Source organism: Diceros bicornis, chromosome 30 (genome assembly GCF_020826845.1).
Source record: "Diceros bicornis minor isolate mBicDic1 chromosome 30, mDicBic1.mat.cur, whole genome shotgun sequence".
Classification (NCBI taxonomy): Eukaryota; Metazoa; Chordata; class Mammalia; order Perissodactyla; family Rhinocerotidae; genus Diceros; species Diceros bicornis.
In genome coordinates, this window is record NC_080769.1 from 3,887,990 (window position 1) to 3,960,078 (window position 72,089).

The following is a 72,089-nucleotide window of genomic DNA, read 5'->3' on the forward strand; positions in this document are numbered from 1 at the left end:
GTATTGGCTCACGCATTATGGAGGCTAAGAAGTCTCATGATCTGCCGTCTGCAAGCTGGAGACCCAGGAAAGCCAGCACTGTAGTGTGAAGGTCTGAGGGCCTGAGAGCTGATGGTGTGGATTCCAGTCCAAGTCTGAAGACCTGAGAACCAGGAGCGCTGAGGGCAGGAGAACATCCATGTCCCAGCTCAGCAGTCAGGCAGAGAGAGAGAGAGAGAGCGAGAGCGAGAGAGAGAGAGAGAGAGAGAGAGAGAGAGAGGGAGCTTGATTCCTCCCTTACTCCTTTTTCTTTTCTCTATTCTTGCCTTCAACAGATTGGGTGATGCCTACCCGCTTTGGGGAGGACCAATTGCTTTACTCAGTCCCCCAATTCAAATGCTAATCTCTTCTGGAAACACCCTCAAAGACACAGAAATAAAGTTTAACCAGCAATCAGGGTATCCTGTGGTCCAGCCAAGTTGACACATAAAATTAACCAACACAGGCCCTAAGGCCAATGACTGATGTCCTTACAAGAAGGCTGCGAGAAGACACAGACACACACAGCAGAAGACGGCTGTGTGAAGGAGGAGGCAGAGCTGGAGTGGCGCTGCTACTGGCTAAGGAACACCCAGGATGGCAGCAACACCAGCGCTAGGAAGACAAGGAAGGATTCATGCCTAGAGCCTTCAGAGGGACCACGGCCCCGAGACACCTTGACTGTGGACTTCTGGCCTCCATAACTGTGGGAGAATAAATTCTGTTGTTTTAAGCCATCTAGATTATTGTGCTTTCTCATCACCGCCGTTAGGAAACAAAGCGCACTCTCCTCTCCATCTCCTTCTCTAGACGTTCCTCTTCAATCTCCCTCATGGTCACTATACCCTGTGGTCCATAAATGGGTCCCCCTGGGTCTCTTCTTCTCTCTCCTCTCACTGACTCTTCTCACCCACATGAATGCTTTAGCAAAAAACAACACGCTTCCTCATCTGCAGTCCCCAACTCTCTTCCAAGAATTTCCAGACTCACATCTCCTGCTGAAGACGAGCGACATCTCCACTTGGATGTTGCACGAGCTTGGACCTTCATCATGCTCAAAGCTGACTTTCCCGTTTCTTCCACCAAACATGCTCACCCCAGCCCTCCCTTCTCCATCTGCCCGCTGACCTGCCAGAGACGGGACTGTCCCCCTAGACTCTCTCGCCTCTCTCTCCATCTCTCACAGTCAACCAGTCACTCGCCACTGTGGATTCTACCCCTATTTTACTCTCTCGTTTAACTCATCAGAATATTAGCTTCATGAAGGCAGGATTTTTGCCTGTTTTGGTCATTGCTGTCTCCCCAACACCTAGTGCAAAGGCGGCACACAGTAGGCTCTAAGTGAATGCCTGATGAGTGAAGGGGTCCTCACTGCTAGTGTCTTAGTTCGGTCTTTGTAATTCATCTGGATGCTGGCAAAGAGAGACAGAGCCAGACACTAGTTAACTGCAGTGAAGACAGATTTTATTTAGTGTTACTGCAATAGGGAAAAGAGGCTTCAGTGCAGAACTGAGCTCAACTCCAAATGCAGCAAAGACAGCTGGGGTTTATAGCCAATGTGCAGAGTGAGAGAGTCGGTGGATGGGAAATTACTAGGTGGAGACATCATGGATAGGGAGACTCTTGCTAAAATGCTTTAACAGGATTCTTATAGAAAGCAGGCTAAGGGGATCAGACATCGAGGGCAGGGGATGGCTTAGTAGGATTCTTTGCTCAGACTGGCTTAGGCGGGCTGAGGACAGGTGCTCAGAGGAGCCTGTCTAAAGTTTGGTCGGGGACAGTCTTTGTCAAGGCTCCAATGGCCTCCTAACTGGATTTGTCACTTCCTGGCTCCCCTCCAACCCCCCACATACTGCAGATTGATCTTTCCAAGGTGCAAATCTGATCATGTCGCCACCCTACTTAACCAGCCTTGAATCCCTGAAGACGTTGGGATAAAACTTCAACTTAAATGCCTTAGCAAGACCTTTCTCGGTCAGATCTGGACAAGCTCTTCAACTTCATCTCCTGCTGTCACTCGAGCTCACCCTGTGGGCCAGCCACACTGAACTCTGTGCTGTGTCTTTCAGGTCCACGGGCCTTGGCACAACCTATTTATCAGCCTTGACTTGCTGTTAACCATCTAGGTAATCTCTTCTGTACTCAAGACTCATCTCAAGCATCACTGCTTTCCAGAAGTTTTGTCTTATCCTCTGAGTTAGGTGCCCCCACCTCTGTGAATTAACAACCCTTATCACAATGTTGTAATTTTAGCTTGGTCCTCTAGGGGCAGTGTAGCACATTGGCTAAAAGCCTAGACTAAATTAGAATCCTGGCTTTGCTCTTTGTAGACTATTCACATAACCTCTGTGGCTGCATTTACAGGGGTCTAAAAAGGGGAAAATAATAGTATTTTCCTCCTATCATCCTTATAAGGTTTCAATGAATTTATATATATGTTATATATATATAATATTTATAAGATATTTAAAACTGTGCATGGCACATAATGAACACAAAGTAAATGTTAGTTACTGTAGCAGTCAGCTATTGCTGCATAACAAAAGAGCCCCGAAAACTCAATGTCTTAAACTTTTTTCTTTTAAATATAGGCATTCAAAGCTATGCAATACCTTCTAATCATTGCTTTAGCTGCATCCCACAACTTTTTACATGTTGTATTTTCATTTTCATTCAGTTAAAATATTTTTTAATTTCCACTGTGATTTTTTGTCTACAACCATTAGGTTATTTAGAGATGTGTGGCTAAATTTCCAAATAATTTGGAATTTTCTAGTTATCATTTTGTTGTTGATTTCTAGTTTAATTCCATTGTGGTCATACTCTGTATGATTTCAGTCTTTCAAGACTTATTGAGACTTACTTTACAGCCCCGCATATGGGCTATTTTGGTGAATGTTCCAAAAGTGACAATCGTGTATTCTCCCTCACATGTCCGAGGGGTGGCTGGGATTTGGCTGGTGGAGGTGGGGATCCGCTGGGTGGCGATGATTCATGCTAGAGCTTCTCTCTGCAGGTTGAGTTCAGGTCTACTCTGCATGTGTTTGTTCTGGGGCCTCGGGCAAAGGAGTGGCTATTCCTGGGGGGAGGCCTCCTCCTGGTGAAGACAGAGACCAGAGGGCAGTGGAAACACGTGAGGTCTGTAAACGGCACAGCGGTTCTTCCACTACATTCCGTTGACCAAAGCAGGTCATGTGACCCAATGTCAGAGGGTATCAACTATGTCTTTAATCTTCCGTGTTCTGAAGCCTTGACCTCTGGGGACCTGCTGACCCTGCAGGGACTGCCCCTCCCAGGTGAGCCAGCTCCTGGAGGTGGTGAACAGCTTGCCTGTGAGTGCATCTTTCTTGTGCAAACAAACCAGTCCAGAGCCCACACTCCAGCCACCTCTTTTGTGGGGTTCTCACATTCTGGGCCACTATCCATCTGCCCTACACCCCAGGGCCAGGCACTGGTCGACTAGGGGTGGCCCCTATGCCCCAGAGCCTGCTGAAATTATTCAAACTAGCCAATCCTGAGCCTGCTTACCCTGCCTCATCTGTTTCTTCCCCTGGAAACCACAGTAAAGGCTCCTGCCCACACCTCCCCCTCCCTCTGCCTCCTGGCTGACCCTGGTGCTTCCCCACATGGCCCTGCATGGCATGGCGTGCCCCCTCCTTGGCATGGCATGCCCCCTCCTCTTGGGAACTTTGAGTAACAAACTATCTTTCAATGGAAATCACCTGTTGATCTGTTGGCCTTACTATACATCAAGCTTTCTATTAATACGTTATCTTTTAAAACACAAGGGGCAGGACTCTGCCTCTGGTGAGAGGGACGGCGAGGTGCCATGGTGCAGGGTGCAGGCTGGGGGAGGGGTGAGAGGTGGGACCAAGAATCCAATCTCCTATACTTGTCATCACTTCTCTTTCCCTCACTGGACTGAAAGCCTCCAAGGGCAGGAGCTGGGAGAATCCACTGTGTTTCCCAAAGCTTAGCATGGCACCCGGAACATAAGCACTCTGTGAATGGATACCACATAAATCAATTACTGATGGGAAGCCTGACTATTTCGGCACCCTGATAGCCTCGGAGAAGGTGGTGTTGCTTCCCAGGCAGCTGAGATAGTGTCCCAGTTCCACAGCTGGGCATTTTGACCCAGATTTGGAAAAAGATGAAAAGGGTATGTTTTCATGCGTTAGCATCCGCTTTCTCTCATTTTCTCAGAGTCTCCGCCTGACATTCAATCACTCCGGATGTTGCGATCCCCACTTGGCGTTCGTCTGACATGCTGTGAAAGGGCATAACAAACAGCTCTATTTCTGGATTTTGGCAGCATTGCCTCCCCACCCATCAACTCCCTCCACTCAATCTGTTCCTGCAGGGCAGAGAAGTTTCTACATGTTCTGTGTTGTCCAGGGCGCCTAGTTTGTCTTGCAGATGCCTCCGCACGGACATCCTTGTTTTACTTCAATTTTTTTCTCACCAGCTTCAAAATATTCTAACAGCTCACATTCCAAGTAAGGTTCCCTGGCCCTGGAAAGGTTTATGCAAATCTTGAAGGAGTTCCTGCTTTCAGAGGAGGAAAAGAGCCCTCTGATCTGGACCACACAAGACTGTCAGCTAAATGCCTGTGGGTAGAGACAAAAATGTAGACTGTCCGTGTCTAACGTGTGGTGCTGACCAAATGTTTTCTGAGAGTCTCAAATCTTCTTTTGTTTCCTTAATTAGGCTCTAACTAGGGGGACGTTTTGATACTCAGATCCCATACCTGAAAAAATAAAAATTCTGGTGATAGCCTGGGTGACTTCTTTTTCCAACATTTTATCTTGAAAATGTTCAAATCTATAGAAAAATTACAAGAACAGTATAATGAACACCCACAAACCCTTCCCCTAGACCCCCCCGTTGTTGGCATTTGCCACGTTGGTTTCATTTCTCTCCGTCTCACTGTGTCTCTGTTTCTCTCCATGTATGTACATAGACACACATATATTATTATTGTTATTATTATTTTCCAGAACCCCCCCCCCTTTTTGTGTGTGTGAGATCAGCCCTGAGCTAACATCCATGCCAATCCTCCTCTTTTTGCTGAGGAAGACCGGCTCTGAGTTAACATCTATTGCCAGTCCTCCCCCCTTTTTTTTTTTTCCCTTTTGCTCCCCAAAGCCCCAGTAGATAGTTGTATGTCATAGTTGCACATCCTTCTAGTTGCTGTATGTGGGACGCGGCCTCAGCATGGCTGGACAAGCGGTGTGTCGGTTTATGCCCAGGATCCGAATCCGGGGCCGCCAGTAGTGGAGCGCGTGCACTTAACCGCTGAGCCATGGGGCCGGCCCTCCAGAACCTTTTGAGAGGTAGTTGTAGACATCCTGATCCTTTGCTCCCAAATACTTCGCTGTGCATCTGCTAAGGACATGGATATTCTCTTATATAACTACAATATATTCATCAACTTCAAGCAATTTACGATTGATTTAATTTTATTATTAAATATGTATTCCATATTCAAATTCTGCCAAGTGACTGGGTGGTTTTGTAAAACCTTTAAAAAAGGATATTTTTCAATTTATCTAAAGGTTGCAGAAATAGTCCACAGAGCACATATTCCCTTTACCCGCATTCCCCAATGGTCCACATTTTGGAGCTGTTTGAGAGTTTGTTGCAGACACAAGGCCTGTTACTCCTTAACACTTCAGAGTGTGTTTCCAAGAGTAAAGCCCAAGAAGACTCTCCTGCAAAACCACTGCACACCTGTCAACACCAGGAGAGCAAATTTGCTCCAATCTGACCAGCTGAGGCCCATTCACACTTCGCCAACAGCCCCAACAGTGTCCTCTAGGGCCATAGGGTCCAGTTCAGAGTCATGCGTTGCCTTTAGTCATTGGGTCCCTTCAGTCTCTTTCAGCCGGGGCTGGTCTCCCAGTCTTTTATCATCTTCTGTGACTTGATTCTTTTGAAAAGTCAAGCTGAGTGTTTTGGGGAATGTCCCTTGGTCTGGGTTTGCCTGACGTTTCCTCCTGATTCATGCACTTTTGGCAGGAACATCGTGGGAATGATGCTGTGCTAGCCTCTGGGCGTGGCTGGGGGGCTTTTTCTCTATAGTGTGCGCTTGGATTTTGTCCGAAATGGGTAAAAAAGAAGATAGTGCTAGTTTAACTATGAACCCAAAGAGCCTATCTGGGGAGTTGAGCAGGATGGGGGTCTGGTAATCTTCGAGGAGCATTCAAGCTGTGCTGGCTTTTCACCCTGGGGGCATTTGGCAAAGTCAATTGGAGACATTTTTAATTGTCATGAACGGGGGCAGGAGAGCACTGCTGCCATCTGGTGGGTGGAGGCCAGGGCTGCCGTGAGCATCCTGTGATGCACAGGAGGGCCCCCACCGCAGAGAAGGACCTGGACCCAACTGTGCGGAGGTTGGGAAACCCTGGTCTCTGCTTACACGAGACCTGCGGAGATGTCATGCCCCCAAAAGGCCCGGGTGTTAGTACTCTCCCTTGAGATTAAGGTTTACTGAAAATACAGGAGTTTGGGGCATGGACAGAGAGAATTGTCTCTGGACAGAGAGAATTCTAGGGGACTGAGGAATGAGACTTGAAGTCAAACAGGATGCAATGGAGAAGAAGGAGGAAATGAAAACCTGCCAAAAAAAGGTCAACGTTGAGATATTCCAAAGTTAGCTATTCCAAAGCAAGTCTTTATTCGTTTGCTCATTCATCCATTCCTTCAACTAATATGTGTTGTGTACCCCTATGCACCAGGTGCCTGAGATACAGCAGTGAATGCCCAAAGTTTCTATCCTCATGGGGCTTCAATTCAAGTGAGGGGGGAATGGACAATAAATATGAAACATAAATATAAATATGTTAAAAGGCGGTAGGTGCTATGGAAAAAATAATATAGAACAGGGTAAGAGGATGGGAGTGCTGGGGAGTGGGCTGCAGTTTCAAGTAGGGTGGTGATGGGTGGGCTTCACTGAGATTGTGAGAACTGAGCAAACTGGATACAGGTGAAGGAGGAGGCTGGGTGGAAGCTCATTCTAGGCAGTGGGAACAGCAAGTGCAAAGGCCCTGAGGTGGGACCATGCCTGGTATGTTTGAGCAACAGTGAGGAGGCCAGTGTGGCTGGAGAGAGTGAGCGAGGGGGAGAGTGGGAGGAGGTGAGGGCAGGGAGGTGATGGGGCAGATCGTGCGGGGCCTTGTGGGCTGTGGAAAGGACTTTGGCTTTTACTCCTAGTGAAGCAGGAGCTATGGAGGGTTCTGAGCAGGGGAGGGACGTGACCTGACTCAGGTGCTCACTGCCGCCCTCTGGCTGCTGCCGGGGGAGCAGACTGGAGGGTTAGGGCGTGAGCCGGGAGACCTGGGCAGAAACGCGCTGGTCCAGGTGGGAGACGACGGAGGCTCAGACCAGGGTGTTAGCAGTTTGTTTGCATTGTTTTAGATCACCACTTTTCACGTTTTACATTTTTGTATGATAGCTGCCTTTTTATGCATGACAAACTTGTTGGAATGGTTTGGGCAAATGAAATCACGTACCACAGAGAAAATCAGGTAGTTAAAATAAAATCCAATGTTGCTAAGTTTAATATATATGCAACTCTAGGACTGTGCTCGAGCTGTTATTATAATTATTTTTTTTTTGCAAAACTTTTTTTCTGTTTATCTTGCCCCAGGCACTCAGGCATTTACATGAAAAGTCTGCGTGCCAACCTCTCCTGTTCTAATTTGATGAACGTGCCCTTTCAGCCTGAGGACACCACACAGCAGAGAGGAGAGGGGAAGCTGGAAGTGAATTTGCATATGATCAGTTATGTGCACGGAGAGTTGTTTCTGTGTGGAGGACAGACCAGACCCGAGCAAACGGGCCATTTGTTAATTTCAGAGGGTTTGTTGGCACAGAGTGGCATGAAGTGTCGCCAAAATCTCTGCCAAGTTTAAATTTAGGACGGCAGGTTCCCCAGGAGTGGAGAAGTTTTAGAATCCTTGCTCCCATTCTCACTATAACCTTTTTGTGGTCTTGAGGTGTTGCTATATGGAGGGAATTATTTCCAAATTTCCTCTCTGCTCCCCTTCCCCAAATTATCCACACTGAAATTGAAATCAAGGAAATTTTTTTGACAAGAGAATGGATGGCAGAGACTTTTTCATCCAGTCTTGCAAATGAGGGGGAAACTGAGGCCCAGATTGGCAAAGTGACTTACACGCATCAGTCCTATTGGAGGCTCTTGGCTATATCCCCTTAAAGAGACCCCTTGACATTCACTGTGTCATAAATGATATTTCCTCTCTCATGAAAACAAATGGCATCAGCAAACTGCTGCCTACTGATCTCAGATAGTTCTTCACTAAGTTCTGTGAGTTCTTCTCAGAGAATAAATTATGCAAATTGTAACTGGGGAAAATGACATGTAATGTCTGAAAAATTTCCCTGAGAATTCTTCCTTTGTCCAGAAATTGTGCTCGCTAGTCAGCATAAGGCTCTGTTCAGAGGCCATAACAAAACAAACTGGAAACCTTGGCCGCTTCGGCCAGCACGAGTTTCTCATTCCTGTAAAGCTGGCTCGCCTCCAGCAGTGACTCCGAGATCCAGCCTTCCTCCGATTTGCACTGCACCCTCCCTCATGTGGCCTCCAGAGCCGCCTCGGGCCCGGAAGAGGACAGAGGGGCACACCAGCTCTTAACAGCCTCCGCCCAGTAGTGATAGGTCACTGGCTGGAACGAGTTACATGACCCATCCCCACTGCAAGGGAGTCTGGGAATGCAGGAGAACACATGCGTGAGCGCCAGACTGCTGATTATTTCTATTAGAGAGAAGACAGAAAGAGACTTGCCTCTCAGTCCCTTGAACACGGCGCAAGAATGCGTTTGGATATCCCCAGGGTAACAGAGGGATCAGAACACTCTCCCCTTTCGAAGCGGACATGTAGATATGCCCCTCTCTTGACTGTACATAGCGGGGGAACCGTGTATCTCCCCCAAGACCAAGGAAACCACGTGTGGTTAAGGGTGGTGTCCTGCTCAGATATTTGAGCCCCAGCTTTGAGCAGAGAGTGAACACAGCGAGGGCAGGTCAGTCTGGATAGGCTAAATTTTAGGGGCTTTAAAACAATAAAGGTTTATTTTTTACCCACACTACCTGTTTCAGTTATCCACTGCTGAGTAACAAGTTATCCTCAAAGTTAGTGGCTTAGAGCAGTACTGATATTATTTCTCATGATTCTGTGGTTCCTAGGCTCAGCCTGGCGGTGCTCCAGCTCCACGTGGTGTAGGCTGAGGGCCCCGTGTGGCTGCATTTGGGGGCAGGGCTGGGACACCCCAGACGGCCTCTCTCCACACGGTCTCTCCTCACCCGGCAGTCCGGCCTGAGTGTCCTCACAGCGTGGGCTGGCTTCCGAGAGAAAGTGGAAGCTGTCCCAGCTTAGAAATTCCAGGATGTTACGTGTGCCACATTCCGACGGTCACTTCTTGATGGGAAGAGTGGAAACAAACCTGTGGTCTCTATCATCCACCATGCCAGCAATTTTAGGTGACCCGAACCTTCCAAGGTGAGAACAGGCTTTGAAGAGTCCAGCAATCAGAATGTTCTAGATTGTGCTGCAGCAACAACTCCCAAGTCCTGGTGGTTTGAATGGGATTGGCAGGTGTTTTCTGTAAAAGGCCAGATAGCAAATCTTTTTGGCTTGCAGGCCACATGGTCTCTGTTGCAACAACGCAGTTCTGCTGTGGAAGCTCAAAAGCGGGACAAACGTGGCAGGAAGAGGAGTCCGAGGGTCTCAGGTTGGCGTGTAAATGCTTCCACCTAGAAGGGACACACATACCCCCCTCCCACCTCATTGGTCAGAACAGGTCACATGGCCCCAGCCCCAAGGGGGCCCAGAAGTGCCAGCCTTCCACATACTTGGAAATTTGGTAAACAGCAGCGATGGCTACGCAGGGGTGCTATCTGAGCGTTGTCCAGGGCTGTCTTTGACGGAGGATCCAAAACCAAGGAAACCTTTTGATCTGGCTCCCAACACTTGATGTCTTAAAGCTTCCGTCGTATCCACATTGTGATGAGCGATATAAATACAAGGCCTGGTTCAGACGGTAGAGTGGTCTCTAAATTGGGAAGATCCTAATGGTCACATGGCTGGATGTTGGCAGAGTCAGAGCTGAACACAGGTTTCCTAAGTTTTGGTTCCGTGTTTTTATCGATTTTCTATAAAGGATCTCTCATCTTAAGGTGTTTTTTTTTTTTTTGAGGAAGATTGGCCCTGAGCTAACATCTGTTTCCAATCTTCCTCTTTTTCTTTTTTTCTCCCCAAAACCCCAGTACACAGTTGTGTATCCTAGTTGTAGGCCCTCTAGCTCTTCTATATGGGATGCCGCCTCAGCATGGCTTGATGAGCAGTGAGTAGGTCTGTGCCCGGGATCTGAACTGGTGAACCCCGGGCCGCTGAAGCAGAGAATGTGAACTTAACTACTACGCCACTGGGCCGGCCCTCATTTTAAGTTTTAATAACTAATCGTATAGTCCTTGCTGTGTGCCTGGTACTACTCTGAGCATTTTACCCATAAACCAACAGGTAATTTAATTCTCACAACCACCCTAGAAGAGAGACACTGTGATTATTATGCCCATTTTGTAGACTGGGGACAGAGTCTCCGAGAGGCACAGTGACTTGCCCAAGCTCAACCATCTAAGAGGGAGGGTAGCTGGAATCTGAGCCCAGAGAGTTTGGCTCCAGGATCTCTGCCCTTAACCAATGCCTCTGCATTTTATTTTCTAGCACATGGGATTCCTTGCTAGAAAAATAAATATTCCCACCCATCTTCTTTTCTGGGTCCTTCTGCAGAAACAACTCATTTTATGGAATACTCAATGTACAGTGAATTAATTTTTTTTATTGTGGAAAAAGATACCTCACATAAAATTTACCATCTTAACCATTTTTAAGTGTACAATTCAGTGGCATTAAATACATTTACAATGTTGTGCAACTGTCACCACCATCCATTTCCAGAACATAAGACCTTGAGGTGGGTATTATTATTATACACATTTTATGTATGAAGAAAGCCAGGCTCAGCGAGGCCAAGTGACTTGCCCAGGATCTACAACGGTAAGTTGCAGAACGAGGAGTCAAATGTGGGTGGGTGGTGAGAGGCTGTGGAGAGATGGGATCTGTCACACATTGCTGGTGGGAACATAAAATGATAAGACCACTCTGGAAGATAGTTTGGAAGTTCCTTTTAAAAGTAAAAATGGATTTACCATACGGCCCAGCAATTACACTCTTGGGCATATATCTAAGAGAAATGGAAACTTATCTTCATGCAGAAACTACATGAATGTTCACAGCAGCTTTATGTGTAATAATCAAAGGCTGGAAACTACCCAGATGTCCTTCAGTGGGTGAATGGACAAACAAATTGTGGTACATCCATACCAGTGGACTACTACTCAGCAACAAAAAAGAATGAACTATTGGTGCATACAACAGCTTGGAAGAAGTCCAAGGAAATTATGCAGAGTGAAAAGAGTCAATCTCAGAAGGATACATATGACATGACTCCATTTATGTAACATTCATGAAATAACATAATTACAGAGACGGAGAATGGATTAGTGGCTGGAGAGTAGCAAGAGAGAGTCCTGTAGTGATGGTACAGTCAAGTTTCTTAGTTGTGGTGGTGGTTACACAAAGCTATGCATGATGAAATGGCATGGAGCTGCGCGCGCACACACACACACACACGCACGACAAACACACGGACATACATACACATATTCACGAAGCCATATGTAACTGATGAAATCTGAATAAGCTCTGCAAATTGTACCCCTGTCAGTTCCTGGTTTTGTTACTGTGTTATAGTTAAGCAAGATGTTGACTTTTGGAGAGGCCAGTGCAGGATGTGTGGGACCTCGCTGTACCTTTCTGTGCATCTCTAATTATTTCAAAATCAAAAGGTTAAAAACATAGGCCGTTGGGTTCTAGAGCTTGTCCTTCTCTGCAGTGATTTAACCACAAGAGCCACATCTTCACCACCACCACAAAAACAAGCAAAGAACACGAACAATGCAGCAGACTAAACGCAGCGACCTAAAAGAAAGTTTGTCTGGAAAAAAAGCTGCAATATTAGTGTGACGGGATTGTGGACGTTTTTCTTTTTACGTCTCTCTTTTTTTCTTCTTCAGTTTGAGTTCCTCCCAAAGCAGATTCTGAGACGAGGATTTGAGGTCAAGCAGTCTATTTGGGAGGTGACTCCTCTCCCCTAAACTCCGCTGTGGGGGAGGGGAAGGGAAGGAAGACAAGGAAGGTGTGTTTCAAGTAATTTCCTGCTGGAGCAACTGAAGCTTAATCCTGCTGGGGACCTCTGGGAGACAGGAGAGGGCGCACGTCCCAGAGCCGTCCCCACTGAAGTGCGAGAGAGCTGGGGTATTTATCCACCAACTCCTGTCAGTTACTGGTGGAGGGCTGCTCCCCTGGGCGGGAATTCCATGGCCTGTGTGCGACAAAGCGGGATTCAGCAGCAAATGAAAGCCCCCAGTTCTGGCAGTTGGAAGGCAGGCTGGTGTGCACTAAGGGGTGAGGGCAAGGGGGCATGGGATAGAATTCCTGTGCAAGAAATAAAAACCAGAAGGAAGATGCAGCCTGCTTATTGTGCAGAGACTGCTTGCTTGTTACATCCTCAGTATCCATCCTCTATTCTTTGTTCTAGCAGAAACCCCCTGTCCTGTATTTTTTTGGGGTGACTACATTTCTTAACCTTCAACGCAGATAGCAGTGGCCCAGTGAAACACAAATGGAAATTATTGAGTGGACCTTCTAGTAAACGCTTTAATGGTGATGACTCGGTTGGGAGATGTGCCCTAGCTCTTTTCCTCTTAATATTGCTCAGAACATGGATATGATGGCTGGAGCTGTAGCATCCATTTTGTGGCCATGAGACAACCTTGAGGATGGAAGCCAAAGATGAGACAGCAGAAAGTTAGAAGGCCCTCCAGTCCCTGATAACTGTGGAGCTGCCCTACCAGCTGTGAACTGCCTACCACTGTACACTTACATCAGAGAAAAATATACTTCTCTTTTGTGTAAGCCACTGTTATTTGAGTTTTCTGACTATGCAGCAGAATTGAATTCTAATTGATAGACTATTCACATACTGAAAAGGGAAATGACTACTACTAAAATACTTCCTCTTCCCTCCTTTTCCTTCTCTCCTGAAATCTGCTTTAAAGGGTCCGGATGCTCAATCGCCTCTTCTGTGAAATGCTTGTACTCAGTACCTGCCTTGCTGGGCTGTGGCTAGGACCAAGTGAGATACTGCACCCGAAGCACAGAGAACAGTGCCTGGGACCTAGAGAGGACCCAGAAATGGTCGGCTCTCACTACCCCAGAGTAGGACGAGTCTGTCAGACATCACACTTGCTGCTGCTGAGGGGCACCGTGCTCCAGGTTTTGATCAATCCATGGTTGAAGGTGACTCTCCCAGGGGAAATAAGGCACCTTATTGCTTTTCAAAAATCCTCAGCATTTGGCTATTTATTCTTATTATGTGAAACCTCCAGACAGTCTGTTTATTTAATGGCCCTGACTGGAGCTGTAAGAAATTGCACATCTGTAAGCAAGGTTCTTATGACACGGGCTTTTGACTAACAGAGTAGAATGTTACCCCAATTTTGACCTGTGGGAACCCCTTCAATCTAGTTCATGTGTTCTTTTGGCAAAACTCTTTAGTCTTTAAAAGCCCCTTCCTTGCTTTCTGACACAAGTAGATATTCTAAGCTCGTCCCGTTCGTTTCCAGGGCACAGATGTTTGCCTGTCTTGTTCCCTCCTGTATCTTCAGCACCCAGAACAGGGCCTGGCACTGAATGAATGAATGAGTGAATGAATGAATTCTTGCATTTCACTCATTCCTCTGCTTCTTCCCCAATAACTGTCAATTCACCCATCTATTAAGTCAGAAATTGGAACGTGCACGTCGTAGAGATGCTCAAAATTCTCTCTGAGGCGAGACCTCCCCACCGACATCCTTTTGCTTCAACTAAGCCCAGCCTGGTCACAACTCCCAGATGCTAAGTTTAAAAATAGCTCCATGCAGCCTCCACAGCTCCCAGCATCCGGGCTATGTTTAGGACATGGGAGGGGGTGAAGGAAACATGTGACTGAGAGTCACCTCGGGGGAGGAGCATCCCCTTTCAGTGGCTCAGGACGAGGTGCCCAGAGATGCCCACTCCCGTGAACGGTTCAAGTCCGAGAAGTAGATGGTCCCAGGGTACAGTCTCCCCCAGGAGTGGGTTCTGAATGCCAGGCAGATTTCCTGCTCTGCTGAGGATGGAAGGAAACACGGTGTGTGAGGGTCAGATCAGAGAGGCCACTAAGACTCTGCAGGCTCTGAGCTGCCACTAACGACCAACGGCGAGTCATCACTCCATAACTCGTGGAGTCTTCGGGTCAGTCCGCTCACTCGATTCATTGTAGTAGGTGCGGCGTTAGGGCAGGGACTGAACCCGACAAAGGTTCCTGCCTTCCCGGGCGCCATCCTAGTCGGGGAGTCAGACAGTGAACAAAGAAGCGAACTAGACGGTATGCCAGGGATTGTTAAGTGGTATGGAGATAAGCAATGCAGTAAAGAGGGGCGGGCTGGGGGTTCGTATTTACTGTGTTTCTGATGCCTTCACATCCGGGACCTGGCTGAGCCTGGAAAGACTGCCCCTCTCGGGGTCAGCCAATTCCTAGAGTAGTAAAGGACCCCAGTCCAGACTCCACACCCCAACCACCTCTTTCATCAGGCCCCCACTCAGGGTCACAATTCACCTGCCCTAGCCACCCCTGGGCCAGGTACCAGTCAACTAGGGGCCATTCCTATGCCCTGAAATTGTTCAGACTAGCCAGTCCTCAGCCTGCTCACACTATGTCACCTGTTCCTTTCTGCGGAATCCACAATAAGGCTCCTGCCCACATTGTCCCCCCACCCCTTTCGCCTGACCGACCTCGGTGCTGCCCCCTGTGGCCCTGTGTGGCATGGCATGCCCCCTCCTCTTGGGATCTGTGAATAACAAACTATCTTTTCAATGGCAGTCGTCTCCTGATCTGTCGGCCTCATCATTCCTGAATGATAATAAAATCTACATTTTGCAACAAGGTTGTGTGCAATTTTAGATCCGGTGGCTTGGGATAGCCTCACTAACATTAGAGTAAAGAACTGAAGGAAGTGAGGAAGCAAGCCCCATGGATATCTGGCAAAGAGCATCCAGGAAGAGGGAACAGCAAGTGCAAAGGCCCTGAGGCTGGGCCAGGCCTGGCCTGTTTGTGGAACAGTGAGGAGGCCAGTGTGGCTGCACCAGAGTGAAGGAGGGGAACAGCGGGAGGAGGAGAGGGCAGGGAGGTGACGAGGCAGAGGGAGCAGGGCCTTGTGGGCCGCAGAGAAGACTTTGGCTTTTGCTCTGAATGAGGTGGGAGCCATGGCGGGTTCTGAGCAGAGGAGGGACATGATCTGACTTAAGTGCTCTCAGACGCCCTCTGGCTGCTGTGGGAGGAACAGATTGTGCACGTGAGTGATGGGGAGGGGGCAGCCAGGGTGGGAGCCCAGAGACCAGAGAGGAGGAGGCGGCGCTAGACCAGGAGGAGATGGTGGGGCTGGACCAGGGCGGTAGCACTTAAACAGGGACCACTAGCCCGGGTATGTGGGGTGCCCCTGAAACCTGGACAGAAGTATTTTCTTTCTTTAAATTCCTTACCTTACTTTGAAAATTGTCTTTGGGGAAAAATATTTTTAAAATGCTCAATTATGTTATTTACAGATTATTTCCCTCCAAATGTGGGATGGGAGGGTAAAGCAGTCAGGGTTTTGTTTGCATGCAGCAGAAATGGATTCTGTGCGTCTTCCACGTACAGGATGGGTTTTCTGGAAATAATATCAGAGGTGCGCAGAATCAGCCGGAAGCTGTAGAAAGGGCTTGGAGAAGGGGAGAAACCGAGGGAGCTCTGGGGTCTCGTGGGTGCCCCAGGGTTAGGAATTGCTGATGCTGACGGGGCGTGGCCACATCCGTTGGTAGACACTCCAGCGGCCAGTGTTGGCATCTTCATGCCCCAGGGCCTTCTCCAAAGTTGCCCAAGACTGCACAGCAGGCTGGAAGTGCCTGGGAACCAGCGGTGCCTCCCACCTCCGCCCCCATCAGCTGCCCTCAACCAATGACCGATGGTCAGGACCCTAGATCCCTCTGCCCTCCGGCGGGGTGACTCAGTCCCCCAGCGCTCCCCAGGGGGGCTGAGCCCCCGATGCCCAGGGGGGTAGCCTGCTCCTCGGTGCTCCTGTTTGGGCGCCCTCCCTCTTCTGTCTCACAGCCCCACCCCCCCAGTGTCTCCTGGAGTCACTTCCCAAATAAACGACTTGCCCATGAGTCCTTGGGTCAGCGTCCACCTCTGGGGGAAGCCAAGCGAAGACAATTGCGTCCCATAGCAGGAGCCCCAGCCCCGGGAATTTAGAGTCCACACTGAGAGGGGGCTGAGAAGTCGTGTCAGTATCGGCATCTTGAGTTGCCCCCAAATCTCCCAGTCATCTGGAGACAGTGGCCCCCAAGACAGGAGCCAGGCCCCGTGGGTGTCCCCAGGTTGGGGGCACAGCCCTGCTCAGAGCTCCCCCTCTTTCTACGCAGCTAATACTGGGTGCTGTGGGGAGGGGGCTGTTCCCAGCAGGGCTCAGCGCATCCCTTCTCCTGGTCACCCGTGTTGTCACCGGACGCCTGTGCCCTTTCAGGCTGGGTGGGATGTTCGTAGGGAGTTTGTCCTCAGCGTGTCTGTGTTAGATGAGCCCTCCTCCTCGGGGGCCAACAAGAAGATTCCCAACCAAGGTCACGCGGCAGACAGCTCTGGCCACATGCCACCCCTGCCTCTGTCCTTCCACGTTCCCAGCGACCCTGGGCCACTCACCCAGGAGTGGGAGCCATGAGCCTCGGGTTGGCGAGCAGGGATCCCACGTCTGCCACGGGAGGGAGGCTGGTGTTGGAACAGCCCTTGTGCTAAGACTACTCTCAGCGGGGAATTCCCCCAAAAGGGAGAGCAGGGTGCTACTAGAGAGGTGGAAGGTGGTGCCAGAGAGCCGGAAATACAGCCAATGGCAGCTCCCGGGGGACATGGGGTGCTGTCGCCTTCGTGATGTCTTTGTTGCGTTTACAACAATTTTCTGGAGACAGCAGAAAAGAAAAGAAGTGCTGCAGCAGGTGCTGCTGGTCCCCCCACCTCGGGCTGCCCCCGAAGTCACCTGTAAGCAGCCCCCTCTGTGCCCGCGGCTGCCCTCAGCTCTGCCTGTGCTGGTTTCCTGGACCGCCGTAACAATGGGCCACCAGCGGGGCTGCAGAACCAGAAATTTAGAAGTTCTGGAGGCCGGAAGTCCGAAACCAAGGTGCGGGTAGCGCTGGCTCCTTCTGGAGGCTCTGAGGGAGAGTCCGTCCCAGGCCTCTCTCCCGGCTCCTGGTGGTTCCAACAATCCCAGGCGTTCCTTAGCCTGCAGCTGTGTCTCTCCCGTCTCTGCCTCTGTGGCCACACGGCCTCTTCTCTGCGTGTGTCTCTGTGTTATCTCCTCTTCTTATGAGGTCACTGGTCACCGGATTCAGGGCCCACCCTAAATCCAGGATGATCTCATCTCAGGACACTTTGCTACGTCTGAAAAGACTCTTTTTCCAAATAAGGTGCCATTCATAGGTTCTGGGGGTCAGGATATGGACATATCTTTTGGGAGACCACTCTTCACCCACTACACTGAGGGCATTGTCCTCAGCCCGTGTGGGTGTCGTGGACCGAATGTGTGTGTCCCCCCAAATTCATATGTTGAAGTGCTAACCCCTAGTGTGAGGACATTTGGCAGAGGCCTCTGGGAGGTGACGAGGTCCCCGGGGTGGAGCCCTCCTGAGTGGGATCAGTGCCCTTGTAAATGGGACCCCGGAGAGCTCGCTCCCCTTTACCCCAACGGCTGCCTTCAGCTCTCTGACTGTGTGAGTCCGTGTGAGGACAGGGCGAGAAGGCAGCCATTGGCACCTCGGAAGGGGGCGTCCCCAGAACCCGACCCCGCTGGCACCCGTTCTTGCAGCCTCCAGAATGGTGAGAAATAAATGCCTGGGTTTCAGCCACCCTGTCTAGGTAATTCATTATGGCAGCCTGAGTGGACTAAGACAGTGGGCAAGCCAGAAGTGCCATAATATAAATGCCTCCAGAGTGGCCCTCAAACAGCGTGGGATGGGGTTCAGTGGATGGATAACCTCTTCCTCACTCCTCAGTGGGACAGTTACGAGGCGTCTGCTCCATGGGCTCTCAGAGGGCCCTGGTGGGATTTGGATCTCTTTGCTAAGAGTGGGAACGTGTGTGTGGCAGACAGACTTGAAGGCGGCCCCCAGTGGTCCCCGTCTCCTAACCTAAGACGTTCCTGGATTTGTGACCCTCAGAAACTGGTAGATAATAAATCATGTTCTTTTAAGTTGCTAAGTTCTGGGGTGACCTGTTACGCAGCAGTAGCTAACTAATACAGTGCACATCATCACTCCTCTTGTTGGCTGCCCTTCTGTGTCTTGTTTCCCCGCTCCTCCCCTCTGCTTCCTGGGAGGCCTCCCTTAATAAACTACATGCACTGAAATACTTATCTCCAGAGCTGCTCTTGGAAGGACTCAAACCAAGACATTTGTCATTACGATTAGGGGCCATCTGCTTTTTTTTTATGAAAATCAGTGCAAGTTGAAAAACGGCAAAGAACAGAAAGTGTCTTAGAGTCTCCACTTGGTGGTCGATGTGGGTGGACTTGCAAACAGCGTCCATCCCAACCTCCTTCTGGCGTATCTTGCAATGCAGAGGCTGAACAGCGAAGCACGGCATTTCCCAGACTCCCTTGCAGCTAGAATGCTGGAGATGGATTAGGTCCAGCCAGCTGGAGGCACTCTAGACTTGAAAGGGGGTGTGAGTTTTGCTGCTGCAGCTGTTGGTACTGGTGAGGACGGTTGGTGAGACCTTGGTTTTTCACTTTTATTTCCTGGCAGAATTTCAGTGCCCAGCTCCTGGCTTTGTGAATTTCAAGAGAAGCTTTGGCAGCTACAGTGGCAGCTTCCTGATCTCTGAATCGCCACCATGGAGTTGGGGTTTTGAACTTAGAATTTTGGGAAGTGGCCTCCTGATTTCTTCCTGTATTAATTGAGGTAACAATGGCTGCTGTAACAGATAAACCCTGTAACCCCGGTGTTCTTAAGATGACAGAAGGATGGGAAGTCAATGGAGTGCTTGTCCAATGGTTTCCCTTGTGAGTCTGGGGCCTCCAAGACGCAGAGGTCAAGATGAGATTAGCCATGTGAGAGATTTGCTAGAAGCGATGCTGGTGTGGGGAAACAGGGATGGAGCTAGGGAGGCTGGGAGAGCCGTGGGCGATGTACCAAGGGAAGAGTGGGAAGGAGAGAGGGAAGGAAACAAGAGGGAAGGACAGGGAAAGAGGAGGGATGGAGGCAGCTTAGACGGCAGGGCAGCTCTGAGAGATGTGCCCAGGCCACTGAGCTCATTCGCTTGTGCCAGAGGAGTCCTGAGTCTCCCAGGACCTCGCCTGCCTCAGTGTCCCTGCCCTGCTCGGTCGCTGGTGGGGAACAGTCTGTGGGAAGCGTGGCCTCGGGTCCTGTGCAGTGCTGGACTTCAGAACCCAGCAGCTGGGGTCCTTTCCTCTGGCAAAATGTGTAGTAGATGTTTTTGGCGGGGTTATTCACAATTGCTAAGAGGTGGAAGCAACCCAAGTGTCCATCAGTGGAGGAATAGATAAACAAATGTGGTATACACATACAATGGACTATTATACAGCCCGCAAAAGAAATGAAGCCTTGACACCTGCTACAACATGGATGAACCTCGAGGACATTATGCTCAGTGAAATCAGCCAGTCACAAAAGGACAAATACTGTGTGATTCCACTTACATGAGGTCCCTAGAGGAATCAGATTCATCGAGACAGAAAGTCGGATGGTGGGTGTCAGGGGCTGGGGGAGAGGATGGGGAGTTAGAGGGAACAGAGTTTCAGTTTTGCAAGATGAAAAGAGTTCTGGAGAGGGATGGTGTGACGGCTGCACAACAGTGTGAGTGTACTTAATGCCACTGAACTGGACACTTAAAAATGGTTAAGATGGCAAATCTTATGCTACGCATTTTGTACCAGAGTTTAAAAAGAGGAGATTGTTTTCCCTGTAAGTTAACCCTGCCTGGTCCAAGGTACCTTTTGGTTTTTCATTCATCGTTCGATTGATGAGTCACAAAAGTTTAGTGCTGCTTGTGTGGCAAGATTCTCACCCCAGAAGCTCGAGGTCGCACATTTCCCTTCTCCCCTGACACTCTGGTGAACACTGGCCCCAGTTCCGGCTGCCAGGACCTGCCTGTCTTTGCCCGGGGCTTTCTCTTGCGGCCAGAGTCTGTTTTGCCTCCACTGGGGCAGCCAGAAGTGCTGGGGGATCAAAGTTCCCTGGACAGCCTTCTGCTAATGACTGACAGGAGTCGGTGACCAGAACCCCAGCTCCCCAGCCCTCGGGTGGGACGACTCTCGGGGCATGTTCTGTGCTGGCTCCAGACTCCCCTAGAGCGGTTAAGCTCTAGTAACTCTCTTGCCAATGTATCCTTTACTGGCTGCCTCCTCTTCTCTGTCTGACATCCCTGATCTCTACTGATGCTTCCCGGGGCTACTTCCTAAATAGTTGACTTATCTTCAAATCCCTGTATCAGTGTTGGCTTCTGGGGGAATTCAAATTAAGATACACTCAATGTAGATTGAGTATGTCAAGTCTTTCCAACTTGAGCTTGGTTACGTGTGTGAGCGTGTGTGTGAAGAAAGCACAATTTAGAAAGGCGGAAACCTTACGAAGAGTTGGCATTGCTCCAACACAAGAATTTGTCTTGACGTCTTGTAGAGCAGGTGGGATAGGACCCCCAGTAGAGCTACGTGTCCTGGAAATGATGCAGTTGATTCGTGATTTGAAGCCGGGTAAGAAAACCAAAGAATTGCATTTGCCATCAACCCAGAATTGCTAATGGTTCTTTTAATATTTTGCAGCAGGTTGCAGAGGAGCGGGCAGCCCCCCATCTCCCTTCAGCGTGCAGCTGGAAGGAACCGCAGACTTGCTGAGCACAAAGAGCAGGTGCACACCCGTTGTGTGCCCACTGGCACCATCCAAGAAGAATTTCCATTTTCTGACCCCACTTTGGAAATGACAAGTCTGTCGATAACTGTAAAGGTCTGAACAATTTCTGTGCCAAACAGAACTTCAGCTGGAAGAAAACCATCGATCTTCCAGCTCAGCAGCACCTGCGACGCCTGGCACCACACCTGGCCCGGCTGCTCTGGGGATGATGAGCGTCGCGTGCCCTCCTGCACAACAGCCTGTCCACCGTCAGAGACCGCCAGCCCGAGACGGGCGTCTCGCCGCTCCTGTGCCAGCCGCTGAGTTCCGGGGAGCCCGGGGCCGGAGTCACTGCCTCTTCACGGGGTTGGTCAAGAGACAGAAGCAGAAAATGGTTCTTTTGCATTGCACAGAAGCTGGCTGGCTCTCAACACAAATGCTTTTAAGACCAACGCTTGACTGGGCTTTGGGTGGACGTGTCTCATTTCTTTGCTCGCTCTCAGAGCAATCTGACAGGGAGCTCAGCCAGGACTTGGTGGTACTTTGGGACTGTCTGAATGAGGGGGAAATCAAGGCCCTATGGTCACCATTATGGATTTTGTGAAAAATGTGGGAACTCTTTGGTCAAACTGCCAGGCTGTGAGAGGAGATCGGAGACTAACTCCGTGGAAATTTGCAATTCTAGCAGAAGACAGTTGCAGTGGAGTGGAGACAGAAATCTGCAGATATGCAATTAAAATTTACTGTCCCTGTTAAAACAGGTTTATAAGCTCTTTCTCACTGATACAGCACCTGAGTAGCAGGAGGTGGTGTTGCCACCCAGACGTAGACCCCAGCTCTTAGTGCCCACGCCCCGCTTCCTCAAGCTTACCTGCTCCTGCTCACACCCGTGACCATCAGAGGGTGCCCGTGGGCACTGGGGCCCTTGCTCATACAGAGGGCCAGAAGTGCCGGGGGGTTTATCTCACTCCCCCACCCTGGGCGGCCAGTTGCTGGTGGGGTTAGGAGTCTGTTATGGACCGAATGTTTGTGGCCCCCCCATTCATATACTAGAGCCCTAACCCCCAATGTGGCTGTATTTGGAGATGGGGTCTTTACGAGGTAATTAAGGTTAAATGAGATATTAAAGGTGGGCTCTGGTCAGATAGAGTTAGTGTCCTTATAAGAAGAGGAAGAGACGTGGAAAGCCTGCTGTCTCTCTCTCCGCTCACGCACCAAGGAAAGGCCGTGTGAGCAGAGTGAGGAGGTGGCCGTCTACAACTCAAGGGAGGAGCCCCGACTAGACATCCACCCTGCTGGCACCTCCAGCTTGGACTTCCCGGCCGCCGGAACTGTGAGAAAAGACATGTCTGTAATGTAAGCTGCCCAGTCTCTATACTTTGTTACAGCAGCCCTAGCAGATGGAGAGGGAATCCAGAAGCCCAGGCTCCTTTGCTGGGGTCAAATTGATGCCCCAGGACTGCCTGCTGGTCAGGCTGAGCTCAGGACTTCACCTGGCATCCATCCTTGCGTGGCTTCTTCCCTTCCCTGTCCTGCTCCCCCACTCCCTCAGTGGTTCTCCTGGCGGTGCCCCTTAATAAACCATGTGCACCTGAATCCTTGTCTCAGGCTCTGTGTCTAGGAAAATCTGACCTAAGAAATCAGTGATGCAGAACTTTGCCAAAGGTAACCTCAGCTCTGAGTTGAGGACACAGAAACTGCCAGGACAGGAATTCAGCTTGCAGAGTCTGGTGGTTTCTATTAACGGGAGTTCTGATTCTCCCTGGTGTGAGTTAGATTCACCACCGTCAGCTGCTACAACAGGCAGGGCCTGAAATCTCAGTGGCTCACACAACAAGGGCCGATCTCTCACTCGCGGGCAGTCTGAGGTGGCCAGGGCAGCCCTCTTCCATCTTGCAGCTGCACGAAGTGGGACACATGGTTCCTCAGGTTGTTGGCGTAAGAGAAACACCAATTCTTAACTGCTTCAGTCTGGAAACGGAAGGCATCACTTCTGCTCACAGTTCATTGGTCGAAACGAGTCATGTGACCTAATCAAAATGCAGGGACTGTTGGGAAATGTAGGAGAGCACGCGGGCTATTTGGGGAGCCCCAGTTTGCTCTCACAGTGGAATTACACCTTATATGGGGGTTAGGTTCTGAAGGCAGTGGAAAAAGCAAAAGCTGTGTGTGGCCCAAATTGCCCTTGAAAATCTTTTAGGATGGCAACATCAGTATGACTTGCAGACTCATATTGTCTTTCATTATAGAAAATAATTAATAACAGAAAAATGTCTCTCTCTCTCATTTTTCAGGCAAAAATTAACAAATGCTCCTAAAGGTTTTGAAATTTTGCTAATAAAACAAAACTAAAAGTTGAATGTATTTTTGTGAATTTCAATGAGAAGGCATATCCTTTGGCTTGAATAAGAAGCTGAATTAGACCCCCAAAAGCACTACCCATGAGAGAAAACATTGACAAATTAGAGTTCATTAAGATTAAGAAATTTCCTGCATCAAAAGGCCCCACTGAGAGAGTACAAAGTCAAGCCAAGACTGGGAGAAGATATTTGCATTACATACAGTCTCAAATGACTCATATTCAGAATATATAAAGAACTCCCACAAATCAGTAAGAATGATGACTGAATAACAAAATGGGCAAAAGGCTTGAACAGGCTGGGCGATTCTGCCTCGGGTGGTGGATTGGTTGGGCTTTGTGGGTGCCAAAATGAGGGTTGGTTTACTCTCCTCCACGTTTGTTAATTCTGTGGCCCAAGATAAAGGGGAAGCAACTGACTAGGGCATGTTCTTCTCTTAACAAAATAATGGAGTGCCAGAGCCAAACTCAGTCATGCAGGCCCCTTTAAATCCTTTGTTTGCACCTGCTAACATCCCATTGGCCAAAGCCAGTCATGTGATCAAGCCCAATGTCAGTGTGGTGGGAAAATATGTCTCACTCACAGAGGGAGGGCACTGCACAGTCACATGCAGAGGGTGTGGCTGTACTGCGTTTCTAGAAATGCAGTCCCACCTGCCATAGCTGTCATGGTTGGGTTATGGGGGGAGGAAGGGCCCTTACTCAATGGGTCACAGATCTGGTCACAGATTGGCAGCCCTGGATCCAGCCATGCTTGGAGCCAGATTCATCCTTGAACTTGGCAGAGTCGCCAATGGGTACATTCCTCTGCCACTTCCCTTTTTGATTAAGCTGTTTTGAATCGAGATCCTGTCACCTAAACCACATGATTCCCAGTACGCACGCTCCCTCACGGTACATTAGATTGCTCATTTATTCTCACCAACAACAGCACTGGGTGTTCATATTCCTATTTAGTTTTTTTCCCGTTTTCCAGGTGAAGAATGGTACCTTGTTTGGATTCCATTTGTTTACCAACAATGATGAACATTCTTCAGAGAGTTACTGGCCATTTGTATTTCCCTTTTGTGAACTGAGTTTGGCTTACTTTTGGACTGTGCTGATTTTTCAGGCTGGAGTTGGGTTTGCAACAGGGAGCTATTTCCCAGGTGTTTTGGGTGCTGAAATGGTTTCTGCTGTTGATTATAATATCCGTCCAGGTGGAGAGTGTTTCTACCTTCATGGAGTCAATGTTTCCTGTTGAAATGAGCACAGAATGACTTGTGTCACTTTCCCCAAGCAGCCTCAATGAATGCTATTTTGGGTTAGAGAGGGAGAGCAAGAAAAGACAGAACGAGACAGCTGTCACAAGATCCCCGGACAGTGGCATCATATTTCACAATTTCATGGTGACTGCTTTTTGGAAGCGTGACACCTTCCTGGGAGATAGCTAATGCTTGAAAGAGCATTTGCCTATTTAAGAAAACCTGCCTATTTGAATCCAGCTAGTTTCCAGGAGAGGGGAACATCACAGAAGGGAAACTTTTTTTAGCAAGCTCTTCATTGTCATTTAGAGATCTGAGACTAGAATTTGGGAATCTGGACGCTTCATTCCCAACTCTCAGGGGAGGCAGGGGAGTGGAGCGGTTGAAATTCTTGCTCTGCAACTTGTGATCTACGGCTTAGCAGCATCAGCATCACCTGGGAACTTTCTAGAAATTCAGACTCTCAGCCTCTGCCCTGGACCTACTGAATCAGAACCTTCCACATGGGCTTTGGAGCACGATAAACCTGGCTTCCAAATCTGTTTGTACCACTTGTTGGTTTTAGGATCTCGGGAAAATTATTTAACCTTCTCTGAGTCTATGTTTCCTTATTTGCAAAGTGGAATTGATATCGTACCCAGTGCACGGGGCTGTTGCGAGGACTAAATGAAGCAGCCTATTGTAATAGTCAGGGGAAAGGTGAAAAGGCTGTAATAGAGGGCCCCCAACACAGCGGCTGATGGAGCACAGATGATTGTTTCTCTTTCACGTAACAGTCTTCCGTGAGCCGCCCAGGTGGGCAGGGCAGAGCTGTTCCACACATCGTCACTCGGGGGCCCTGCCTCTTCTCGGCTGTCGCTCTCATTCCTTAGGGCGTTGTCCTCATCTGATGGCCTGAGACTGGGTGGCAGGCACATCTACCTCCTGGTTCTTGGGCATGCAACTCATCACTCTGGCTCGCATTTCATTGGCAAGACCTTACTCATCCGGCCACATCCAGCCCCAGAGAGGCTGGGCGTCCCTGTGCCCACTCCAGAAGCCTCCACTGCCCCTGTGTCAGAGTCTTCCCACAGGGCGGCTCCATGGAGTCCAGCCTCTGTTATGTGTCGTTTTTGCTGTGATATTTCTCAGCCCAGAAGCACTTTCAGCCTCCGATCCTGCCACACGGCTTGTGATACATCACCAGTATCACAGATGTATTGCTGCCTCTGCTATTTGGCCACAGCGATTATCCAGTTCTTCCTAATTACCTGGTCAGGAGACGGATGGTACTGCAGTCACCGCGGGATTTAGCAGCTGCTGTGTATTTAGAATAGTCTCCCATGTGTGGGAGGCTGATTAGCTACATTTGCTAAGTGCCTAACAGCTGCTATTAGCCTTTAATGATCTTAATTCCCAGAGTAGCATGGTGGCAGAAAAGCCATTCTCAGATTTTTCCCTGCCGAGGTTCCCAGGGGACAGATACGTGCTCTCAGCAGCTGTATATTAGGGACCAGAAAGGGATCTGGATCCTGAAGATTTCTAGTCAAGGGGGTTAGTAATGGAGCCCATATTTGGCAGAAAGATTAAACCCTGAGATTGAAATTGCTCTGACTTCATCCCAGGGGCTAATGGATTATGTTCTCTCAAAGCATTTGCTTTTAGAGATGAACCAGGGAAGACTTTTTTTCAATATTCAGTGACAGTTTGCCTTCTTTGTACTGAATTGGAAATCAACTGCTTTGCTAGCATTCTTGCTCAGAGTGCTAGGAATGTCCTTTGCATCCCCCCCAAATAATTCCTTTGCAGGTGAATACAAAGAAACCTTTTAGAAATGGATTTTCTTAAGACTTTGGGCTAGAGTTTTAAAACTCCAGCTGTACCACTTGCTAGCTGTGTGTCACCGGTCACATTCCTTAGTCTTTACTTCCTCATTTATAAAATGGGATTAATAATAGTAGCTGCCTCATAGAGTTGAGGATTAAATAAATTAATACAAGTACTTAGAATAGTGCCTGGCATATCCTATGTAAATGTTAGCTAGTATTGTTATAACCACTAGTAAAAACATTGTAACTTAACCCCAGCATGCTCTTTCTTATCCCCTGCCCTCCATGGGAGACATTGTCATCTGTCCTGGAATCCTCTGCCCTTCATACTTTTGGTAACAGAACCCCCGTGAGTTTTGGCAGGGCACATGTGGTAAGCGAGGATGGATGTGTGGATGAAGACGTACTCTAGGGATGGCGGAGGAATGAGATAGAAGGAACTGGGTCCCTATGACCTTGCATGGTGGAACCATTTGCCTGTACTGGACCACCTGTCCACTTCTGGATTCTTCAGTGAGAGAGAATTAAACTTGTTTCTTATTTGAGCCATGTTTTCCTGGGTCTCTTTCTTTCTGCGTCTTGTTTATATGCTCAATAATATATTCACTGACCACCTGGGCATGAGAGTGTATCTCAGGGAAATAGATTTTTTTGATTGTTTGTTTGTTTTTTTTGTGAGGAAGATCAGCCCTGAGCTAATCAGGAGGATGCCAATCCTCCTCTTTTTGCTGAGGAAGACTGGCCCTGGGCTAACTTCCGTGCCCATCTTCCTCCACTTTATGTGGGATGCCGCCACAGCGTGGCCTGACAAGCAGTGCGTCGGTGTGCACCCGGGACCTGAACATGGGCCGCCAGCAGCGGAGCTCGCACACTTAACTGCTACGCCACGGGCCGGCCCCTAGATTTGGTTCTTAACTGGAGTCAAAGTGTGTTAAAAAAAATTAGAGTTCATTGGTCAGTTAGTAGACTCTAGAAGCAAATAGGTCCAGTTCCAACTAGCTTGTGAATGCAAATGAGGCCACATTAACATTAACGCCTGAATTCCAATAACTCATTATTTTCCACATATAGGACCTCACCATCTCCTCTCCACAAGTTTCCCACGTTATGTTGCGGAATTCTGAGGGGATTTTCATTTGTGTCCAGGAAAATGTTTGCTCACAACAGATCTGCTGCTGTTCAAGTCCCAGTGGCAGCCACTCTGTTACCTCCTCTAGGGCTTTCCGTGGGAACCCCGCTCATCGGTGGTCCTCACTGATGGTCTTATTGGCTCTCACAGCACCAGAGTTGCCAAAGGTCTTTGGGGAGAATAGCTGTTGCTCCAACTCTGTCAAGATATTTCTAACGTTCTCTGTCTTCCATTACTGCTGTTGGAAAGTCCGCTGTGTTGAAATTGACATTCCTCTGTGGGTGACGTGTACTTTCTCTCCGGCTGCTTTAAAGATCTTCTCTCTGTCTTTGATCTTTACGGTTTCACCAAGATGTGCCTAGGCATATATTTATTTTTATTTATCCTGCTTGGGCTATGTTATGCTTCTTGAATCAGTAGATGTGTTTTTCATAAGTTTTTGAAAATTTGCAGCTCTTATCTCTTAAAGTTTTGCCTTTCCTCTACTTGACCTTCCTGGGTCTTTGATTAGATGTACTTTGGGATTTAATCATTTTACTCTTCATTTCTCTTGCTGTCTCTTGTTTTATGGTTGATCTTAGCCAAAAGGCTGAGAAGCGATGTCTCTTACTTTATCTCTCTTATCTCTTTGTATTATATTCAAGGTTATTTCTTCAGCTCTGTCTTCCAGTTCACTCATTTCCTCTTGTGCTGTATTTAATCTGCTTTTTACCAGTTGAGTTTTTATTTCATAAATTGTATTTTCATTTTTAAAAGATCTATTTAAAATCTTTTCGTTTGTTCTCCAAAGTTCCTTGTTGTTCGATCATCTTTGTGAGTGCATCCTTAATTTAATGATTTCACCTATGGCTGCTCTTTATCCACATCCAACAATTCCAGCATCTGAAGACCTGGGAAAGGGTTTAAATCTATTGTTGATTATTTCTTCTATCTTTTGGTCAAAGCAGCTTCTCATGGCCCTGGTGACGTTTTTATTATAAGCTTATCTAGTTCTGTGCCTGTGATGTCAGATCCCTGGGTTTGAATTCTTCCTCCACCACCTACGAGCAGTGTGAACTTCACTTTTCTGTGTCTTGGTTCCCCATCCATAAAGTGGGGTAAATAACGGTACCAACCTCACAAGGGTGTTTGAGGCTTTCATGAGTTAATACCTGCAAAAGGCTTAGAACAGTGCCTGACACATACTTAGTACTCAGTAATAGTGAGCCCTTATTGATACCCAATAAATATGCATTTGTTGAATGAATGATGAATTGATGAATGCAGTCTCAGTTTTCTTACCTTTTAAACAAAGGAGTCAAATTAAAAAATATCTATACAGTCCTTTCAAGTTTTAAATTCATTGGTTTACATATTTAGTGTGTTTGGCTTGTCACATTACTGAGGGCATATTGAGTATATAAAATGTGACATTTTATTAACAAGTTATGTTAATAAAATTCATGAAGAATAGAGGATAGTAAAACTTAATTAAAAGCACAGACCATGCCCCAGGGGGAACTCGGCTAAGTTTGCACCTCTGAGCCTAAGTTTCCCCATCCGTAAAATGCAGTGATAACAATGCCCCCTCACTGCATTGTGTGAGGGTGAAATCCAGTATCAGGTGGAAAGTGCTCAGCACGGGCTAAGCCCTCAATGAAGGTTATTCAAAGGAGTGAAAATTGGTTGACATGTGTGAAAATGCAATGGAGGCAGCAGGACACGGGAGCAGGGATTCCCAGAACTGCAAGAGGGACGGGACGGAGGAGAGAAGGATTAAGAGTTCTCCAGTCCCCTGAAATAAAGCCCTGCTCCGTCAGAAATCTTCCCCATCTCAGCGGCAGATAAATATGTGGTGTTGGAATTTATCAGAATTGCTCTGGTTTTGAAAGTTAATGTTATAAATGTGAGTGGTATGTTTTCTGCAGAAGCCAGAGCCCCTCAGCCAGTGCAAAGGGTCCAGGTTGGTGAGGTGGTTCTGGAAGGTCACTCAGGTCCCCAGATTCCTCTTCTGGCTTCACCCTCCCTTAAGGCACCGGATTCCAACTTGGCCACACATTGAAATCACCTGGGAAGCTGTGAAAATATACTGATGCCTGGGCACCATCCTCAGAGATCCTGACTCAGCTGGTCTAGGGTGGGGCCTGGGCATGGGCATATTCTTAAAGAGCTCCCCAGTAGACTCTAACGTGCAGCCATATGTGTGGCCCACTGGCCTGGAGCATTGCTTTGTCCCCCTGGTCAACACCAAGTCACCTCCACACCTCAGTTCCAGCCAGCAGGAAGGGGAAAGACAGTATGCAGGAAATGTGTGTGATGTCATAAGACCCAAACCAGGAAGTGGACCGTGTCACTTCCTGTCTCGCCCCCTTGGTGAGAACTCAGTCACATGACCCCACCTGACTGCAAGGGAGGCTGGGAAATCTAGCTGGGCCGCCATGTTCCCAGCTACTGTCCTATTACTTTGAAAGAAGAGGGACATGGATTCGGGACAAGGGATGTGGTCCAGAGAGCTGGTCTGACAGATGGGGAAGAGAATGGATCTAGCAGTGACGGGCACTGGACAATGTATTAGTGTCCAAGGGCTGCCATAACAAAGTGCCAGAAACTGGGTGGTTTAAAACACAAAATTTATTCCCTCCCAGTCCTGGTGGCCAGAGGTCTGAAGTCAAGATGTTGGCAGGGCATGCTCCCTCTAAAGCCTGCAGGGGAGAATCCTTGTTTGCTTTTTCCCAGCTTCTTCTGGTGGTTTGCCTGCGTTCCGCCATGGTGTTTCTTGACTTGCCGCTGCAGCACTTCAGTCTCTGCCTCGCTGTCCCCTGGTGTTCTTTCCTCGTGTCTCTTCTCCCCTTCTTAGAGGACGCCAGTCATATTGGGTCAAGGGCCCAGCTACTCCAGAATGACATCATCTTAACTAATTACATCCGCAACGAGCCTAATAAGGTCATATTCTGAGGTGCTGGAGGTTGGGACTTAAACATATCTGTTTTGGAGGACACAATTCAACCCGTAGCAGCCCATAAGCAAGAATCACGATGAGGAAACTCTCAGTGGGACCGTCGTGGAGAGACAATGACTCAGAAACTTATCCTCCCCTTCTCCCTGCCCCACACCATCCTACACACCAAGTCCCCGGAAACGAAGACGCAGCACTAGGGCACCCAGAAAAGGCACCCCACCAAGGAGAAGAGCACCCCAAGTCGGCTGAGATGAAGCTTCCACCCCCCCAGCATGGGGGTTTGAACTAGCCATAAAATTGCTGCCAACAAGTACTTACGTCTCTTAGGTATCTAAGTTGGGAGCTGAAATTCACACCTGCAACATCCTCAAGGGTTCCACAGAAGGAAGACCAGACTCCTAGACCAACGGTTGGTGAACCATGGCCCCATGGCCAAATGTGCCGGCTGTTTTTGTAATTGAAGCTTTACTGGCACACAGCCACGCCCACTCATGTATGCACTGTCTATGGCTGTTTTGTGCTACAAAGCCAGAGTTGTGACACAGACTGGATACCTGCAAAACCCAAATGATTTATTATCTGTTCCCTTACAGGAGTCTTGCAATCTCTATCTAGATCCAGCTTTTAGACCCTCCATAATTAAGACCAGTTTTTCAAATATACACTCACTACTCTACCACATAAACTTTCCAGTGTGTTAAAACTCGTGTGTACAAAGTCCTCCAAGCCATCAGCTGTAACATTTTTTTTTTTTGGTTCCCAACACAATTAGGAGCGAATCAAGGCCCCCACTTGTTCCCACTTTCTAGTGGAAAACAACTGGGTGGTAAAAATGAAATGTCATCCTCAAAGCATCCTAAACGTTGGGGAATTGTGAGTACATCTGCTTTAGCAATACGAGTACAGATGATTCCTGTTTTCACCCAATGCCTACATGACTTGAAGTCTACTTATTGAAAAATTATAGAGCAAAAATACTGCTGACACAAATGAGTGTTATTAAACACTGTAGGATTTGCCAGACAACCCACAACAAATTGAGTTGATATTAACAAGCTAAACAAGTAATTTATCGTTAGATAAGCAAAAAGAATGGCAGTTAAAAATGGCCAACTCAAGATACACGGAGATCAACTGTTCCTTCAGGAAAGTATGGAAATTCCTACTATTGGCGTACCTGTGTGTGTAATGCTGTGAGGTATTATTTGCCAGCCAGACTTCCAGGTGGAATACCAATTAGAGCACTCAATAATCTATAGTGACTTTCTATTTTTAATTTATGAACACTGTGTTTGAGTAAGCCTTAATGACTCGCTTAGCGTAGGTGTGATGGATATCTGCTGGGTTTGCCTGTTCAACAACCGTTTCTCTTTCTTCTGATTTTCCTTTGGGGAATCATTGTCCAATTCTCATCCACGTGGTTTCACCACATCCATGTGGGTATATGACTAAGACTGACCAATCAATGAATTCCATCTCTTCACCCATAGTTCAACCATGAGCACATATCTCAAGACCAGCCAATGAGACTTAATCCCAGGACTTTTGTCAGAGTTGCTAAGCTTGGGAGAGCCTACAGTAGGGAGAGCCTGACAGCTAATGAGACAACACAAAAGAAAGGAGGGCTGAGAATGGAAAGAGACAGATTCCTAACACAGTTTGAGCGCCTGGATCCAGCCAAGCCTGAAGCCAATGTGTGACAGTCTCCCTTAAGAACCAAAGAAAATCTTTAACCTAAACATGCCAATAAAGGTCACATTTTATAACTGAGGCTCTGTGTTGTAAAAAATAAACCCCAGATGGTATTTTTATGTTTGCTGTTGGTGGCTGAAACGCAACACTATTTCTTCTTTCTGGAGTCCTTTGGAGGAAAAATAAGCCTACCTCCTCACCTAAGCCACTTTTCCAATGTGATATGAACTCAAAACTTTAGGCGTTAGTATGTGATACTAAATAACAAAAATAAATCACCCAGAGAAAAAGAGAGAGAAAGACAGATCAGTGTCTATATTTTGACAGGCAACTTGATGGTGATTTTTCAATTGTTCCAAACTGTTCCATACAGAAAGGCTTGGCAAACCTGTGCTTCAAGTTTCCTGGGTGCTTGTGTTTATTTCCTGTGGCTGCTGGTAACAAAGTACCACAAACTCATGGGCTTAAACAACAGAAGTTTATGTCTCACAGTTCTGGAGGCTGGAAGTCCAGGACCAAGGTGTTAGCAGGGTTGGTTCCCTCTGAGTGTTCCTCTCTCCTAACTTTTGGTGATTTTCTGGCAATCTTTGGCATTCCTTGGTTTGTAGAAGCATCACCCCAATCTCTGCCTTCATCTTCATATGGCCTTCTCCCTGCGTGTGTGTGTCTCTGTGTCCAAATTTCCCCTTTTACTAAGGACACCAGTTATATTGGATTAGAGGCTAGTCCAGTATGACCTCATCGTGTCTTAACTAATTTCATCTGCAATGACCCTATTTCCAAATAAGACTCCATTCTGAGGTACTAGGGGTTAGGACTCCAACATATCTTTTTTGGGGGGACACAGTTCAACCCAGAACAGCACTGAAGTCGGCAAAATGTGGCAGTTCTTCTTCACAACCCTCAATTACATTTTTTTGAGTATTGAAAGTAGTTGTGCTGTCTCGGGGACACATTTGAAGAGTCTTCTCTTGGGTAAAGCTGGAGTCTCTCCCCCACTGTTTTCTCTGGCTCCCATGTTTGCCTCCCTGGAAAGTCCTGTCCTCCTGTCATCGCTGGGGCTCAGCGTCAGTGTATATCTCCCCAAATGGGCAAGAGAGTCCCTGCCCCAGGGACCTAGGCGCATCCAGGAACGCCCCTCCCAGAGCCAGGAGTATAATCTCAGGTGACGGGGAGAGCTGCCTTGTCTGAGCATCTCAATCACCCATGGAGATTTTAAAATTTTTGTTGTGGTAAAATATACGTAACATACAGTTCACCATTTTACCCATTTTAAAGTGGACACAATCCAGTGGCGGTTAGTACATTCAAAATGTCATGCAGCCATCGCCTCTATCTTCCAAAAGCACGAGTTCCAAAGCATTTTCATCATCCCAGGAGGAACCTCTGTACCCATTAGCAGTCACTTCCCTCACCCGCCCCCGCCCCTGGCACCACTGCTCTGCTTTCTGTTTCCATGGCTTTGCCTATCTTGGATATTTCACGTAAGTGGAATCATTCACTATGCGGCCTTTCGTGTCTGGCTCCTTGTACTCGGCATGACGTTTCCGAGAAATCATCCACGTTGTGTCAGGTGTCAGTACCTTGTTCTTTTCACTTGTGGAGGTTTTAAAGACATACTTACCTGAACTATGTTAAGTGAAATAAGCCAGAAAGAGAAAGACAAACAGGGCATGATTTCACTCATATGTGGAAGATAAACCAACACACGGACAGACAGAACTGTTTGGTGGTTACCAGGGGCAAGGGGGGTAGGGGGTGGGCACAGGGGGTGGAGGAATGCACTTATATGGTGACTGATAAACAATAATGTACAACAAAAATTTCACACACCCCCACACACAAAAAGTAAAAGACATACTTACCTGAGCCTCAGCCTGGACATACTCCTCTAAGATAGGGGTGGATCAACTATGCCCACGTGTGGGGACAAATCTGTCTCACCAGCCCTTTTTCTACAGCCCATGGGCTACGAATGCTTTTTACATTTTTAAATGGCTGAAAAAAAATCAAAAGAAGGATATTCCATGACAAATGGGAATAATATGAATTTCAAATTTGTGTCCACAAATAAAGTTTTATTAGAACACAGCCACGCCCATTCTTTTCCATTTTGTCTGCGGCCCCTTTCATGCTACAAAAGCAGAGTTGAGTGGTTGGGAGGGAGCTGGTCTGGCCCCCCAGCTGAAGATATTTACTACCTGGGCCTTTACAGAAAAAGTTAGCAGAACCCTGCCTTCGGGGAGGGGCACCATCTTATTTTTCTGCTTCAATTATTCTTTCTAAAGGACTCTCTCTCCTCTCCTTCATCCCCCGTCCCCAATAAATGAAACTAAACTCCTCCCAGAGCACACACGGGGGTCTCTGGATTAGAAGAATTTGCTGCCAAGCAACCTTCCCATAATGCCCCTAATTTTGCCCACCTCATATCCCCTCACCATTGTCAACCTGTTTACTGCCTAGAGAATAGGACACTTTCTCCTTCTCTCCCACTCAAGTGAGGTCAGAACCCCCTAATTCACTTTATTTCCCCCTTTAGTGTAATGTAAGGAGGACTCCGACTCCATATTTTTTCCTCCATTTCTAAACATTTTATTTGGCGATTCTTTTTAAGTCTTCATGGTCATTTTTTACAATCTCTTATTACTTGCTGTTTTCATTTTTCTCTTTTATTTCTGGAAACATATTAAGCACATATATATATATGTATTTATATATATTTATTGTGGTCAAATACACACAGCTTAAAGTTTACCATTTCAATCACTTTAAAGTGAACGATGGCACTTTGTACATTCACAATGTCTTGTAACTGTCACCACTATCCATTGTTAGAACTTTTTCATCCCAAAGTGAAACTCTGTTCCTACTAAACACTAACTCCTCATTCTCCCCCTCTGCCTGGTGACACCATTTTTTGCTGTTTGTTTGCTGTCAGCTTAAGCCTCACCCCACCCTCTTCCCCTTGTGCCCCCCCAGGACAAGCTGATGAGGAAGCCTGGGGGCTCCTCCTCTAGAGCAGGCAGGAGATTCCCACCACACCAGCCTCTGCCCATGCAGGGGAGCTCTCCCTAGGCCCCACCCCCTAACCTTTTTTCCCCTCTAGCTTTATTGAGATATAATTGACAAATAAAATTGCATATATTTAAAGTGTACAACATGAAATTTGATGTTCATATACTTTGTGAAATGATAAGCACAATCAAGATCATTAACACGCTCGTCACCTCTCATGATTACCGTTTTTTGGTGTGTGGTGAGAACACTTAAGATCTACTTTCTTAGCAAATTTCAAGTATACAACACAGTATTATTAACTATAGTCACCATGCTGTACGTTATCCCCAGAACTTATTCATCTCAAACTGAAGACGTGTACCCTTCGACCAGCATCTCTCCATCTCCCCCACCCCCCAGCTCCTGGTAACCACCATTCTCCTCTCTGTTTCTATGAGTCTGACTTTTCTCTCTTTTAGATTCCACATATAAGTGAGATCATACAGTATTTGTCTTCCCGTGTCTGGCTTATCTCATTTAGCATCATGTCCTCCAGGTTTATCCATGTTGTCATAAATGGCAGGATTTCCTTCTTTTGTAATGGCTGTATAATAATCCATTGTATACATACACCACATCTTCTTTATCCCTTTGTCTGTTGATGGACACTTAGGCTGTTTCCATATCTCGGCTGTTGTGAGTAATGCCACAATGAACATGGGGGTACAGCTATCTCTTTGAGATACTCATTTCATTTCCATGGCTTATGTACCCAGAAGTGGGGTTGCTGGATCATGCTGTAGTTCTAGTTTTAATTTTTTGAGGAGCCTCCATACTGTTTTCCATAGTGGCTGCCCCAATTACATTCCCACCGACAGTGCACAAGGGTTCCCTTTACTCCGCATCCTCGCCGACACTTGTTATCTCTTGTCCTTTGGTTAAAAGCCAGGCTCCTTTCCTTGCTCTCTGCAGCCCTTTCGGAGAGGCTTGAGAGGCCTGCCCTGTTCTTCTCGAGACTTCAGTTACGTGAGTCCTACGCCGTTTCCCACCCTCTGGGTGTGTGGGCGCCATGCTGTCATCAATTTCAGCATGGAAACCAGACTTTGAGCGGGGGTCACTCTGCTCTCCCTGTGACCATAACAGATAGTGAGGAGAGGTAGAATTTTTATACAGGAGCTTTGCTTCACAAGGACATAGAGAGAAAGCAAAAAAAGAATAATGCAATCCACATGAAAAAGGACCTCTCACAAAATGAAGGTTTCCCATCCTCAGATTTCACCAAAGTCTGGGTGGAGACTGGGTGGTGCGTCCTGACACGGGTGCGACCCCCTGTCCGGTTTTCTGAGCGTCCACTTCTCTGAGACCCTGGGCCCCTGGCGGTGGGAGAGTCGCCTGCTGTGCGACTCTGCAGAGGGCTTCTGGCTTTTGCATGAAGGAGGAGGGAGAGATTGTTGCAGCGCAGGGGTCCGGGAAGCTGTGGAGGAAAGGGAGGGGAGACTTGAGTGCTTGTCCCTGGAGGGTGCTTGAACAGGTTCTGCGACTGTGTGGACATGAAGAGACAGCTGCTTTCTTGAGACTCTGGGAGACTGAGAGCTGCCTGCTTCAGGGCCCAGATGACCTGGTGCAGTGCAATGTGGGCCAGGTGCCTCCTGCTGCAGAACTAAACCCAGGGAAGGATACATTCTTGGAGACATTGCTGGTCCTACATAATGTAAAGCACCTCCAAGAATGTCACCTTCTGGAATAAAGCAAAAGGGTAGGCTGGAGGCGGCAGAGGTCACTATATGATGCATGCATGAATGTGGAAGCCAGCAGCATCCCTGCTCTTGGGAAATTGAGCTTTGGAGAGGGTTGGGTAATCTGAGACTCTCTTGGGGAGGTGAGGGGCTCCAAGGAGGCAGAGTGGTCCCAGCTCAGTGGTGGCCTCAGCTCCCAGCAGAAGCAAAAGCAAACTCACTCCAGAGCTTCCCCAATCTCAAATATAGACCCACAAGGCTCCCACGGAATGAGATTGAGTGACGGGGCTTGTTAACAGTGTGAAGAACCAAGCACCCAGGGAAGGTTCTATGGCTGCCTAGAGGTCACTCTGGGACAACAGTGGGTGAGCCGCTTGGAAACATCTTTCTAAGTTGGGAACAAGGCTCAGGCGAGTTATTCTGTTGTCATGTAGCTCCTTATTAAAGGGTGGCCAACTCTCCCTGGTTTGCCATGGACTTTCCTGGTGTTAACACTGCAAGTCCAGCATCCCAGGAACTCCCTTGGTTCCGGGCAAACCAGGATGGTTAGTTACTCTCCTCCTGAATGATTTCATTGCATTAGAAACCAAAGCAAGTCAGTGTGTGGGTGTGTTAAATTCATGCATTCATTTGTTCGATAAATACGTATTAGTTCTTGGTGTGTTCTGTGGGGGACACAGCAACGTACAGTGTCCACATGCTTTCCCACTCGTGACACTCGCCTTCAAGGAGGACACAAATGGTGCATAATTGCAGATGCTGATGGTTCCTCTGATGAAGAGGCTCAGAGTGTGACGAGGAAGGAGAACCAGCGGGCCTGGTGTGGAATGAGGGGCAGAGAAGGCCTCTCTCCAAAGAAGCATTTGGATCCTAACAATTCTGATACCAATGCCAATGTGTGGGTTTTCCCCCCACACCACCAAGCAACTCTCCAACACCAGCTGAGTGTCCTGCAATTCAACCCAATTCCGACACAATTGACCTGGAGATAGCATCATCTTCCGCAGGTGAAGGGCTCAGTCCCGCAAGACCGCCCCCACTTCAGATGCCAATTACGTGTCCAGGTGGTCACCTGTGCTCTGACTGACCAGCCAGAAATCAGAGGTTCCCACAACCACCTTCTTGGGTTTGATTAATTTGCTAGAGCGGCTCACAGAACTCAGGAAACTAGTTTACTCACTAGATTACTAGTGAGTAAATATTACAAAGGATATTAAAGGGTATAAACAGACAGCCAGATGAACAGATACATAGGGTGATGTCCCAAACAAAGGAGCTTCTGTCCTCGTGGAGTTGGGAAGTGTTCTAGTTCACCAGCCCAGAAGCTCTCTGAACCCCGTCCGTTAGGTTTTTATGACATAGGCATGGGTGATTAGATCATCGGCCATTGGTGACTGAACGCACCCTCCAGTCCCTCTCCCCTCCCTAGAGGTCGGAGTTGGGGATGCGGGGGGGGTGGGGGGTGGAATTGAAAGTTCCAACCCTCTAATCACACTGTGCTCTGCTGGCAACCAGCCCCCAGCTTTTGGGGCTTTCCAAAACTCATCTCATTGACACAACAGAAGACACCGTTATCACTCCCATCACAGGAGATTCCAAGGGTTTTAGGAGCTCTGTGCCAGGAACAGGGACTAAGACCAAATAAGTTTCTCGTTATAAATCACAGTTTCGCACACAGATCCCAAGCTTCCCTTTCTTGGCTTGTCACTCCCAGGAAATTCCCATGATTTCCTGCCTGTCAATCAAGTATCCAGAATTGCCCAGGGCCAGCATTGCTTCAGGAAATCCTTGTGTAAACCCCCTCTTTTCCCGTGAGTGAGAAACGTGGTCTCAGGGCAGGAGGTTAAGGTTCTCTCTGACTTCACGGCGCTTCAGCGGGGGTCCAGTTCCCCAGGACAAGAAACAAACAGACTCCTTCTACTGATTCCTGTACAACTCACGGCGATTATGAATAAAGTCCCCTGGGGAACTATTTCTACATTTCCTTTCTGTCTCTTCGTAGTAAATCCTCAAAAACATTGTCCTGAAGCAATGCTGTGTAAGGCCTGAAATTACAGCTCCATATTCTGTGCTGCCTCGACAGCTGGAGAAACCCAGAGGGCCTCAGGTGGCCTAATCTCCAGTCCCCTCCCCGTCTGCCCCCACGGGGAAGGACCCCCAAGCCAAAAAACCCTCCTTATCAAACAGACCAGGAGTAGTGGGCTTCACGTCCCTGCCTCAGAATTATTCAGACAAGCCGATTGCAACCTCCTGCAGTAGCCTCCTAACCTCTTGTTACTACAAAGCCTGTCTCCCAAAGCTGCTGTTGTTCACTGCGGATGAATAAATGACAAGCAATAGGATATATTGGAGTATATGAGGAAGCCACTTGGTGTAAACTAATTCGGCCTGACGTTGTTTTTCCAGAAGGGCCTGACGTGGCCTGTTGAGCATGCATTGTGCATCTGCTTTAAACATTTACTATGTCCCAAAGAGAAGAGTGATGCCCCTAAAGATAGGGATGTTGCATCCCCCATCTCAACATTTCTTTAAGGATAAGCATCTCTTCTCGGAAACTAAGGGTTAATTACTGACCTGCTGTGCTCACCTTGTGACCACCAACCTGCTGACCACTGACCTGCTGTACCAGCAAAGTATCTCATGACAGTAGTAAAAGAGACATTCCTGTCATTTGTGATGTATGTTCCTTGATCTGAGATGGTATATAACCACTCTGTACACCCCACTTCTTTGGAGAGCTTCCTTCCTTGGTGGAAAAGTTCTCCCAGGCTATAGTCCTCAAACTGGCTCATATACTAAACTCACCTCGATTTTGATTCATAGATTGATTACGGATTATTTGCGTTGACACTGTGTTCCCTAGTGCAAACCACATGTGGTCCTGCATGGCGTGCAGTGGCCTCCTTTCTCCAGGCTGTGAGGAGATGCAACTGATAAACTGCAGTCCATCTCATCTGTCCAGTGTTGGGTGTTGTTTGGCCACCCCCATAACCCTAGGGCGGCATCCCTCCCTCACCAATGGAACAAACAGTGTTTTCTGTCACCCCCCATCTTCCCCCCACCCAGCGTGTGGAAGGGACACGACTCACTCCTGTTAGAAATGTCATCGTTCTAGGCCAACAGTTTGAACAGGGACGGGGCAGCCCCACGCAGGGTGGAGAGTCTTGTGGGTGTGTGTGTAGGATTAGAAAGCCTTGCAGGCAGAATGAAAAGGAATGAACTGTGGATACTCAGAACAACTTGGATGGATCTCAAGACGCTACATTGAGTGAAAAAGCCAATCTCAAAATGCTGTGTGTGGTATGATTCTATTTATATAACTGTCTTGAAGTGATGGAATTATAGAGATGGAGAACAGATTAGCAGTTGCCAAGGGTTTGGGAAGTGGGGTGTATGATTACAGAGGGTTAGCACGAGGGAGTCTTCCGTGGAGATGGAATACTTCTGTCTTTTGATTGTGATGGTTCTACAGATTTATACATGGGATAAAATTGTGTAAACCACACACACACGCACACACACACGCCTACAGATAATACTGTAGGCTCATGTGCTCTCACCCCCAGCTGCAAAGCCTCTAATTTCTCAGCTACCCACTGTAAGACTGATTATGCATTTACTGATTTTTATTGAAAACACTCACTCTGGTCACATTGTCTCTGACATCATTGTGGGCCTGCACTTTTACAAGGAGCAAAGAAGTCGCCTGCAATGAACCCTTCATTCAACAAATATTTAGTGAGTGCTGATGCTGTGGGCGGTCTGTCCACATCCCCTTGGCTTTCACGTTTTCTATACATATCAATGGCTTCTTACTGTCTGCAACTGACTCTGCCCAAGGGCGTTCCCTGGCTGTAGGGTTCCACACTGACCGCATGTGGGATTGGCTAGATGTGAGCGGGAGGAAACACCCCCAAGAGCAGCTCTCATCCAGGGATGGTGGGAGCTGGAGGATAAATACCCCAGCTCCCTCACCCCTCTGGTGCGATAACTCTGAGGTATGGTTCTACACACTCCCCCAAGGTTTCCCCGTGGAATCAGCCCACATGGTTATGTGCTCCCTTACACACCTGTACGGGCTGCCTTCCTTTCTCTGTTTCACGTCCCTACTAATGCATCCTGGATCCACCTCTCAAAGGAACTGCTTGTGCTTGAATCCTTGTCTCAGGCTCTGCTTCTAGGGGATCCAACTTAAGACAAGGCACCGTTCTTGGCACCGTGGTGCCCACCTTGATGAGCAGAGGGGAAGTCCTTGTGTACAAGGGCAAAAGGATGGCGTTAAAATGCGTTGGGTCTTGACTAGGTGTCAACTGCCTTTATATCTGTTTTCCCTGCTTAATACTTACAATAATGCTCGTGTTGCATTTACTTCTAAGTACTTCATACATATTAACTTGGTCTTCACAATGCTATGAAGTATAGTGGGTTCTTGTTATTTGCATAGTTATGTTCTATAAATTCACTCAAACACTGAATTAATTAGTGAATTCTGAACCACTGCTCCTGGATATCTCTATCTATCTATTTATCCATTGATCTATCTATCATCTGTCTATCTACCTATCACATAGATTATAATCTTAAATCCTAAAAACAACACATCCTGGTAGATTCTATTTTCTTTATTTTACAAGAGAGAAAATAAGGCTCAACAGTGTTAAGTGACTCACGCGAGGCCACGCCACTAACAAGTGCTGGAGTTGGGATTGAAACTCCGTCCCCCTGGGCCCAGAGCCAGTGTCTGTTGCACAATGCAGCACTGCCCTCTCCCGTCTCCATCCTCTGGGCATCTCTGTATGAGAGCCAAAACAAAAAGGGAGCTGGGAACATGCTCATTGGGCAACTCAAATTTTTCACTGCTCCACGCTTGTTCAGGAATGACTGCCAAAGTGCCACGAGTATTGATTTTGGAGCTGCAAGTGAATTTTAGCAGGCGGGTCAATTTGCAGATATGGGATCAGCAAATAATGAGGATCGACTGTATGTTCTGTTATCATATCCGCTTGATAGATGAGGAGACAGAGGCACAGTGAGTTTGAGTAACTAGTTCAGGTCACACAGCTAATAAGTAGGAGTGGACTGGAGTTCGAATGGCGGCAGCCTGACTCCAGAGGCCAGGCCTCTAACCGCTACTCTACAATGCCTCTCGATAGACCCCTGAGGGAAATCACAGAGTAGCATTGAGTCATGGCTGTGAAGGGGGAGGTGAGAGGATGTTTGGCTTCTCCCAGCTCTTTTTTTGTGTGTGTGAGGAAGATCAGCCCTGAGCTAACATCCATGCCAATCCTCCTCTTTTTACTGAGGAAGACTGGCCCTGAGCTAACATCTATCACCAGTCCTCCCCCCCCTTTTTTTTCCCTTTTTCTCCCCAAAGCCCCAGTAGATAGTTGTATGTCATAGCTGCACACCCTTCTAGTTGCTGTATGTGGGACGTGGCCTCAGCATGGCTGGAGAAGCGGTGTGTCGGTGCGCGCCCGGGATCTGAACCAGCGGAGCAGGCACACTTAACCGCTAAGCCACAGGGTCGGCCCCTCCCAACTTTTAAGAGAGAAAAAAAATTGTAAGGGTTAGAATGCTATAGAACTATGAAAAGGATAAGAAGTAAATTGTGAAGCAAAAGTCAAGGCCCTTCATGTTCTACTGCAGTGTGTTGAGGTGACACAAAGACAGCCCAAGTGGCAACGGCTCAAACAAGATAGACATTTATTTCTTCTCCAGGGAGGCGGGCAGTTGCCTTCCATGTGATCATTGAGGGGTCCAGGCTGATGGTGGCTTTGCTGTCTTCCACACATGACTTCCCTGGTGGCTCTGCTTGGTGCTATTCCAGGCCAGCAAAACGAGGGAAAGGGCATAGAGTTTATACTCCTGCTTCTTCAAAATCTCAACTCAGAAGTGGCACAGTCATGTCTGCTCCATTGTGGAGCATCAGTCACATGACCAGGCTAGCTGCAAGGAATGCTGGGAAATGTAGTCCTTGGCTGGGGAGCCGCGTCATTGGAGCAAGGGAGGATGGATTTTGTCGGACACCTAGCCAACAGTGTAAATTTTATCAGAAAAATAAAGTGAAGAGTAATGAGTCCAGGTACAGCTAATACCACTCAGCCTGCAACACTGTTTCAACTATGCTGTGGTTATCAGGCTGGCGCTCTGCTGTCCATACAGATGTGTTTTGTCATGTCAAGATGAGTACAATTTTTCATCTTTTAGGAAACACGTTTCTTACTTTCTTCTGTTGATACTTTGGTCCTAAGGCCAAATGCCTGTTTTCTTTGAGACCCATTCTTTCCTCCCTCTGCCTGGTGTCATGGGAAACTACATTTCCCAAGATCCCTTGCCCAAGAAGGCAGGCTGGTGGGAGGCAGTGGTAAAGATGGGAGGGCGGGACAAGAGAGGAGACGGGGTTTATCTCCTCTTTCTCCCTCTGCCCTTGTGGCTTCTCCGCAGCAGTGGTGGTGTCCCCTTCACGCTTCCAGCTCCCCCTGCACACTGCTTTCCTTTGTCCCAGCTCCTGCTGGGCAACTCATGTGCCTCCGTTTCCCACAGAACAGCCCTGCTTCTGGGATCTGGTCAACTTTGTCCAGACCTTAAGAATGGTGGCCAATTCCTGCTGTTGCTAACTTTTGAGCTGGCTCTTTGTTCCTCATTTGGCTTCTTAGTTTTCCCGTCACCTGAATGACCAATTCCCTGTATTTAACTCCCTCTGTTTGCAAGCTCTGGAGTTCTTTCTATTTTCCCGGCTGCACTCGAGTGGATACCACCATGCTTTTGCTTCTGCACACTTTGTCAAGTGACTATGCAGAACCTCCCTCTAGAGCCGGCAGAGTTACTTCTCTGCTTGCCCCTCTTGCAACCCTGCCACTTGCCACGAGAATAAAATGGCTGCTGGTTCAATAAGGATGAGACACTCAGGTGAGAGTTTAAGTTGCTGTCTTGAGTCTGAAATCTGTAGGAAAGGCTGGTAGGCGGGAAACTCAAGGAGGATTTTTGTTAGGTCTTGAGGCATAATTCCTTCTTCTCTGGGAAACCTCAGTCTTGGTCTTGTAGCCTTCAACTGATTGTATGAGGGCCACCCACATTATCGATTATCATTTTTAAGTAAGTATCATTACTTAAAGTCAACTGATTGTAAATGTTAATCACATCTACAAAATACCTTCACAGCAACATCCAGGCTAGTGTTTGACCAAACAACTGGGTACCATGACCTAGCCAAATTGACACAAAATTAACCATCACAATCTACTCCTTGCCATGCACACCTCTGAATCACCCTCTACTCCTTGGAGCCCATACACATCTCCTTAAACCATACTTAAAATCCAAATAAAGACAATAATAAAGTCATATTTCTGCCTAGTATGCTACAATTATCCTGCATTAAATTGAAAATGCACTAAACATTTCCCCAGAAGAGAATGCAAAATCCTCGTGTGATGTTCACTCGTCTCCTTGATATTCTGTAACTTAAATATTATGATGAAAAGTTAATAACACTTAAATACTATGATGTAAAGTTAGTACATCTTATAAGCAGATAAGAGATGAGAGAAAATAAAGATATCTGCTTAATAAGTATAGACACAAACATATTCATAATGGAATAAGAGAGAAATAGGACAGTCGTGGTCCTCGCTTCTGTATCTGGTCATGTAGTTACAGCTGGCGTTTATAACTGCCTTCTGCTGTCCATTCCGTGTCCCCTTTGCCCTCAGCAACACCTCCGCTGGTCGTGGTTCTTTACCTGGTGGGGTGACGCAGGCTCTCCTCCCTGAAGGGTCTGGGCCGTTAGGACGTTGGCAGGCTTGCTTGCATGGGATTGCTGTGGTTTTCCGTCGACTTTGAACGCAGGTTTGGTGGCTCTAAGAGAAAACCTGAAGCTGTCACAGACCCTGTTGACTCTTGTTTCCTGAAACAAGAAAAAGAAGTTGTGAGATTGTGTTATGTGGCATTATCGCTGCAAAAACCAACGAATACAACCTATAGCTCTACACAGATACAGATACAGTGTGGTCACAACGATATGATGAGCCCAAATACTGGTGCAAAGAAAACAAGGACTTAAGAGAAAAACGCCAAGATGTTAACTGTGGTTGGCTTTGGAAGATGCATGGGTTGGTTGCCCAGGTCAGAAATAGAAATTGTATCGCCTTCACCAACAATGACAGTGGAATTAATGGGCTCGTATTACAGAAAGGTTCAGGGGTAGATTTAGCTTCAGGCACAGTTGGACCCAGATACTTGAAGGATGTTGTCAGGACACCGTCTCTCTCCATCTTTCCACTCAGGTTTTATTCTCAGGCAGGCGCTAACCCCTCATGGTGACATCATGGACCCCAATCATTCCAAGATTACCTTTTTTTTTTTTTAAGTTTATCCATACCGATGGAAAAAGCTCACCTCTTCCTGCTGGTTCCAGCTAAAAACCTGGCATTATCAGATTGACTCAGCTTGAACTTATCTCAGAGGCCAGGGGATGGGTCCTCCTGGGGTTAAGCTGACCCCAGGAGCTAGAGATGCAATCAGACTTGTTCCAGCCACATGGAATGGGGAAGGTGTGAGAGTGGGTGTTTTTCCAGAGGAAAATCAGGCTGTTGCTATCAGAAAAAATGGGGGTAATCGGTGTTGCACAGTTAAAAACAATATCTATCTACCACAATGGGTGCTTTTATTTCTCTGTATCTTTAAGTTTTTAACTGATGAGCTGAACACTTGTGTTCCCCCTCCCCAATTCATATGTTAAATCCTAACCCCCAGTGTGCTGGTACTCGGAAGTGGGGCCTTTGGGAGGTGATTAGGTCATGTGGGTGAGTGGGGTCAATGCCCTCATAAAGGGGACCCAGAGAGCTCCCTCCTCCCTTCCACCACGTGAGGACACAGCAAGAAGATGGCTGTCTATGAACCAGGAAGAGGGCTCTCACCAGACACCAAGTCTGCTGGTACCTGGATCTTGGACTTCCAGCCTCCAAACCTGTGAGAAATAAATGTCTGTAGTTTATAAGCCACTCGTCTATGGTATTCTGTTACAGCAGCCTGAACGGACTAAGACAGCTTCTATAATGGAAGACATATTGTTAAAAAAAGAAAACTCCCCCGCCCCAGTCTTTGGTTATCCTGCTTATGTATCTGTTATGTCTATGTCCTTGTGAGGGATGTGTCACTTGGAGACCCCCAGGACGTAGAAGGGAGAATTTTCCAGCTATGGCCAACTGGCTTCCTAAATTGAGACCAGAAGTTTGGATTGGGGGCCTTTTAAAGGTACCATGTGTCCCTGGGCTGATCGCTGGTTTCTCAGCCAGGCGCTTCCACTCTTCAATTTCTTAATACTTGTGATGCTGAAATTCCACGATGATCGGCTGCAGGAAAGACCCCCAACCCTGTGATTCTGAAAGAAACTCTGTGGTTGCTGGGAGAGCAGGCAGAAGACACAGCCAGTGCCTCAGGTAAAGAAAAGAATGTTCTGATAGAGTCAGGAGGGAGTGAAGGGCATCAGGAAGAAATTTAAAGTTCAGAATGACTAACCAAATGCTAAAATTCCCAAGAAGCATTAAGAAAACAGTGTATTCAGAGCAAAAAGGTAGTAGTTAGGATGCTTGAATTTTTTTCCAATATTTTTTATTGTGGTAAAATACACGTAACATAAAATTTACCATATTAACCATTTTTAAGTGTACAGTTCATGGTATGGAGTACATTCACATTGTTGTGCAACCATCACCACCATCCCTCTCCAGAACTCTTTTCATCTTGCAAAACTGAAACGCTGTCTCCATTAAACACTGACGCCCCATCCCCTCCCCCGCCCCTGGCACCACCATCCTACTTTGTGTCTCTATGAATCTGACGACTCTAGGGACTTCATATAAGTGAAATCATACACTATTTGTCTTTCTGTGACTGGATTATTTCAGTTAGCATGATGCAGAGACGCTCGAGTTTTATTTCTGGTTTCTATTCCTGAGGAAGAGCTAACCATCCTGTGGTTTTCTTATCTTTCTGCAGAGGACTTAATAGTGATTAAGTTTCTTTTCTTGAGTAAACTTAAATCTTAAGCGAACAGCTTGACGAGTTTGTACGTGTGTACGCGCTTGTGTGACCACCATCTAGGTTAGGATGTAGGCTATTTCCAGCACTCCAGGGGGTGTTCTTCACATACTGACTTACACTGTTGCTCATCAAAATAGCAAAAACTAAAGACTTTGATAAAACCTAGTGCTGGTGAGGATGCGAGGAAATGTGCACTCCTCTACATTATTAATGGAAGTATAAATTGGTGCAACATTGCACCAATTTCTTCCTGGAGAAACATTGGTGGTGGCTATCATACACTTTGACCTGGCGACCTCACTGCGAGGTATTTCCTCTACAGATACAGTTTGCTGAGCTATGGGGATAAGGATGTTCACTGCAGCATTGTTTGAAGTAGCTAAAAACTGAAGAATGTCCATTATTTGATACTTTAAACACTATTTGAAGAAATGAAGTCACCTCCACATGATAGAATAGTAATGCAGTTATGAAGAAGAAAGACATAGATCTACACAGTGTGTGTTATTCTGGAAAGTTCCCCTAGATATATTCTTACATGAAAATGTGCACGTTGCAGAACAGTTGGCTCAGTATGGTTCCTTTTGAATAAATAAGAAAAAGTAAAAGGCATAGATGGGTAGATTTATATGGGTAGAAACCTAGAGTGGACATTTGTCCAATTGTCCTTATTTTGGGAGAGTTCCCCACAGTGTGTTGTCGGGATGGGAGGTGGTGCCCTTAGTCTCACTCTGACCCCTACTGTGGGTCAGAGGCTGTGGGGGCTATAGCTCCCTCTCCTCGCCCCTGGGCAGGCTGCGCAAAATCACTTGGCTTGGGCTCAGCTGATTCTTTGCTCACACCAAGGGGCTTTGACTTCTGAGTGAGTGACCCTGGGTGACATTTGGGAATTTGTTCACAGTGGGGTCCCAGTCAGACCAAGTTTGCTAGAAACAGCTTCTTAGACTTTAACGTGCTCGCGAATTCTGGGAGATCCTGTTAAAATTCAGGTGACGATTTAGCGGCTCTGGGGTGGGGCCCAGGGTCTGCATTTCTAAGAAGCTCCCAGCTGCTGCTGTTGGTCCAGGACCACCCCGAGCAGGGAAGCTTTGAAAGGTGGTTGTTGCGTCTCCTGCTTGTTGGCATTGTGGGGTACTTCTCCCTCCCGCCTGTGTCCCCAGGATGGTTTTCCAGCCCTTGTCTATTCTGTGGACCCCAATAGCCTTCCAATAAATGTCACTTTTGCAAGCCAGAGTCTGCTATTTGCAACAAAAACAATTGACATGATGCCTCAGACGTTTTACTTTTGAAGGAATAACACATTGTTGAGAGCGGCTACCCGTGACAACAATTGTTGTCTACCAAAACCCTGTCTCCGTTTTCCCAGAGTTTCTTTAAACTGGGAATCTAGCTGCCAAAGGACATTTCCCAGCCTCCCTTGGAGCCAGGTGTGGCTCTGTGATTAATTTATCATCAATGGATGTAAACAGACGTGAGGCATGCGATGTTTGCTGTATCAGTTAGCTATCGGCACAAAAATACTGTGTAACAAAGCACCCCAAAACTCAGGGGCTTGAAACAGCAATAATCTATTTTCATTTATTTCTACAGGTTGACAGACCTTGGCTGGGTCAACTGGGTTCTACTCCCATGTCTCTCATTCTCCTCTGGGGACAACGGCCTAGCCTGGGAATGTCCTTCTTGTGACAACAGCAGAGGAACAAGACAGCAAGTGGAGACACTCAAGGCTTCTCGACCTAGGCTCAGAAAAGGCAGGCCAACAGTTCTGTCTTTTTCTGTTGGCCAAAGCAAGTCATGTGACTGAACCCAAAGTCAAGAGGTGAGGACACATTTTTTGCCCACGATGAGAGTGTTGCAAATTTACTATAGCATAAGGCAGGGACACAGGGAGGGTCAAAGACATAGAAAAATTTCTAGTCCTGGAGGTTCTGGTTATCTATTGCTGTCTAACAAACCACCCCCCAAGTTAGTGGCATAAAACGACAACCATTTGGTGTGCCGTCAGATTCTGTGGGTCAGGAAGTCAGAAGGGGCACAGCAAAGATGGCTTGATCCTGTGTCCCCCTCACCAAATTCCTGTGTTGCAGCCCTAACCCCCAGTACCTCAGAATGTGGTTGTATTTGGGGAGAGGGACTTTAAAGAGGTAATTAGGTTAAAATAAGACCATTTGAGTGGGCCCCAATCCAAGCAGACCAGTTCCTTATACAAAGAGGAGATTAAGATGTGAAGAGAGACACCCGAGAGATGACCACGTGAGGACACAGCCAGAAGGCGGCTGTCTGCAAGCCAAGGAGAGAGGCCTCTGAAGGAAGCAATCTTGCCAACAGCTTCCTGTTGGACTTTTGGCCTCCAGAACTGTGACAAAATAAATTTGTATTGTTTAAGCCACCGAGTCTGTGGTGTTTTGTTATGGCAGCCCTAGCAAACTAATACACATGTGGCACATTTCTTAGACTCACACATTCAGTGAATTTGAAGACTCGAGGGAACCACAGGAACCCGTTTTTCAGACGAGATTCCACGACACTGACTCTGTCTCACTGCCAGTTAGTGGTACTTGGGACTGGATGCCAGTGCTCCTGAGTCTAACTTCATTCACCTTTCTGCCTCTCCTCTTAGCTCATGGAAATTCACACATTGAGGACAATGGAAGGAGAGCTCATAGTTTGTACATATGTCATTGGGGTCTATGTGAAGATCCTTTGGACTCGTTGGATTATATTTTAATTTTCCAGCATTATCAACCATTGGCAGGTGGTCATGGTTTAACGGTGTTGGTCAACAGAGAACTGTATGAGTCCACTTCACACAGGCAAGCTAGTCTTTTGACTTTGAAGTAGGACATTTCAGAGTGAGATGGCAAGGTCCAACTTTCTTGGGGATAAAATATTTTTGAAAGAGTGGAGACCAAGCTAGGACTTCTGGCTACAGATAAGACCCCTCAAGGGTTCAGTTGCTTGTAATGTTCAATGATGCAAGTGACAGCTGAGTGGCTCACGAGGGCTCGCCTTGCTGACAAAGTCATTCTGCCGTGTGTCCGACTCATCTATTTGTAACATGCCTAAGGGAGATTTAATTATTTAGAGCATTAGTTCTCAAAAGTTTTGGTCTCAGGACCCCGTTGCACTCTTTAAATTATCGAGGACCTTTCAGAGCCTTTGTTTATGTGGGTTATGACTATTAATGTTTACTGTTTTAAAATTTAAAACAGAAAGTTTATAGTGTACATTTTTAATTTACTTAAAATAACAATAAAAACCCATGGCATGTTAACAGGAATAACATATTTTATTTTCCAAACCAAAAAATATTTAGGGAGAAGACTGGCATTGCTTTACATATTTGCAAATTTCTTTAATGTTAGATTTAATAGAAGACAGCCGTATTCTCATTTATGAGACTGTGATTTCACTTTGGTGTGATATGTTGTTTTCTTTGAAGTCTATGAAGAAAATCTACAAACATGTAATTGGAAAAGGGAGGAAAAAATATTTCAATGGCCTTTTCAGACAATTCAGGAATTCCTCTTTGATACTATACCAAAACTCAAAAATGGTAGTTTCTTAAGGTTAATTGCAGTGTGGAATCTCCATTTTAATGGGTTCTGTTTTATTAGAATCCACCGGTCTACCTTGAACTTTGAATGGATTTTTTACCCCTGCGTGATTTTATGATGTCAGGCATTGGTTTTTTGGAAAATATTACTTCACTAAGTTATGCAGATCTTCCTAAGAGTAACACATTTCATTACATAATGTCAAAAACCTCATTTGTTAATATCACCACTAAGCTCATCAGAAAAGCCTTTCAGTATTGGAAAACTGTCAAACACGGGGACAAATGCATGTCTTCCGAAATTCTCTCTCTCAAAAGCTCAAATTTTATCACTGGCAACAAATACTGCCCGTGTTTTCCTTGAAGTGGCAGGCTCATTTAATTTATTTTTAAGAAAATTTCTGCCAAACGTCCAAATCGGAATCGTCAAAGCTTGTCAGTCAATTCTTCCAAATAAGTTTGGTGTTCACGAGAAAACTGGCCAAGTCAACTGCCGACTCAAACATTCACACGAGTGCCTTCCTCTTCGTCCATCACAGTTCCCACTGCCTATTTCAGGACATTCTGTTTTCAATTTTTTTGTTGTGGACAAAAATACGTAACATAAAATTTACCATATTCACCCTTTTTAAGAGTACAGTACATTGTTGTGCAACCATCACACCATCCATCTCTAGAACGTTTTCCTCTTGCAAAACTGAAACTCTGCCCCCATCGAACAACAACCCCCCTTTGACCCTCCCCCCAGCCCCTGGCAACCACCATTCCACTTTCTGTTTCTAAAAGTTTGACTATTTTAGATGGCTCATATAAGTGGAATTATACAGTATTTATCTTTTTATGTCCGGATTATTTCACTTAGCATTATGTCCTCAAGGTTCATCCACATTGTAGCATGTGTAGTTTTTTTAAAACTGAATAATATTCCGTTGTATGTGTACACCACATTTTGTTTATCCATTCATTGGCTGATGAATATTTTGGTTGCTTCCACCTTGTGACTATTGTGAATAATGCTACAATGAACGTGGGTGTACAAATATCTTTTTGAGATCCTGTTTTCAACACTTTGGGGTATATACCCAGAAGCAGGATTTCTGGATCATATGGTAATTCTATGTTTAATTTTTTGAGGGACTTCCATTCTGTTTTCCATAGGACCTGCACCCTTTCACATTCTTATCAACAGTGTCCAATTTCTCCACATGGCACTTTTGAGGACATTCTTACGTGGAGCTGCCATTTTCTTTCTTTTTTCCCCTTGCTGTGAGGGATTGGTGATGACTTCTTCTTTTTTTTTTTTTTTTGTGAGAAGATCAGCCCTGAGCTAACATCTGCCAATCCTCCTCTTTTTTTTGCTGAGGAAGACTAGCCCTGTTTTTCCAAAGGGACATCCGTGCCCATCTTCCTCCACTTTACATGGGACACCGCCACAGCATAGGTTGCCAAGCAGTGCGTTGGTGCGCACGTGGGATCCGAACCAGCGAACCCCGGGCTGCTGCAGTGGAGCAAGCGCACTTAACTGCTTGCGCCACCGTGCCAGCCCAGGAACATGACTTCTAATGCAGTATGGTGACACTGCCTCAATTCCCATTAAGGAACCAGCAGTTTTTCCCACCAAGAGTGCAAATGACAGAGAAAGGAAAATTACATCTTGATATTATTATGATCAGTGGTCTGCTGGTAAACGTTTAACAGCTGTCTCTCCAAAAGAAAGGAAGGAAGGAAGAAAGATAGAAAGGAAGGAAGGAAGGAGGAAAGAAAGAAAAAAGAAAGGAAGAAAGGAAGAAAGAAAAAAGAAGGAAGAAAGAAAGAAAGGAGGAAGGGAGGGAGGGAGGAAGGAAGAAAGGAACAAAGAAAGAGAGAAAGCTCATCATGTCAATGTCCATGGTGTAAATACTTCCTCTATGGCCAATTTCAAGCTAATAAGTGGCTCACAACAATTTCTGGAGATCTTAACAACCGGCTTCTTCTGGCTGGTAGGAGCTGGCTCCAGCTCACCACTGACTCATGGATCCTGGGAAGGGTCTTAGGGACCCTCGGGGGTCCACAGAGCACACTTTGAGAACCGTTGATTTAGAGATGCTTAAAGAAGACACTCCTGAGGATCTTAGTTTAGGAAGATGGGAGGAAAACCACATATTTTTAACAGTGTTTTCTTGACATTTTATCCTGATTGGTTGTGTTCTAAACACTGTCAAGACTGAAAGCAGAATGGCAGAAGCACTGGCCGAGAGGGGGACATTGTCTGCATCTGGGCTCACATGCTGATGGTGGATGTGGTGTGCGTGGGCTGGTTACCTCCCCGGGCCGACTAGAACCTTGATCTCCTCCACACGTCTGTTACATGAGAAAATTAAAGTCCTATTTACTTAAACCACTCGTATTCAGGTTTTGGTAACCTGTAGATGAAGCATTCTTAACTAGCAAGCTGTTAGGAACTGAATTGTTTCCTCTCCAAATCCACATGATGAAGCTCTAACACTCAACATGACTGTATTTGGAGATGGGGTCTTTAAAGAGGTAATTAAGGTTAAATGAGGTTATCAGGGTGGGGCCCTAACCCCACAGGACTGGCGTCCCTGTAAGAAGAGGAAGAGACAGGAGGGGGCACCTGCACAGAGCATGCACAAGCAGATAGTACACACGCCTTCCATGCATCTCTTCAACTATTTCTCCTTTCTCACTACTTTTCCATTGTGATTCCATTTATTTCTGGGGAAAGCTGGCTTCCTTCTCAGCTCCCAGGTAGAACATGTGACCGAGTTTAAGCCAATCAGTGTGTCCCATCTACCTACCAGTGGTCATTGGCTCAGAGGTGTCACATGTTACAGACTGGGCCAATCAGAGTGAATCTTAGGAGGGACACATTCTACGTCCACGTCTGGTTGTGAACGGGAAGCGTGAAGCTCCAGGGCGGCCAGCAGCCAGCCTGTGACCACAGGGAAGGCCAACCACCGGCCGAAGCCAACACCCCGGAGGGCAGAGCAGAGAGGTGGGAGAAAGCTAGGCAGGTGGTGACATCACTGAGCCAGTACATCAAGCCTCCTTTGGAAACCCACCCTACTTCCCTTTTATTATTTTTATTATGTCCTCTTGGGCTGCTGTAACAAAATACTGTTGGCTGGATGACATAAGCAACAGAAATTTATTTCATACAGTTCTGGAGGCTGGAAGTCCAAGATCAAGGTGCCAGGTGATTCGTTTTCCGGTGAGGGCCCCTTCCTGGCTGGCAGACCGCTGCCTTCTCACCTGTCCTCACTGGCCTTTCCTTGGTGCCTGCATGTGGAGACAGAGTTCTCTCTCTCTCTCTTCCTTTTCTTATAGGGATGCCAGCCTATGGGATTAGGACCCCACCCTTACCTCATTTAACCTTAATCACCTCCTAAAAGCCCTACCTCCAGTTACAGTCACATTGAGGGTTAGGGCTTTAACAAGTGAATTTTAGGAGGACACATAGCAGCCAATAATTCTCTTTACAGTCAATTCAGTTTGAGATTTTAGTTATTCACAACCAGAAGTATACTAAGTGATGTAATGGAAACTTAAGTGATTTTTAGTAAGCCTGAGCCTCAGTTTTCTCGTTTTTAAAATGCTTAAGAGGCAGGAGGCCCCTGTCTGCCTCCTAGTGTTGCCACACAGATTAAGTGAAATAACGTATTTGTGAATATTTAGAATAATGTCAAGCTCATGGAAGATATTTGGAAAATTAATATGAGCAAGAAGGTTTCCAGACAAGGGTCAGAGGAAGGCACAGCAAGGCAGCGGAAAAAATGGAAAATGACCCTGTTTTTCCAAAGGGACGGATAAATAGAGACACAAACACGCATACTTGGGGTATGCGTCCCTGACTCACAAATGCAAAAATAACCCTTCAGACCCTATATGGAGAGAGTAACTATAAATATAGCAATATTAGCTGTGAGTGACAAGTCCAATGACGGGACAGAGAAAGGATTTAGAAGGTCTTCATGCAAAGCATCTTGAAGAGCTGTAAAAACATTTGCTATTTACAGCTCCAGAAAGATGAAAATTAAGAGGAGATAGTTCACTATCTGACTGTGCACAGGCTCTGTAGCAGGTGTGGTCCATGCCCCGCCCCCTCCTGTCCTTCTGTCGCCACACCCTGGTCCCACTTCCAGTGGCTGGCACCTGCGTTCACTTGCCCGAGGACTCTCTCTGGCCTTTGGGGTGCACATTTCGATCTCTGCAGTTGGCCCAGAAATGCCAGGGGATGAATGCCCTGCATGAGTGTCTGTCAACCAGTGACTGGTGGGAGGTGGTGGATAAATGCCCCAGCTCCCTCTCCCCTCAGGTGGACAATGCTGAGATCTGTATCTATGCCGCTCCCCAGAGGCCCCCAGCAGGATGGAGTTCCAATTGCCCACATGGTGACTTGCTTGACGACTCACTCTGTCCCATGTCTTCCTTCCCTGTCTCACTTTCCCTTCCCCTCCTGGGTCTCCTGGAACCACCTCTCAAATAAACTACCTTCATGTGAATTGTGCCTAAGATTCTGCCTCTGACGGAGCCCAAACCAAGATACACTCCTCCTCCTGCACATGTATATTTTGCCAAGAATAATAAGTCCTTACAATTTTCTGTGGCATTTCATGCTTTTCAAGGTGCCTTCAGCATACAATGGGATGTTATTCAGCAGTGAAGAAGGATAGGATACTGATAGACACAACAACGTGGATGAATCTCAAATGCGTTATGCTGAGTGAAAGAAGCCAGACTCAAATGCCTACCTACTGTATACGTCTATTTATATGACCTTCTGGGGAAGGTACATCCATAGGGACAGAAAGTCAATCAATGAGTCTTATGGGTGGAGGGTGCAGGAAGGAGTTAACTACAAAGGGTCATGAGGGATCCATCTGGGGCAATGGAACTGTTCTAGATCTGGATTTGGGCGATGGTTCCACGACTGTGTGTGTTTGTCAAACCTTATAGAACTGTATGTAATAAAGGGTGAACTTGACTGTGGATAAATTGTACCTCAAGCAAAAAAGTCCTTTAAACAAAAAGCATTCACCACCATCTTATTTGGTTGCCATAACAACCCTGCAGCAATCAGGCATGGTCATTCATTTTTTTCAGACAGCTGTTTTGAGAGGGGCCTGCCCTTTGCATCTCGACTTCTCTGTTCGCTCCAAACCCACTGCTGCTTGCCTTCCAGCCCACCATTCCTCTCAAATTCTTCCTGCCAAGGTCACTGGTGACCTCTTATTTGCTCAAGCCCATGGCTAACTTTCAGCCCTGACTTCCCTAACCTTCTTATCCCTTGGCACTCTTGATGCTCCTGCCTTGGAATCCTCCGGCCCACGCTTTCGATGCTGCTCTCTCCTGCTCTGCCTTTGGCTGCCCACAGTTGCTTCTCTATCCCATCCTTCCTCATTTGCCCGCTTTTCCTCTCCTCGTATTTCTCCCCACGCTCCCTAGGGGAGCTCACCCAGCCTTCTGGCACCAGCTATCACTTATATACTCACAATTTCCATATCTGTTTTACATCTTATCTGCTTAATTCCTACTTACCTGAATTTCTAGTGTAATACTCATCAGTTGATTTTGCAGCCCCTCCAAATGACATTAAATCAGGGAAGCTTTTTCTAAAGTTTCCAAAACAAAACTTACAGCTCGGTGCTACTGTTACTAGGTTTCAAGCCACTTACTTAACTTCACATTGTCTTTATCCATTCATCTGTCGACGGACAGATTGTTTCCATATGGTAGCTACTGTGAATGATGCTGCAATGAACATGGGAGCACAGATATCTCTTCAACATTCAGATTTCCTTTTCTTCGGATATATACTCAGAAGCAGGATTGCCGGATCATATGGTAGTTCTATTTTTAATTTTTTGAGGAATCTCCATACTGTTTTCCGTAATAGCAGCACCAATTTACATTCCCACCAACAGTGCACAACTGTTCCCTTTTCTCTACATCCTTGCCAACACTTGTTATCTCTTGTTCTTTTGATAATAGCGAAGGCTTATAATCTTGAGCTCCAGGACAACACCATCCTGAATAAAGCTGATCAAAAGAGCACCATTTCATCTTACTTTGAATTTTTTATAGTAGTAAAAGTGATACACATTGAAAGAAAGAAAATACTTTAGAAATGCAAAAAATAGAAAGTGAAGATCTCCATTAATCTCTCACCGAGAGCTCACCACTATTAGTGATTTGTGACAAATCCTCCCAAACCTTCATCTATAAGATCACTACTGTTAATTTTCAAAGTTAGAACATATTGTACATACTGTTCTATTATCTGCTTTATTCACTTGGTAAGATATATTGGATATCTTGAGATTTCAATGCATTTATTTTAAAACTGCAGAGGATGCTGTGGTAACCTGAATAATATTCCTTCACTGAGTCTTAATCCCTGGAACCTGGGAACGTTACCGTGTATGGCAAAAGAGACTTTGCAGATGTGATTAAGTTAAGGATCTTGAGAAGGGGAGATTATCCTGAATTATCCAGCTGGATACAATGTAATCACAGGGGTCTTTATAAGAAGGAGGCAAGAGATCAGAGACAGAAGGCAACGTGATGGTGGAAGCAGGGAAGCAGAGAGAGAGAGATTCGAAGATGCCACACTGCTGCCTTTGAAGATGGAGAAAGGGGCCAGGAGGCAAGAAATGCACTTCTAGAAGCTGGAAAAGGCAAGGAAATAGATTCTTTTCTAGAGCTTCCAGAAAGGAGCACCACTCTGCCTACACTCTGGTTTCAGACTAGTGGAACCCGTTTCAGACTTCTGGCCTCCAGAACTTCAAGAAGATAAATTTGTGTTGTTTTAAGCCACTAAGTTGGTGGTAATTTGTTAAAGCCGAAATAGGAAGCTAACACAGATACCATTCCCTGTTGCGGCATAATTTATTTAATCTCTTTTCTGTGGATGGGCATTTGGGTTCCTTCAAAACCTTTGTTCTTGCCATTATGAATGATGCTTGTGGTTGATTGCCAGAATGGTACCAGGTCTTCCCTCGTCCGTGCATCCACACCTTACACCATTAGCTTTGCAGCACCCCGCCACTTTCACGGTGGGCTTGCCCATATGGCTTGCTTTGGTAAAAAGATGCTTGCAAGGTGCCTCTGTGACTGGGCTTACTTGCTCTTGTGTCACCATGAGAACATGCCCGGGCTAGCCTGCCAGAAGATGAGAGACACGTGGAACATACCAAGTTGCCCTTGTCACCCCAAGGTCAGCCAGCCGACCGACAGACATTGGAGCAAGTCTGCCTAAGATCAGCAAACTATCTGAACCCCAACTGACCCCAAACGTACAAGCAACAAACTTACTGTTGTATGCACTGACATTTTGTGTCTATTTGTTACAGAGCAATAGGTAACTGATACAAGGCTGTTCTGCACATTTGTGCAGCTGTCTCTCTAGGTTAGAGTTAATGTTAGCAATGCAGTGTTGAGATAATGGTTATTGTAGTGGACACTTTTTGGAGTGTCTACTTGTCTACAACCCATGACCTCCATCCCTCTCTTTGGGAACCATTCTCCCACCCAAAGGAACGGGCTGGGAAGCTATGCTGGGACAATGTGCTGGCTCCTCCCTCCTCGCTTCCCCCAGCTGTAGTCGATCAGCTTGGGAAGGGCATCTCACCCAAAATGGCTATTTCAGAGTCTTTATTCTCCCTTGGAATTGGGACTAAATGATTCTTTGCTTTAACCTAGATTGGTCTCTTGTTTGAAAGAGCCATGGGAAGGGGATTTTTCTTATTTCATTCCCAACATACCAAATGCCCAGTGCTGTGCAAGAAAATAATAATAATGAACGAGTATTGAGTGCTTCCAGCGTGCCAGGTGCTAAGCATTTATCATCTCACCTTCTCACACCAGCCCCATAACTCAAGTCTCACGATTATTCCCATTGTGCAGATAAGGAAACAGACCCAGAGATCAAATACTGTGCCCACGAGCACACAGTCAGAAAGAAACAGAGCCAGGACTCAAACCCGGGTCTGCCTCTCTCATGGCTAACCACAGTGCTGTATATTCTGCCACCACGTAGTGGGCGCTCAATGAACGTTTGAGCATGAACAAACAGATGGATGCAGGGTGAGAAGACTGAAGCTCATGTGTGCATGTTGAGGACCTGCTGGGTGTGACGACTGGTCCTTGTCCCTGTGAGGGGCCCATCGGATGCTTGATCTTGCATTATCTGAGGTACGGTGCCTCCTTTCTTGTTTATCATCATCATCATCATTGTCATCATCATCATTTTGCCTATACTACCTTTAGTTGGTTTCTGCTACATGCTTCCAAAAAATTCCAAATAAATATAAGCATGCATATTTAGATTTTAAATAATATTTTAATATTATTATTTTAATAATATGAATATTAACATTGTTAATATAACTTTGCCCTCCCAAAAGGTTATAACAATGTATATGCATACAACAGTGTAAATTAATGCCTGTTTTTCCACTTCCTGGCCCACACTGGATATTATCAATTTTTTTTATGTGCAGGGAAGAGACAAGCTTCCTCGTGTTCTCTCTGGGCAGGTAGACAAAGTTTCCTGGCACCCATCCCCTAGCGTGTGGTCCTACGAAAGTTCCAGCTCTATATAGAGAATGTCAATTCTTATTCATCATCTATTCCCCAGGACGTGAGGCCCCGTCTCTCGCTCTGCAGGGTCAGTAAAACCCCTCAATATGCCTCCACTCTTGTGTTCTATCAGCTTTTGTGGTGCCATCTTGCATACCTGCCTCCTGACTCTCGGCTTTCTCTTCCGAAACTCCTGGTTCCCTTTAATTTCTTCAGAGCTCGCTCATTCACGTACATGTGAACCACATCATTAACCATTAGGGAAATGCAAATGGAAACTCCAGTGAGATATGACCACACACCCACTGGAACGGCTCTTGTCACAAAGATGGATGGAACCAAGCGCTGGCAAGGCTGGGGAGCAACACGCCCACTGCTGGAGGAAAACAGTCTGGTATCTTCTTACGGAGTTAAGTGTATGCTCACATGGTGACACAGCAATTCCACTCCTGGGTGTTTGCTCGGAATAAATGAAAACACATGTCCACACAAAGACTTCTGCGTGAATGTTCATAGCAGCTTTATTCATAATGGCCAAACACCGGCAACAAGCCAAGTGTCTACCAACAGGTGAGTGGACAAACTGAGGTCCATCCACACAATGGGATATAATAAAAAGGAACAGATACTGATCAACAGACCAACATCAATGAATCTCAAAAGCATTATGTTACAGGAAAGGAGCCGGACACAAAAGAGGGTGTACTGGATGAGTCTGTTTACATAAACTTACAGAATAGGTGAGTTTAATCCACAGTGAGGAAACAAGTCAGCGGCTGTCTGGGGACAGGGATGGAGGTGTTGATGGCAAAGGGGCACAAGGGAACTTTTGAGGAAATGTTCTGAGTCTTGCTGGCGGGGCTGGTTACGTGGTGTATAGATTAGTCAAAACATCACACCATACACTTAAGATGGATGCACTGTGTCGTAGGTGATATACACCTCACTACAGTCGACGACAATGTGATACGTGTTACCCCGTCTTCCCACTCGCTCCAGCTGTGGGCTTTTCTCCGGGTCCCACCCCACTGTCGGACTCCGCCCAGAAGTCTTCAGCCTGTCTTTTCTAGCCCAGCGTGTTTGGAGGACTCGCTCTGTGCTGGGCACTCCTTAAAGTGCTTACCTATTTCATAATCATTTCATCAAAATGATCAGTCCATTTGACTCAACCTAGTTTATAGGGAGGAAACTGGGATTCAGGTTAAGTCACTGTGCTGGGTTGAATTGTGTCTCCCCCGTCTTGGTCTATTCAGGCTGTTATGAGAGGCTGTATAGACTGGGTAGCTTAGCAACAACAGACACTTGTTTCCCACAGTTCTGGAGGCGGGAAGTCTAAGGTCAAGGCCCCGGCAGATTCAGTATCTGGTGAGGACTTGCTTCCTTGTTCATAGACAGCTGTCTCCTCGCGGCATCCCCACATGGCAGAGGGAGCTCTCTGGGGTCTCACTCATAAGGGCACTGACCCCCTTCATGAGAGCTCTGCCCTCACGACCTAATCACCTCCCAAAGGCCCCACCCCCTAATACCAGCACGTTGGGGGTTAGGATTTCAACATATGAATTTGGGGGATACAAACATGGGCTTATGTTGAAGTCCTAACTCCCAGTATCTCAGAATGTGACCTTATTTGGAAATAGGGTCATTGCAAATGTAACTAGTTAAAATGAGGTCATTAGGGTGGGCCCTCATCCAATGTGACCAGGGTCCTTATAAAAACAGAAGAATCTGGACATGGCCATGTATGCAGGGAGAACGCCACACGAGCATGAAGATGGCCGTCTACAAGCCGAGGAGAGAGGTGGAGCAGATCCTCCCCCTGCCCTCTTCCCTCCCTGCCGCCACCTTGATTTTGGACTTCCAGCCTCCAGCACCGTGAGCAAACAATTTTTGTTGTTTAAGCCCCCTGGTTTGTGGTACTTTGCCCCGGCTGCCCCAGCACCCTAAAACAGCATCTTAGGAATCATGGACACAGGGCACAGCAGAGCTGGGGTACGAGCCCAGACGGATTCATCTCAGAGCTCGAGCACCTTCACTGGTGCCCTGTCTCGGTTTTAGTGACTGGCTCACACAGGCCAGGAACGAGGACCTTTTGGCTCACATTTTGTCTCTTGTTCCTCTCTCCTGACTGTCACTGCAGGTTACCATGCAATCGGACTTTGCCCGGGACCTGTAGCAGCAGTTCTGCCCCGGGCGGGGGGCAGAGGCACTCTCAGGGGTGGACGGTGGACAGTGTCGTGTTTCCCAGCAGTGGTGTGTGTGTGGCTCAGAGACAGACCTCAGCCTCCCTGGGTGTTGTAAGTTCAGCCAGGTGTCTGCTCTTTTGTCCCAAAGAAATATGATCGGGAAAATGCAAACAGTGCAGTAACGGCCCTCCTCTCATGGGTGAGCCGGCTCAAAAACGGGCCTCTCTCCAGACTAAATGTGTGGGTGGAACAGTCCTTAAGATTTATTGGGGATTCCTTGGAGAATCTCTCTTTCCGTTCATATCTATTTCCTTTGGTAGCCAGAGAAGAAAAACTCAGGTCAAGCAGACTGCTGAGAAAAATGACCGGAATTGTAGGGATTCAGAAAGTAACTGATGATGTGCTGCCAACTGAGAACTGGTGGAAAAAAAAGGTTAAAGTCGTCTGCCGTCTGGATCCACCACCCCCCCTTCTCCACCCTGCTCCGTGCCCTGGGAGGCTGACACTCCGGCTCTGTTGTCTCCCGGTGTACGTCAGGGTTGTGCAGCCACAGAACCGATAGGATGTGTATACGTAGAAAGAGGTTTAGTATAAGGAATTAGCTCATGGGATTATGGAGACTGAGGGTCCTGAATTTCCACGGTGGGCCAGGAAACCAGAGATCCAGGAGAGCCAATGGTACTGTTCCAGTCTGAAGGCAGGCTTGGGAGACCCAGGAAGAGCCAGTGTTTCAGTTTGAATCTGAAGGCAGGAAAAATGGATGTTCCAGTTCAAGTCTGAAGGCCTCTTCTGGGGAAAAGCTCTCTGGCCCGGGGAGGTGAATCTTTTATTCTAGCCACACCATCAACTGATTGGATAAGGCCCACCACACTACGGAGAGCAATCTGCTTTACCCAAAGTCCACCAATTTAAAGGTTGATCTCATCTGAAAACACCCTCGCAGAAACCCCCAGAATAATGTTTGACCAAGTATCTGGGTACCCGGCGTGGCCCAGTCAAGTTGACACAAAAAATTAACCTTCACACCTGGCTTCCAGTTGGTTCAGCCAAGGGGAGGTGCTGACAGATGAAGTGAGACCAGGAATTTATTTCCTTGGCTTCTTCTCTTCCAGGCTGCCATGGATTGTGTACATCCAGCTACTGAAGGTCACAGCTCCTTCAGGCTGCCCCCTGCACAGCTCTTCTCCTGTTGCAGAGTCTGGAAATTGCTCCCCCTCTGTGCCCCTTTGGGCATGGGTGCGAACAGCTCCCTGATGTTGCTAGTCTGGGGGTGCTTCATATCCCACTGACCCCTGCCCTTGCTGTAAATATGTTTTATTAAACGCTTCTCAAATTGCCCAGTTTGAGCATGCCCTCTGTTTTCTGCACAGACCCTAATGGATATAAATAGCAATTCAGGGCCGCCCCGTGTCTTAGCGGTTAAGGGCGCGTGCTCCGCTACTGGCGGTCTGGGTTTGGATCCTGGGCACGCACCGACGCACCGCTTCTCCGGCCATGCTGAGGCCGTGTCCCACATACAGCAACTAGAAGGATGTGCAACTATGACATACAACTATCTACTGGGGCTTTGGGGAAATAAAAAAGGAGGAGGATTGGCAATAGATGTTAGCTCAGAGCCGGTCTTCCTCAGCAAAAAGAGGCGGATTGGCACGGATGTTAGCTCAGGGCTGATCTTCCTCACACAAAAAAATTGGTAATTAATAACATTAGTGAGAGCTAGCACTTACATAGCGTGTACTATGCATCAGGCACTGTTCTAAGTGCTTTGTACGTGTTAACTTCACAAAAACCTTGTAACGTAAATATTATCATCATCATACCCATCCTGCAGATGAGAAAGTTGAGGCACAGAGAGGTTAATGACCTCCTCAAAGTCACAGAGCTAGTGAGTATTAGAGCAAGGATTCCAGCACAGGTCATCTGGCTCCAGAGTCTTAACCACTCACCATTGCTCTGGATTTTTCCAAGAAATGATGATGACGATGATAGCAGAAGCTAACATAGGGTGCATGCTTGCTGTGTCCTGGCCCATGTTAAGTTCTCAACCTGCATTTTTGATTTAATCTTTACCATAACTTTTAATGGTTAGGGCTGTTATTATCTGCAGTTTATAGCAGAGGCCCCCGAGGGTCAGAGAGGTGAAGCAGCCCGCACACTGTCACGAGGCAGAGTGAGGATTCAAATCTGTGTTTGGAGGAGCACAAATGCCGTGCTCAGAATTTTGTGGCCCCCATTGTTTCTATAGATATATCTGGATTGCAGTATTTGATTCAGAAGACATGGTCACAGTATGTATAGGGTATATTGGCATTGAAACAAAGTTTAGTATCCACAAACAAGGGTGTAGAAACATAAACAGGGCACGAAAGTCAAAGCATTCACTTCAAACACAATCCTCCAGAGACAAGCATGCTTTGGCGGTAGATTAAGGAGAATAATTATGGATGTACCTGTTGTAATAGTGAGCATGCAGGTGAAGCTGCTGTGACAAGAGACCCCAAATACAGTGGCCCATGCCAGGTGGGAATTCCTTTCTCACGTAACAGGCCAGAGGCAAGCCGAGGTCTTGGATAAGCAGAGGATTCTGCTCCTTTGAGATCATCCAAGACCCAGGCTCCTTCCATATTGTGGCTCTGCCGTCCCCCAGGGTGGTGTGCTCACGTGCAGGGTGGAAGTTGGTCACCACTTTTTCCACAGTGTGACCCGTGGGAACATGGAAAGAGAAAGTCCAGCACAAATGAGTGCTTTTTAAACGGGTGACCTGGTATTTGCACGTGTCACCTCTGCTCACATCCCGTTGGTGAGAACTCAGTTACACAGCCACACTTAGCTGCAAGGGGTGCTGGGAGATGCTTCCTCTGCCATGTGCCCAGATAAAATTGTTTTACTGTGGAAAGCGGGGAGAATGGAATTTGAGGGACAATCAGCCGTTGCCTCAACGGTGCAGATGGGGAATAATCTCTAGGTTATTCCCAGTGGCCAAAATAGTCTTATATATTCAGGAATATATAGGGCCAACCTATGGGACTAGTCTATGGGGGGACGGGATGCCACATGGAGCAGAGATGAGCCGTCCCAGCTAAGAACACCACACTGGCCAGCCCACCAGCAACCAGATGTGAGTGGACTGGATCATCCAGCCCCAGCGAAACCACCAGCAGATGGTGGAGATCAGCCGAGCTGGCCCAGCTGTCCTGCGGCCTCAGATGAAGCATAACTGAGAGGTGGGAGGGTTCAGACCCCCCTCAGATTCAACAAACATGATGTCAGGAGACCAGCTTGAGGAGATGGGACCTTTCCGTATTCAGGTGTTCTGTTTCTTTTTGTTCCTTGGTTTGAACATGACTCTTGAGTGCTCTCTGGCTGAGGTCCAGAGTGAACGGGCTCTCCTGGTGTTTTTGAATTACGCAAACAGGACTTGGGAGTTCAGTGAGCCCCTCTGAGTTCAATGAGCCTCTCTCCTCCTACCTTCTCAAGTCCTGAAGAAGAAATGTAAGAAGAAGGAGGAACAACCTTGACTGATCTTGTCTGTTTTGAAGAAGCAAAGTCCTTAAAATCTGAGTCCAAATGTCCCCTCAAGACAGATTTTGGGGGCTCTTGGATACACAGCGTAAACAAGTGTGAGTCTGGCCCACCACAAGAATCTGCTGGTGGGATGCTCAGAAATAAATATAATTGAAGAGAGCAGGAACAGAGATCCAGGCAGAGGTGAAAGCAAGCCTAGGCAATGGATATATTGTTTTTGGTCCAGGACCTCTGAGAGCTCTTGACACAGGAATTTAGACAGTTCTAGGCTCAGAGCCACGCACTCACACTTCTCTGGAGGTGGGTAAAAGAATGGGGGAGGGGCTACTGACTGGCTGTCATGTATCAGTTGTACAGGTTGTGCACTGAACAAATCTAGGGATGCCCTAGCTGCATGCAGCAGACCTGGGATGATACCAGTTTCTTCCCTTCCCGTCTCTGACTCCTGTCGCCTCATATCCTGGGATGGAGAGGCTCGTAACAGCGGTTGTGGAGTGTGGCTGGTTGGAGTAGCACATGCTCATCCTGTGAGTGACACACTGTTACCACTCTGGATATCCAGCTGTTCTCTACTTCCCAACTGTGGTGGACGACAATGGCCACACCTTCTCCGCACCTCCTCCCCTCATGAAGTGGAGCCCATTCCCTGCACCCATGAAACTAGGCTGGGGCATGTGACCTGCTCTGACCAATAGAATACGGCAAAGATGTTGGTGTGAGAATTCTGAGTCTATGCCTCAAGAGGACTTGCAGATTCTGCCCTTGCTTTCTTACGATGCTGCCACCATGTACACACCTGGGCTGGTCTACTGGAGGATGCAATACCACGTGGAGCAGAGGTGAATTTTCGAGGCTGAGAACCTCAGACTAACCAGCCCGCCAACCGCCAGCCATGAGTGAGGCCGTGCTAGATCATCCAGCCCCCGCCAAACCACTATGGAGATCAGTTCACCTGGCCAAGATCAGACAAACACTGAATTAACCTAAAAAACTGTGACAAATCTTTTGTTCTTCTAGACCACGAAGGTTGGGGGTGGTTTGTTACACAGCAAGTGCTAACTGATACACGGACACAGTGGAGGGTCACCCTTCCCCACCCTCCTGAAGCTCAGGGTGGTCATGTGACCTGCTCTGGCCAATGACAAATGAGCAGAGGTGAAGTGAGTCGCTTCTGTGAGGGGGCATTTACGAGCTGGGGCACGATTCTCCATCTCCCTTTTCATTGTCGTGGTAACCGACGTTGTCCCAGATGGTGGGAACTGCAACAGTCTGGGTATTTGCACGACAGAGATGTGGAGCAGAGTGCACGGTGAAGGACATTTCACCAGTGAAAACACACTTTTACCGTTTTGGCCACTGAGGTTTTGGAGACCTTTGTTATTGCAGCGTAACCTGGCCTGTGCTGATGAACCTCTCAGTCCAGAGGCCTGAGGTGTCCTTGCCTGTCCCACATGAGCTGCAGTTTTGTGCATCTTGGTCCTGGGGAGACCTTCACAACATCTTCTCTTTCCTCTTAGCAGTTACAAGGTCTTCATCCCCATCCTCATTCATACACAAACTTTATGTTCACCCAGCAAAAACGCTCTTTCCTTGCCTCAAGAAGGAAGGAGAGGAAATGTTTGTTGTTATTTAAAGAGACATAGAACAAAGGGGGATATTCGTTCATTCATTCATCCATTCACTCACTCATTTATTCACGTTCAACAAATATTTATTGAGAACCTGCTATGAGCTACAAGCAGGTGTGGGCGCTGGAAGCACGGCTATCAGTGAAACAAGGCTCCTGCGCTCGTGGGGCTCACATTCTAGCGGGGTAGACGACAAACAGACAGCTACGTAATATAACATCAAGTAGCCATCAATGCAACTAAGAAAAGAAGAGCCAAGGAAAACAGGGCAAAGGATGCGAGAGTGACTGGGGTGTTTATCAGATAAACAGAAACGACCTCTCTGAATGGGTGACATTTCAGCAGAGGCGTGAACAAAGAGACGAGTGAGCCGGGGGCCATCTGAGGGAAGGGAATTCCAGGCAGAGGGAACAGCGAGTGCGGAGCCTCTGAGGCCTGGTTTTGTCACTAAAAGTTCAGTGGGGAGAGAAAGGAGGGAACAGATGTATGGAACATCTCCTGTCTCCCAGAAGCTTCGTTGGTGGTCTCACCACACAGTAGATCACTGTGACAGATTGCTGAGTGCTCACCCAAATCCATCCCCTCTTCTTCTCAGGGGTGCAGCTGGAAGGCATTTCCCAGCCTCCCCTGCAGCTGGGAGCAGCCAACCCAGGTGGGAGGTGAGAGAAGCGGCATTTGATGTACTTCTTCCGGGTGGCTGGCCATTGTCCTCCCAGTTTCCTGATGGGATCAGCGCACCACATTCCCCTCTGAAGTGTTTCTCCTCAGGCATCACTGCTGTGGGCCGAATTGGAAAACCAACTGGGATCATAGAGAAGGCGCCCAGACTGTGGCTATTGGGCCGACTTCACTTTTCTTTTCATTCTGAATTCCATCTGATTCTGCTTAAATTTCACAGGTTTTGTGCTTCTTCTCTGGGTCAGTGGATTGCCACAATTATGCTGCACTACAAACTTCCCCAAAGCACAGTGGCTTAGAGCAGCGGTCATGCACCCCATGCCCCTGTGAGTTGGCCGGCGCTCACTGGGTGAGCTGGTGACTTGCTCCACGGTCTCTCACCCTCCTCCTGGGACAGCTGCTCTCCCGGCGAGAGCAGAGGTGCAGGAGGACAGGGGGAAACACGAGGGCTCGTAAGGCCCAGGCTCGGAGCTGGTTATGACCACTTCTGCCCACACGCAATTGCCTGAAGCAAGTCCAAAGCCAAAGGTTGGGGACATACAGGCCACCCACGATGAGAACGCGGTGAAGACGGGGACACAGGAAGGAGTGAGTCATTGGGGCCATTTGCTCAATCTATTCGTGTCACCAACTCTCACAAAAGATGGTTGATTCAGGATGGTCTCATTTGAGTCAGGGAAAAAGCAGAACTTTTTGACATTTTCCAAGGACTTGTAAGGAAACCAGGATGGCTATTTCTGTTCATCATGAAGTGACTCATGCAGGTCATGTGATCTGAAAATAAGAAAATTCAATGCTAATTGCACAGACTTACAGCTTCCAGCTTAACGATAATAACATCATACATTGCATAGCGTTTTAGAGAGCACAGTACACTGCAATATCGCGTGTCTCATTTTACACTCTAAACAACCCTCCTTAAGTATTATTATCCCAGTTTTGAGCAGGAAGCGATGGAGGCTTAAGCGACTTGCCCAGGGTCACACAGCCCGCGGGTGGCAGAGCCTGGGATTAATAATAGCGTTGACAGGCAGCAGATGCTGAGTAATTTACATACACCAGATGTCAGTAAACTAAGGCCCAGGGGCCGGATTCAGCCTGTAACTGGTTTTTATAGATAAAGTTTTATTGGCACACAGCCCCACCCATCCATTTACACATTGTCTCTGGCACTTCTGCAGGGGCAGAATTGAGTGCATGTCACAGGGAGTGTGTGACTCAGAAAGACAAAGATATTTATTATCTGGCCCTTGACAGAAAAAGCGTGCCGTCTCTTGACATACACGGCAGCTCTTTTTAAAGTAATGTTTTAATCCGTGCTATACTCAAGGGGTTCAAAATCCCTTAAACACAGTAAGGAGAGCAGGGAAAGCCCCCTCCACCCCTGTCCCCTGGGGCGGGGTCCGCACCCCCACAGAGCCCCTGTGATCAGTTTTCCTGCATCTTTCCAGGGACGCTTGTAGTGCATGTAGATGCAAATGTTCTTTTTTCCCACTTTTCAACGCGATCTCATTTAATTCTCACACAATCCCCACAAGGTAGGAAGGATTCGCCCATTTTACTGACGAGGAGACTGAGGCCCGTCTGAGGTGGCCGGCTGGCAAGGTGGAGGGGGCCCAGGGCTCAGCTCCTTCCCCCTCGCTCCGCCCTGCTTTCAGCCATCAGGTGCTTGGCAGGCTGGGGGTTCACCCCCAGAGAAGCCCCTCCACCCCACTTCTGTGGGTCCAAACCCACCCCCACAGGCTGCCTTCTTCCCATTACACCCACGCCCGTCTCTTCAAGAAAGAAAATTCCAAGCACGCACAGAGCAGAGAGAGAATACGCCGAAAAACCCAGTGGACCCCGTCACCCAGCTTCCTCAGCCAGCGACCTTCCGCTCCTCATATCTACCTTCCCAGCCTTTTTTGTGGGAGGTTTTTTTCAATCGGGGTGAAATTCACGTCACATAAAATTAATCCTTTCGAAGTGAACAATTTGGGGCACATGTCACACAACCACACCTCTGTCTGTTCTAAACATTTCATCACCCGGAGGGAGACCCCGTTCCCATCAGCAGTCACTCCCCTTGCTCGCCTCCCCCTGCTCCTCACAACCACTCATCTGCTTCCTGTCTCTGTGGATTTGCCAGTTCTAGACATTTCATATAAATGGAATCATACAGCATAAGACCTTTAGTGACTAGTTTCTTTCCTTTCGCATAATGTTTTCAAGGTTCATCCACGGTGTAGCATGAATCAGTGCTTCACTCCTTTTTATGGCTGAACAATATTCCATCGCATGGAGGGGCCACATTTTGTTTATCTGTTCATCTGTCAGTGAATTTTGGGTTGTTTGCCGGAAACATAGTATCATTTCACCCCTAAATACTTCAATATGCGTCTCTATCAAATAAGGACTTTAAAAAACAACATAATCAAAATACTACCACCAGACCTTACAAAACTAGTAGTAATTCCTTAAGATCCCCTAACATCCAGCCCAAGCTCAATTCTCTCTGTCTAACCAATGCTGCTTTCTTAGACTTATTATGTGATCATTTCACAATATATACAAATATAGAATCATTATGTTGTACACCTGAAACCAATATAATGTTATACGTCAATTATATCTAAAAAAAAAAACCACAAAAAAACACGCGACCCCAATGAGGCAGATCCCCCACTTTGTCTCCACCTTAGGAAAAAATATAGGGACTCTCTGTGCCCTAGATGCCTCTTCTGGGAAAAACATAACGCTCACCTTTAAAAGGAGGCCCCTTTACAAAGAGTCGCGGGGTCATCCCAGTTTTTGGAACCTGAGTCTACACGCCAGGCTAACAAACCCACGAACTTTCAATCAATTGCCTTTTTGCATTGAAAGACTCAATTTTCCTTCTCCTGGCCTTTCTGTTCAAATAACAGGACCCCTGCCTAAGGAGAGAGGTGGGGGCGAGGGGAAGCCGTTTCCAGAAGGAGCAGGAAAGACTCGGGAGCGGGTTAGCGGCTGTCCTTAGCGGCTGTTTACGAAAGGGCGTCGATAATCTAGGTCGCGATCCGGTTAAATTATAAACTGATTCCATATCCCGCTGTTCCACACGCCCCCTCCGCAGACCCCCGACTGGAAGAGAGACAGCCCTCCCGTCACCACCTTTCCTCCTGCTCCTTAAGGGAAGCGAGTCTGGAAGGAGGTGGCGTGGCGGATACACAGCATCCTTCCAGAGCCTGGGGTCCTGCCCCGTGCTGGGAGGTCGCCGCAGTGTTAAGGGGCGTGGAGAGGAGAGCGAGAAATCCCTTTATTTTCCCCTGAGGAGCAATGGGGTGGGGGCTGGTTTTGCTGGGTCCCCGAGCAGCACTTCGCGGGAGATGATCAGGAGCTGAGGAGCCGCCAGTCCCCCCCACCCCCCGCATCAGGGATCCCCCCCCCCCTTTCCCCCTGGCAGCTGGCACAGCAGCCCCACTTGGCGCCTGCCTTTGTGGGAGCCCTCGGCTCGGAGCACGGCTGTTCTCGGCGTCCCCCCTTCTCCCTCCTCTCTCGGGGTCCCCTTCTCCTTCCCATTGGGCGGGCGATGGACGCGTGGGCTGCAGCTGGCTTGGACCCTCGGGTGCTGACGAGGCGGGGTTCTCAGGCCGGCCGGAGGACTGGCCGCGCGGCCCACTAGCCCCTCTGCGCAAGCCCGGCGCCGATGCGAGACAGGTGAGCGCGCGGGTCCCCGGGGCGGGGACGCGCCCCCAGAGTCCCGCGGGGGGCCGGCCTTGCTTTCCTGCCGCAGCATCACCTCCACACACAGGCAGAAACGCAGTGGTCTCCTCGCCCCTTCCTAGGAATGGTTCTTCCTTGCGGGTGGGCAGTGTATTTCCAGATTTCACTTATTTCTGCCTTAAAATCTGCTTTCCCTTTGTGAACGGTTTCTCTTCGGGAGGTGGGGCGACCCCTCATTTCCAGCATATGCTTGTTTCTTCCTTAATAATTCACTTCCTTTCAGCTGCTCTTAGCCTCCTCGTAGCACTTAACGTCTCTGCCACCTGCCCTGGACGTGTGACGTTTCCCCAATGATTAGAGTTTCTGATCTAAGTCAAATTTTACTTTTTTATGTCTTCCTCACCCCCTTCACTCAAGTCTACATTAGTATCTTTCTGCCTTGAGACCCAGGCAGGCTGGACGAGGGACAGGGCTTGGAATCGTGCGCGCCCCCCGCCCCGTCGCCCCTGGCTTCGGGGGTCCCCCAAACAAAAGTTCGCGTCTCACGTGCAGCCCGGCCTTGTTCTCTGTGTTCAACGCGGCGTGAAGGCGCTGGAAAAAGAGAGACGGCAGATGGGGTTCAGGCTGTTGAGAATAATTACTTGGTCTTCGGAAAGCGCTTGCTCCGTTTAATATTTAATATCTCCCCTCCCTTGTGCCAGATGAAAAGCAGCCAGCGCTCGACACTCCTCTGGAGCAATCCCTCCCTTTTCTTTTATTTTGGACAGGGTTGACTCTCGGGCAGCTTTTGTTTCTCAAGAAGTGAGAAAGACTGGCAGCAGAGCCCCTGTCTTCCTCCCTCCGGCTCTGGCCGCAGACAGCTTCAGAGCGCGCGCGCCCGGGGCCGGGCTCCCTGCCCGCTCCGGGGCTCCTGCTGGGGGGGTCCTGAGAGACTGAGCGGGGAGAAGGAGCCAGAGTAGAGAGCAAACAGGAGGACAGAGCACCTTCCCCGAGGCAGCAGCGTCCCTGTGCATGCCCCGACTAGAAGGGAGTCCATACCTGCGCCCCTCCCTCCTCGGCTCCGCGAAGGTGCGGGGGAGGGTCTCCCCTTGGTGTCCGGGCTCCGTCCCGTTTCCTGTTCAGAGTTGAGGGCTGCGGGGCAGCCTGGCCTTTTCCCACGAGCCTCTGCCAGGGGCAGTCTTAGGTCCCCTGCGGGGGTG

General features: G+C 47.6%; 1 long non-coding RNA gene across 1 annotated transcript; it reads left to right on the forward strand.

The window, feature by feature from the left end:
* Positions 1–12,632: 12,632 nt before the first annotated feature.
* Positions 12,633–22,708, forward strand: LOC131394304 (uncharacterized). Its single transcript, XR_009216105.1, has 3 exons — positions 12,633–13,074; positions 13,222–13,462; positions 21,046–22,708. It is a non-coding gene; the product is annotated as an uncharacterized LOC131394304 (long non-coding RNA).
* Positions 22,709–72,089: the final 49,381 nt, after the last annotated feature.